Below are 65,111 nucleotides of genomic sequence, written 5' to 3'. Positions count from 1 at the left end.
GGAGTGAACAGGAGATTCTGTCCATAAGACCATAAGACGTAGGAGCAGAATTGGGCCATTCAGCCCATCGAGTCTGCGATACCAAATCACACTCAACCCCATACACCTGCTTTCTCGACACTTCCTTTGATACCTTTACCAATCAGGAGAAACAGATCCAATAGACAATTGGTTTTGTTGTCCCAGGATTGAAATATTATAGACGAGGTGGCATGCATTTACACTGAGAGGAGTTAAGTTGAAAGGAGATGTGCACGGCAAGTTTTTGTTGGCGCCTTGTGCCCATGAAATGCCCTTCCAGGGGTGATACTTGAGGCAGATATGACAGAGGGTATCAAGAGGCTCTTAAACAGGTACATGAATTGCGGGGAATGAACAAGTGGGGACATTATATTGTCTGATGGTATTAGTTCAGTGTGGCATTAAATTACAAATTACAGACGTGTTTCTGGACTATGGCTTACTGTTCGATTTTCATTGGAATGTTGTTCCACTCGATACAGCAAATCCGGCTGATTATATCAGTTCTTCTGAAATTTTCATCACCATTCTCACAAATCAAACCTACAATCCATTCTTGACAGTTCCAGGTAAATTTATTATCAGAACACACATACATCACCACATACCTTACAGATATTCAATTTCTTGTAGCCTTTCAGAAAAAAAGCACAACAGAATTTATTAAAAACTGTGCAGGAAGAGATAAGGATGGAGAAACAACCAATGTGCAGGGAAAATGGAGGGTGCAAATAATAAAAAAAATGATGACATTGAGATGCAGACTCATTGAAAGTGCATCTGTAGGATATGGAATCAGTTGAGATTTGTTGGTGAATTAGGTTATTCACAGTGGTTCAAGAGCCTGATGGTTGTAGGGCAATAACTGTTCCTGAACCTGGTGGTGTCAGACAAAACGTGTCCAGTACCTCTCTCCCAGATGGAGTGGTGAGGACAGAGCATATCCTGAATGCTGGGCATCCTTCATGATAGATGCTGCTTTCCTGAAGCAGTGCTCCATGTGAATGTAGAGAGATGTGGAGAGGTTTGCCTGTGATGGACTGGGCGGAATCCATAAGATTCTCTGCACTAGGTTATTTAAGTAAGCATGATTGGAGGTCACCCATGAATATCAAAATATGGAGCAATTGAGGAATCCGATGTGCAAAGGGGGTTGGGAGTTGATTAAAAGTATGAAAGTCTAAAATTACAAATGTTAATCTACTCTTTAAGAAGGGAAGGAGTGATTAGTTTGAGCTGGGTGGTTGGGAGTCGATTAGCAAGGAAGAGCTTTCAGGGTACTTGGAGGCACATTAGAAAATAGACCAATGTCTGGACAGTTAATGTAAAGAAAAACCTTGCCTGACAAATCTGTTGGAATTCGTTGAAATTACAAGCAAGATGGACAAAGTAGTATCGGAAGGGCTTTGACAAGGTGAGGCTGCTAAACAAGATAAGAGTGCAGGGTATTACAGGAACAATACCAGCATGAGTAAAATGTTGGCTGATTGGCAACAAAGAGTGGGAATAATGGGAGCCCTTCCGAGTTGGCTGCTCCCGACTTGTGGTGTTTCACATAATTCAGTGCTGATAGTGTTTATTTTCATGCTTTATGTAATTTATGTGAATGATGGATTTAATGCCTTGATGACCAGGTTTGCAGACAATACAAAGGTAACTGGAGGGGTAGGTAGAGTACAGGAAGCAGTACTTCTGCAGAGGGAATTGGATATAATAGGAGTATGTACAAAGCAGTGGAAGATGAAATTCAGTGTGAAAAACCGTACTATCATGCATTTTAGTAGAAGGAATAATAGTGTAGTCTATTTTTCTAATCAGTGAAAAAAAATCAAAAATCCATGGTCCTCCTACAGGATTCCCTGAGATGATCTTGCGGGTTGAACCAGTGGGTGAGGAAGACCAATGCATTGTTAATATTCATTTTGCGAGGACTAGTATATTAAAGCAAGTATGTAATGTTGAAGGTGCTGGCGAGTCCTCTCAGAAAAGAATGGAAGATGGGAATTCGGAATGCCGGGAAGGTCTACGAAAAGTCTTTGCAAGTACGATTATGGTTAATCCCGAAATACATGCATCAAGTGCTGGAGGATAACATGGGAGAGCGCAAGGCCACTCAAGGACAAAGTGAGGGGAGGGGGAATTATTTGCTTGGATGCAGGGAATGTGAGTAAGGTCCAAATGAGCTTTCAGTATTTTCCTTTAGTATTCACCACAAAAAGAATATCGAGGACCAGGAGATCAGCATTGAGCGTATAAACACTCTAGGGCATTTACACATCAATGAAGGTGAAATATTGGGCCTCTTAACGAGTGTTAATGTGATGGGTTCCAAGGGCCTGACGGGATGACCCCAGCTTATCGAAGCAGGTAAGAGACGAGATTGCTGTGCCTTTGTCCACAATCTTCACTTCCTCTCTAGCAAGAAGGGGACATGAAAAGTACTTGGCGAGGTCTCGGAGGACAGGCGGGTGGCTAACGTGTTATCTCTATTTAAGACGGGGAGAAAGGAAGGTCCTGGAAACTATATGCCTGTGGTTCTCATGTCGGTTGCAGAGAAATTGCTGAAGAACATTCTTAGGGTGAGGATCTATGGCTATTTCGAAACCCGTGCGATCAACGGAGAGCTAGAATGGATTTGTACATGGCAGGTCTCAACTGGATTGAGTTTCAGACAAAGGACCGAGAGAGGTTGATCAGGGTAGGGCACTGCATGGTGTATACATGGATTTTAGGAAGGTGTTTGACAAAGTCCCTCATGGCAGGGTTATTCATAAGATTGGAATGCATGTGGTCTATAGCGAATTGCCCGTTTGGATTTTGATCAGGCTTACACATAGAAGATGAAAGGTTGTACTTGAAGGGTATTTTTCGAACTGTAGGTCTGTAACAGAGGTGTTCCACAGAGATCTGTGTTGGGTCCTCAGCTGTCTGTAATCTATATGTGTTCTGAATAAAAATATAGATGGATGGGTCAGTAAACATGCAGATGTTAGTAAGATTGATTGAGTTGTGGATGGTTTGGAAAGACTAGTAAAGTATGTAGCACAATACAGATCAGTTGCAGCAGTTGGCTGAGAAATGTCAAATGGCATTTAACCCGGATAAATGAAAGGTGTTGCACCTCAGTATGACAACTGCACTGAGGCTGTTAAACGCTACATCCTTAACTTTCGCTGGGCAGAATGATCTTGGGATACAATTTCATAATGAAGTTGGGTCAGTAAAGGGATAAAGAAATCTCATTAAATGCTTGTTTTTATTAGTTGAGACACTGAGGTCAAAAAGCAGCAAGCTATATTGCAACTTTTGAACTCTGGTTCTGTCAGATCTGGAGTACTGTGTACAGTTCTGGTCGCAAGTATGTTGAGGCTCAGAGGAGGGAAGAGAAGAGGTTTACCTGGATGCTGCTTGGTTTAGTGAGAATACACTGGCACGAGAGTTTCAATAAACACTGGAATGTCGGAGTGCTGAGAGGAGATCTGATAATTTACAAAGCATAGTTAGAGTGGACATAGTGTATCAGGTAATATTAGAGGGCATGTACTTATTCTGAGAAAGGTTAGATACAAGGTTAATATGAGGACAAAGTTTTTCAGCCAGAGAGACGAGGGTGTCTGGAATACGCTGCTTCGTATGGTGGTAGAGGAAAATACATTAAAAGCTTTTGAGAGACGTTTGGATAGGCACATGAATGTAAGGAATATTGCGGGATATGGACATGGTGTCGGTGGAAGGGATTAGTGTTGGGGTGTTTGATTTGCCGTTTGCTTGTTCGGCAGAACATTGTTGCTGTGTTCCACTGCTTTGCGTTCCATGAGTCCTTGGTTCAGGTATCGAGTAATATACTGATCAGGATGGAGGGTCGCGGTCTGCATCATGGTCTATTTACTCTTTTCCATAGATGCTGCCTAGCCAGCCGAGTTCCAACAGCATATTGTGTGAATCATTTAAAATAGCCACTGACTTGAACAAAATGGCTGACGAAGGGACATGGGATGTCCACCAATATAATCGGGGGAATCTAGAGATAGTTTTCTTAATATCAATGGTATTGTAATGTGTAACTACAGAATGTGTGTTTCATATAGACTTGAGTATTAATTGCATCAATAGTAAGATTTCAGTCACTTTGTGTGTGTGTGTGTATATAATGGTTTTCGCGAAGGAGAGGAGTGGTGGGACGAAGAACTTGGTGTAGTAACTTAATAGTGAGGAAAGGGGACATTGGTTTTGTGAGTTCCTGTAATAAAATAGCGCCTGACATGGATAAGACAAGGAGTGAAGTGACGGGATGGAAAGTGGGATTATGGGGCAGGGATGGGAGGGACAAAATGGTGAGATTAGGAGAGTGATTTACTGAACAATGGAGGAAGTGTTGGATGTGACAGGTCTATCCCAAATTTGCTTCTGGCCATTATAATATTGACGGCTACAATTTGAGTAGGTACTGGACGAGGAGAATAGGGGCAGAGGACAGGGCTGATGAGACACAGAATTAAGTGTCGCAAAAGAGGGGAAGAGGAGTGACTGACTCAACGGCAGGGGGAAGTGGTGTGTGCGGAAGCGAAAGTTGCCATCGGAGAATATTCATCACCAGGATGAGATGGATGGTGGGAGGGAGGTCAAGTGGACAGGAAGGGGAGGGTGTCAGTATTGGTAGGATGGCAAGAGGAGGGACTCACTGAATGACAGAGGGAGAGGGCAGTGGGATGGAAAGCGGAAATTGGTAGCGCAATATGTCAGCCAACCAGCGGAAGATGCACAATATCGAGGTCTTGTAGTAGGAGTGAGTGGGGCGGGGGGGGGGGGAATGATTTACGGGTGATAGGACCAAGGGCGTGGTGTATCAGAGTGGTTGAGGGACGGTTTAGAAAATGCAGTGCTGGAGATTTTAGGGGGGGGGGGATTCAGGGGTGTTTAGACGAACCATTGCAGGGAATATTAGAGGGAATATTGGCGATTGGAGGACAGTACTCTGGATATTAAAGGGTTTCCAAGGGGCTGTGGAGGCAGATGTGCCAGTCCCCTTCCTCCCCATTTCCTTGTCCACTCCTACCCCTGCGTTCCTCCCCGTCTCCGTACCACACACTCTCCTACTCTGCTCTCTGTTGCCACTATCCCCCACTCTTCTACACCCCTCCTCGTCTGCTCAACAACTACAATCCTCTCCTTCTCTCCCTATCTTGGTGACCTCCACTACAAAGATTCATTTCGTGTATGTGTGTGGGGGAGTGAGGGACTGTTTTTTTCGACTCCAGTTCCAAGCTGACTGCATGGAGTCTCCTCTGCAAACTTCTTCAACTTGAGTACTTAGCTGATATATTTCACTCCAAGACCACGTCTCTGTGTCTGGGCTCGGGAGGCTGATATTGAATGATGTGGAGAGACTTTCAATCTGTGTCTCCAGATGAATGTGATGTAACGGTGCAGATGGAACTTCACCCTGTGTTCCATTCCCCATCCCTTTTCTAGTCGGACGCACATCACTTGTTATATCTGAACTTTTAATCTCTTTTGTCACATTTAATTCTGTCTGGGGAGGGCAAGGATAGCGTGTGAGTCTGTGAGGGTAAGGAGAGCGTGTGAGGGCAAGGGTGAGGAGAGCGAGCGAGGGTGCGAGGGCGAGGAGAGCGCGCGAGGGTGCGAGGGCGAGGAGAGCGCGCGAGGGTGCGAGGGCGAGGAGAGCGAGCGAGGGTGTGAGGGCGAGGAGAGCGAGCGAGGGTGCGAGGGCGAGGAGAGCGAGCGAGGGTGCGAGGGCGAGGAGAGCGCGCGAGGGTGCGAGGGCGAGGAGAGCGAGCAAGGGGACATGAGGAGCAAGAAGTGCGCTGGGTGGGCGTGGACGTGGGGTATGACATGCATGCAACTAGACTCTGAGACCCACCTCCCCCAGCATGGAGCTCTGGGTCAATGTTACAGTGCACCAGGTGGTGGGGACAGCAGTAACCTCAGGTCACTGTTTCCCCTCAAAGAGTCATGCCTGACACCAAGATAGCAATTTACAGAGTTTTATTTATTTCATCTTGACAACTGTAAGTTAAATAATGGTAACTTCCGATTCACTCACAATCACACACAATTCACTGAATGTCGACAACTGGAGACACTTTGAATAATCAGTCCCGTTTCTCACCTTCACTCTGCATCAGGGAAACCGATGATTATAAAATCACACTTCAGGGCTGTGTCCAGTATCGCTGCAGATCCAGGGTCACTACCAAAGAATTTGGCAATTTTACACCACTATATCGATCAGACTGCAGAACGCACTGTCCTCAGCAAAGTGAGCCAGAAGATTCTCTGTCGGAATAGTCTCGCCTCAGGACACCGGTGTCCCAGACTGAGCCAGACCACGGACTCTTCCTGTCTGTGTAATTACGTGGTGGAATTACATATCTGCCGAACCATAACTGGCGTTAGAGGGTGCTCAGCTGCAGCCGGCATCCCATGAAAACTGTTCGGAATTAAACCTGGAGCGCGGCCGTTGAATGGAAGGGGCGATAATCGTTAAAACGACCCATCCTGTGAGTGGGGATATTCACACGTTCAGATGTTCACAGGTGCACTGCCAGTCCAGGTCTGGGTTCCTGCAGAGACTTAAGTTCCTTCTCACCGGTCCAAAAGAATTCATTGTCCCTTAGCCTGAAATACATGGAAGAATAAAGAGGAAAGAGGCAGATTACACAACAGTGCCAGCAACAGGGGACTGGGGTTAACATTTCAACATTCACAGACAAATACCATCAGAAAACCCGTCGATCCGCTGATATTTTATCACATTGAACATCAACACAAACCCTCACCGGATCTGCTGCAGACTTGGGAGGGGCAGAATGAGGTGCTGGAGAGCGGGGACAGATCTGTTTGTGAGCAAGTTTACTGTCACGCCTAGCTCCGTCAGTATACTGACAGCGGGGACAAGATCCTCAACGCCAGAATCTGTGAGACCGACATCGTTCAGCCTGGAGGTGAGAGAGAGTGAGGGTGAAGGACACAGAGAGACAGGAGATGGTGCAAATCCCCAGTGTTTATCAGTAACACAGTTACTGATCACATAAATGTTCAGTGTCAGACACCCAGTGACTCTAAGCATAATACTTACCACAGAGTTTGTATTTTACACTCCGGGTTCCTTGGAGCCGCAGACACCAGTTTCACACTTGAATCTCCCAGGTTATTTGTCCTGTGTCTAAATACAAACAGACAAATTGATGAACAAAGTGATTCAAACAGTGGGTCTGACCGAGTTTCTCTCACTCAGATATTTTTGGAAACATTAAACATTTCAGTAAATAAATAATTGGATTTCCATCACTGTAAAAGTCCTTCTCTGCCCATCTTCAGGGTATGGAGGGAATGTCAGTAATTTAGTCTCTCAGTGTAACCCTGTAAACATCAATGGGATGATCGATCCGACAGCAGGAAGGGTGATGAACAATAAAGATCCGACAGGCAGAAGGGTTGGGGAAGAGAAATTCTTTCAGGAAGAAAGGGGGAATGGGGAAGAAAGATCCTTGCAGGAGGAAGGGGGATGGAAATAAAAGATCCCAGAGGAAGGGGGATGGAGAAGGGAGATCCAACAGGAGGAAGGGGGATGTGAAGAAGACATCCCACAGGAGGATAGCAATGAGACAGTAGATCCCAAAAGAAGAGGAAATACTGAAGTTGATCTCATGGGACAGCTGGCCTGAGCTGAGGCCGACAATGGGAGAAGGGGAAGCCCATATGGTGGCTGGGAAAGCAAAGTCACTTTGGTGGAGTGCTGGCAATAAGTCACACCCGGGAAAGACAGGGGGAGGACAATCTCACTGATGTATTTCTCTCCCTCTCACTGAGACAGTTCTCTGACCCTCTCCTGTCCCTGGTCGGGAAGTGGCTGTGATGCTCTGACACATCTGCTGCAGTCAGTGTCCTGGATGTCAGTAACATTGAGAAGTCTGTTGTCACAGGCAGTGAGAAAAGTCCGCTCCTCTGATTTACCCCCCGTTAAACCAATGGCTGCTGTTCACTGATCTGATGAAGAGTCCAAAATCCCTTCACAGAGAACCCTTTCATTCCTGGGGAATTACTGACCTAACCCTGGTCATTTGTCATAATTCTTCACTATCTGATTTACTACAGTTTTACCCAAATCCCTTCACATTGAAACAACACAATGGAACAGTTTCACTGTTCAGACTGAGAGATAAATCAAGTTACCTCAACTCCTGGCACTTGTGCAGCCTGGGTCCCAGCCACTGGATTCCTTCATACTGAGTGCGGCAGTTCCACAGGTCAAGGTGTTTTATTGTATCACAGAGTCCAATGACATGAGACAGGACTGCGCAGTCAATTGGGGTCAGTGTCAATCAACGGAATGAAAGTGTTTTCACAGATCCCAGTGTGGCCTTGGCCAGTCCACGATTCTGAGACTCAAACACGCAGTGTAATGTGTTCAGGAGGCTCCTTGTATCATCTCCACTCCCTGTGTTTCCACTCTGGCATTTAACCTCCTCCTTCACCCAGTCAATCACCCGGCAGGTTGTTTGATGAGGAAATGGACCCAGAAACTCCTCCAGGCCCCGAGCTGTCACTGGGGAGGAGAGACCAGCAACAAAATGGAGATATACCTCAAATTGCCCATCTGTTGTGTTCCGAGCTTTAGTGGGGAATTTCTGTTTATCACTGGTATGTGAAATCAGGAATCCTGCGAGTGCCGCTACAAATTCTTGGATGATGAGGTGTGGGAATGTGTACGCCACACACCGGGCAGAATCCCCTCTCTCCAAAAGCTCCATCAGGAACCCGGACAGGAATTGGGAAGGCCCTCTAATCTGTCCTGCCTGAGCACTGCTGTAATATTTTCTCTGACTAGCAAAGCCACACCCCCCACCCTTCATCCCTCTGCCACTATCATGTCTGAAACATCGGAACCCTGGAACTTTGAGCTGCCAGTCCTGCCAGTTTCACTAATGGCTATAATGTCATAATTCCATGTGTCAATCCATGCCCTCAGCTCGTCAGCCTTTCCCACAATACTCCTCGCATTGAAATAGACACACCTCAGAAGATTATTACCACCACACACAACCCTTCTATTTGAGACTTTGCATGAAACTTTAACATCGTTTATTTTCACCTCTGCTCCACTATCTGCTCTGGCACTCTGGTTCCCATCCCCCTGCAAATCTAGTTTAAATCATCTCCAATAGCACTAACAAACCTCCCTGCAAGGATATTGGTCCCCCTGTAGTTCAGGTGTAACCTGTCTCTCTTGTACAGGTCCCACCTGCCCCAGAAGTCCCAATGATCCTGAAATCTGAAACCCTGCCCCCTGCACCAGTTCCTCAGCCACGTGTTCATCCTCCAGAGCATCCTATTCTTACCCTCACTGGCTCATGGCACAGGTAGCAATCCTGAGATTACCACACTCGAGGTCCTGCTTTTTAACCTCCTACCAAGCTCTCTATATTCACTCTTCATGACCTCCTTGCTCTTTCTTCCTACGTCATTGGTACCGATGTGTACCATGACATCTGGCTGCTCACCCTCCCACTTCAGAATGCTGTGCATGTGATCAGAGACATCCCTGACCCTGGCACCCAGGAGGCAACAAACCATCCGGGAGTCTCCATCACAACCACACAACCTCCTGTCTCTATCTCTAACTATAGAGTGCCCTATCACTACCGCTCTCCTCTTCTTCCCTCCTCCCTTCTGCACTGCAGAACCAGACTCAGTGCCAGAGATCCGGCTGCCGCAGCTTGTCCCAGGTATGTCATTCCCCCCAAAAGTATCCAAATTGGTATACTTGTTGTTGGAGGGAATGGCCACAGGGGAGTCCTGCTCTGCCTGCCCTTTGCCCTTCCCTCACCTGACGGTAACCCAATTGCCTGTGTGCTGCTCCTTTAGTGTAGCTGCCTCCCTGAAACTACTATCTGTAAACTCTTCATTCTTCTGAATGATCCAGAGGTCATCCAGCTCCTGCTCTAGTTCCTTAACATGGTTTATTAGGAGCTGCAGCTGGGTGCACTTCTTGCAGGCCTGACTTCCCACATCCTGCAACAGGAGCATTCCAACATCCTGCCTGGCATTCTCTCTACTCTGAATGAACAAAACAAAACTTACCAGAACCTGCCCTCGCCTCTGCCTGTTCGTGCCGAAGTCTGTTGAGCCAAAGCCGTCCCATTCTGCTCCCTCTCACTCCGCTGTCCGCTGGATATGGTGGTCGCCTTTTTAAAGCTTTTGGTGCTCTACTGGCTGATGTCACGTGCCTGCGCAGTCCAGCCTCCTTTCCCTGAGCAGTGAAAAAAATGGCTTCTCTCCGAGATTCCTTACTCCTTCACCCTCAGCCTCTAGCTCTGATTCTAAATCATTTAGTTATTTTTATTTTCCTCATACTGTTCCAGCTCCACTGTCATTTTCTTTAGATTGAATCTCTCAGTGTCAAGCCCGAACCATACAGAATAATTATTCTTTCCCCAGCCAGTCTGAGCCAGTATTGGCCTTAAGCCTCCATAACATCTCCACGGCCTTCTGTACTCTGAGGACCTGACACGCAATCGTTGTAATGGTCACTGCATTGCTGAGAAATCCCTGGATATCAGCCTCCTGCTCTTGGAGGACTTCCTGAAGTGAAACTTCCTGGGTTGTGATTCGTAGATCCAAATAGATCCCTTTGCCTTCATGTTTTGTAAGATCGGACAATTCTCGGGACTCCTTGTTGGTGCTGCCAAACATAGAATTACCAAGCTTGCGAACTGCATCATTCACTGCGGAGAATGACTGAATGTGTCTTAGAGGAGTCTGCTCAATAGCTTGCAAACTTCCGGGTGGCAAATGATTGTGAAAAGTCCAAATCGCTACCGGTCAATCAAACCCAACGACGGAAGCCGACGACTGGATTCAGAGAGAAACAGCCATATGCATTCTCAGAGTGAAATTAAGGTTTTGTGTTTTCCGTTCCATCGCTTACCTTTCAGTTGAGTGGGCACTTCAGATAAGCCCCATTCAACGTCCATGTAGGCGAACTGGCTGTCACCTGTTCAAACAGATTAGCTTGTGTGAAGTCTGTTCTGTCTAATACTGTAAATCCAGTAGCATTTATACCTTAACACCCAGTATATTTTTCAACGTACCGCGTTCCTGTATTTCATTCAATATTTTGCTCAGCTTTGGTAAATGGTGACGTAGTTTCACAAAGGATTCCCACATCACCCTCCAGGCACCGCAGCCCTTCTCCATCGCCAGATCCAGGAGGAGTTTTGAAGCGCCCGCTCGGTTTCCCTTCTCCGCGAGCTCAGTCACGCTCTGTTAAGAACAATGGGGAATATATTGAGGAGCAGGGGGAGGCGACTGCAGGCAGGAGGAAAGGATCAGCTCCAGGAGAAAATCCCCAGGGCAATGAGTACAGAGTGCATGGACTGCGACAGCTCCAGATCAAACTACGACAAGATCACTGTCGGGTTTCAACGGGGTAACTGCTGAAGAGCTGCAGCAGGCTCACACTTCACTGCCGGGCTCCATGAGTGATCCTGTCTCAGCCTGCAACTGGGAAATGGCAACGAGGAGCAGCCAGAAATTTCAGGACACATCTGCTAGTCGTACAGAGTTCGGACCGGCTCTGTCAGCTGCCTCACAGGGGAATGGGGGACATGCGGGTTATGTACAAAGGCGTCTGGTAGTTGTACAGAGAAAGGGGTTCGAACCGGCTCTGTCAGCTGCCTCACGAGGGAATGGGGGACATGCGGGTTATGAACAATGAGCGGCTCTTTGCTGCCATTCGGTCTGGGTGGCAAGAGGTGAGTCCTGGAAAGGGTTCTGTAGGGAATTATTTAACTGTGCATGCTTAGACCACTGCATCTTCAATTGTACTAAATCTGCAACCCCCGTATTAGCATTCCTCTGTCCACAAGGGTGATGTCTGTGACATGCTGTGGAGGCTGACTCATCAGGTATATTTACAGGGGTCGATAGGTTCGCGATCACTATGGGCGTCAAAGGTTATGGGGAGAGGCTGGAGTGTGGGGTTGAGAGGGAACATCAATCAGACATGATGGCATAGTACTGCAGGCACAATGGGCCCAACAGCAGAATTCTGATCATATGTCTTACGATCTGAACATTATGAACGGCAGGAATTACAAACTAGATCTAACAGTCACAAAAGACCAATTCACCAAACCATGAGGAAAGATGGGATACTTGATCAAATACAAGAAGGTTAGCAGTTCAAAGGAGAGGCAATAGTCAGTAGTGCCTGGTCAATTTGTGCTTATGGTGAAGGTAGACAACAGTTGGGCAGAGAAACAAGTCACTGTAAATAAGGTACGTGGGAACCTCAGGGTCATCAATAGAACAGCGACTGTTGCAGGGCCATTAGCGGCGTGCATTGGGAATATTAAGCAATATCAGACACAGCAGTTTAAAGTGGCTCTCTGTCCACTTGTAATATCTGTAAATTGTCCCTTCACTTACAGTTAACTGACAGTCATTGCCTGTATCCTCACCTGTCTAAAATGAATGTTCAGAGAATTAGACAGAAGCTTGTTTTGGTTGAATAAAGGCTGAGTGTACTTGCACATAGAGACTCCTTTGTTACGATTGATTCAAGCATCTTGGCCTTTCATTACACCACTTCTGTTGATCTGTGATAGCGGTAGAAGAACCTACACTCAGTCTGTGTCTCTTCAACTTACGTGATACTCCTTCCCTGTGTAGTGATCCTCATATGTTAACATGAGACCGAGTCCCTCCACACCCTCCTCAATTGCCTGCTCCAGTTGGTCTCGATAGAATCTCGTCAACTGGAACAGTTGGTGATTGACACAATTTGACAGGAAAGCAGAGATTGCAGAATTTTGATCTGCGAACATCCGTACAATATCACACCATGATTGGACCGACCATGATGTGAATTTAAAATGATCCTATCTACAGGCACAAGGTCAATATCTACCATTCCTGGCCTACTCATGGGCTCAAACACTTTTCCGATGCTGCTAAGTATCTGTTTCCGGCTCCTCCCTTGGCAGCACATTCCAGACGCTGATCTCTCAGAAATTAGAACGGAGATGTAACGTAAAGATTTTTACTCCTCATGCATATCAAGGATGTAAGTAATAAAGTCGATTCAATTCAATTTACTCTCTTTGGAAAACATGCATCCTAAATCCCCTTTAAACTTTCCCCTTAAACCTGTAGTATTTGCACACAAGTCACAGACTACTTACACATTGAAATCCAGTGTGGATCAGGCCCTTCCGACCCTGCGAGCTGTGCTGACCAGCGATTTGATCCGAGCCTAATCACGGGACAATTGACAATGGCCAATTAACCTGCCAACCGGCACGTCTTTGTACTGTGGAAGGAAACCAGAGCACCTGGTGGAAACCCATGCGATCATGTACCCACGCGAGAACATACAAATGCCTAACAGGCAACGGTGGGAATCGAACCTTGTTGCTGGTACTATAAAGCATTGGACTAACCACCACCTTATCCATGCCTCTGATCAATCTATGAATTCGATGAGAAGATCTGACCCCAACGCTCCAAAGAAAGCAATTGCAGGTTGTCCAATATTCTGTAACAAGAAGCATCATGTTGGACATCTGCACTGTCTCCAAAGCCTCCACGTCATTTCCGTGCTGAGTACCAGAACTGCACAAAATACAGCAACTGAGTCTTAACCAAACACAACTTTGCGATGTATAAGCTCACCTGATGCTGCTACACTTCACATCCACTTGTGCTGCCACTTTCAGGGAGCTGCATTCTGGCACTCTAAGATCCGTCCATATAGCAATCATCCACAGGGTCCTGACATTTACTGTACATTTCCCTATAGCATTTACCTCCCAGAGTGCAACTCTTCACACTTGCCAAGATTAAACTCCCTCTGCCATCTCACTGCCCGTATTTCAAACTAGCTAATATTTTGTTGATCCCATTGACAAGGTCCCAGTTTGCACAACTCCCCCAACTTCTGTATCATCTGTAAATTGGTGATCGGTAGAAGCATCTTTACTTAAAGGGGGCCAGACAGTGATCCTTGTGAAACACGCGTGACCTTGGTCAGACCAAGGCTGAGGCCTCGAGCCCAGTATGTGCTCGGCAGAGGACGAGATGTATTGTGGTCGACTGCAGATTCCTGCAGCGTTCATGGATCGGCTCTGGACTTCCTTTTTGCGTGGCTGTATCATCTTTCTGTGCTTGTGTTTGTGTATTACCAAGTTGAATGACTGTTAAACAAACTGTACTGAGTCAGACTCCCCAGCCCCAGCCCTGCCTCTGTTTTGTATGGCCAAGCCAACATTAGGCTACTAAGGCTCTGATGGAAACATGGCCTGAAACTTTGATTATTCCTCACTCTCTGTCTGACTTGCTGGTTTCCTAGAGCACTTTGGATGTTATTACCCTCATTTTAATATATAACATGCCTTGGGGTGCCATTAAATCCTACTCGGACATGTCATTGCCCTGATATCCCTCTGATTCCCTGTGCAAACCATCCTTGCTTTACATCCTTTAGTTCTGTCCCATTTCGCTGAGGATATGAAATACGTTAAGAAATCCACATTCACCATCAGTCCTCAGGCCAGCCATTCATTCGTGCAGGATCACAACTCACCTACAATGAACCATCTCCTGCTCCTGGACCAGCTCTCACCACGCCATTCACTGGAAACGTGCTCAACCTGACACTGAAAACACGCTCTAGTAAAGTCCCATCATCCAATGAACAACAATCGGGAAAGCAGATGGAAAATTGACTGTTGCCCTTCCATAACATGAACAATACTCTCACATTTGTGAACTCCTGGAAATGCTCCAATCATCAGCTTCTTTCTTTTATAATTGCAGCTTGGAGGCATCTTCCATGTAAAACAGACCTGTCTATTCCCTGGACTGTTATGTGCATTGTTCTCCTGTCTGTGTTTCACCCACATCCAACTGATTCAGGAGCTCCTGCTCCAAGGAGGCTTTCCATGGCAAGCGGAGTGACTCAACCATTGCCGGTACCATGGCCCTGTGCTGGAACTGTTTGATTGTTCAGGACTCAAGGCCACTTCACAGGATTGATAATCCCATTTGATGGCATTTTTCTGTGTTCCCATTAGCACTTGCGTATGTTACTTTCTCTAATATTTTGGCTACATATGCACAACAGGACAGAAGTTTAATTATACAGATCCCAGTGATCATACCTGTGTCCATCCTGATTCTGACTGATGGTGGTTGGCTGTCGTCTTCTTGTTTGAAAGAGGAGGCTGGTGATGAAACTCATCAGCTCCTGCCTTAGAGGTGACCAGGATCTGCTCCAGTTTCCCACCAGAACAACAGGTCTGCAGTAGATTCCATCTCCTGGTTCTTCACACAACCCTGGAACATCCGGACAGCAAAGATGAATACAGTGTGTTTCATTGATTAAAGCTCAGCAGTTAATAACATCATCCCTCAAAACTAATCAGTAACCTCCAAGATCTTCACAAACAAGAGAAAACCTGCAGTTATTGGAAATCCGGGGAACTCTGCAGGCCAGGCAGCATCTAGAGGAAAAAAGTACAATTGGCCCCACAAACCCACCAGCCTCCGTGTCAAGTGCACAATTCTCAGAATCTTCTGTCAACTCCAATTGTATCCCACCACCAGATATTTCCCTCACCCCCACTTTCTGCTTTCTGCAGGATTGCTCCCATCAAAACTCTAACAGATTTGTTAAACATGACTTACCACACACAAAGCTGTGTTGATTCTCCCTAATAAGTCCCTGTCTACTCAAATACTTGTAGATCCTATCTCTTAGTACTCCTTCCAATAATTTACCTACTACCGACATCAAACTTACTGGCCTATAATTTCCTGGATTACTTTTAGAGCCTTTTTTAAACAATGGAACAGCATGAGCTATCCTCCAATCCTCTGGCACCTCACCCGTAGATACCGGCATTTTAAATTTATCTGCCAGGGCCCCTGCAATTTAAACACTAGCCTCCTTCAAGGTCCGAGGGAATACCCTGAGGTCCTGGGGATTTATCTACTCTGATTTGCCTCAAGATAGCTAGCACCTCCTCCTCTTCAATCTGTATAGGTTCCATGACCTTACTACTTGATTGCCTTATTTCCATTGACTCCATTCCAGCTTCCTTAGTAAATACAGATGCGAAAAAAAACCCTATTTAAGATCTCCCCCATTTCTTTTGGTTCCATACATAGCCGACTACTCTGATCTTCAAAAGGACCAATTTTATCCCTTACTATCCTTTTGCTCTTAATATACCTATAGAAGCTCCTTGGATTATCCTTCACCTTGACTGCCAAAGCAACCTCATGTCTTCTTTTAGCCCTCCTGATTTCTTTCTTAAGTATTTTTTTGCACTTTTCTTACTCAAGTACCTTATTTGCTCCCTGTTTCCTATACATGTCACACATCTCTCTCTTCTTCCTTATCAGAGTTCCAATATTCCTAGAGAACCAAGGTTCCTTATTCTTATTCACTTTGCCTTTAATCCTGACAGGAACATACAAACTCTGCACTCTCAGAATTTCTCCTTTGAAGGCCTTCCACTTACCAATCACATCCTTGCCAGAGAACAACCTGTCCCAATCCACGTTTTTTAGATCCTTCCTCATTTCTTCAAATTTGGCCTTTTTCCAGTTTAGAACCTCAACCCGAGGACCAGATCTATCTTTATCCATGATCAAGTTGAAACTAATGGTGTTCTCATCACTGGAACCAAAATGTTCCCCTACACATTTTTCTGTCAGCTGTCCTAACTTGTTTCCTAATAGGAGATCTAATATTGCATCCTCTCTAGTTGGTACCTCTATATATTGATTTATAAAACTTTCCTGGACACATTTTACAAACTCTAACCCACCCTTCTATGTGTGAACACAAAGTACACTGCAGATGCTGTGGTCAAATCAACACGTGCAAACAAGCTGGATGAACTCAGCAGGTCGGGCAGCATCCGTTGAAACGAGCAGTCATCGTTTTGGGCCGAGACCCTTCATCAGGACTGAAGAAGGAGGGGGCAGGGGCTCTATAGAGAAGGTGGGGGAGGCTGGTAGGTGCCAGGTGAAAAACCAATCAGAGGAAAGATCAAGGGGTGGGGGAGAGGGAGCAGGGAGGGGATTGGCAGGAGAGGTGAAGAAGGGGAAAGCACTATGGGTAGTCGAAGAAGGCAGAATCATGAGAGAGGTGATAGCTGGAAGAGGAGGCAGAGTGAAAGTGGGATGGGGGAAGGGAGAGGGAGGGAATTACTGGAAGATGGAGAATTCGATGCTCAAACCATTTGTGACTTTGCATGAACCTTTTACATGACTCCGATGTCCATTTGTCCCTCCCCACTGATCTCCCTCCTAGCACTTACCCTTGTGAGTGGAACAAATTCTACACCTGCCCCTACACCTCCTCCCTCACTAATATTCAGGGCTCTAAACAGTCCTTCCATGTGAGGCGACAATTCAACTGTGAGTGTGTTGGGGCAAAATACTCTTTTCAGTGCTCCCAGTGTGGCCTCTTGTATATTAGTCAGACCCAATGTAGACTGGGAGACCGCTTCGCCAAGTATCTATGCTCCATCCGCCAGAACAAGCGGATCTCCCAGTGGCCACCCATTTTAATTCCACTTCCCATTCCCAGCTGTGCAACCATGGCCTCTTCCACTGTTGTCATAAGGCCACACTTAGGTTTGAAGAACTACAGCTTACATTCCGTTTGGGTAGCATCCAACTTGATGGCCTGAACATTCATTTCTCAAACTTCCAGTAAAGCCTCACCTGCTTCATCATTTCCCATCCCCCTGTCCCTGTCTTATGTTATCTCATTGTCTGCGCAGCACCTCCCTCTGGTGCTCATTCCCCTCCCCCTTCTCTTTTTCTTTCTTCCATGGCCTTCTGTCTCCTTCACCAATTTACTTCCTAGCTCTTTCACCTATCATCTGGTGTTGCTCTCTACCCTCCACCTACCTTTCTAATCCACTCAGATTTTGTTCCAGTCCTGATGAAGGGTTTCACCCTGAAATGTCGAGTGTACTTTTTCCCCATAGACGTTGCCTGGTCTGCTGAGTTCCTCCAGAATATTTTTCGTGTACCTCCAAGATCTTGGCCTCAATACTTACTTTCATACGACTTGTCCTGATCCCAGTGTGTGCATGTAATTGCAAAGAACGTACAACAGTGCCACTACTTCCTTAAGATTCTGTGGAGAGTCAGCATAATATCAAAAACTTCAATCGATGTGTTGTCGAGAGGGTATCAACTGGCTGCATCACAGCCTAGTACGGAAACAGCAATGCTTTTCAACAGAAAATCATGCAAAAGTTAGTGGATTTGGCCTAGTACATCACAGGGAAAACCCTCCCAACCACTGAGCTCATCTACATGAAATGCTGTTGCAGGAAAGCAACATCCATCATCACAAATCCTCACCACCCTGGCCAGGCACTTTTCGCAGCGCTGTTATCAGGTAGAAGGTTCAGGAAGTTCAAGACTCAAGCTACCAGGTTGAAGAACAGTTACTACCTCTCAATCATCAGGTTCTTGAGCAATGGGGTTGACTACACACTGTTGCCCATCTACTGAGATGCTCCCACAACCAATGATCTCACTTTAAAGTCTCTTTATCCTATTATTCAATGTTCTAGGTATTTACTGTTAATTATATTTGCATTTGCACAGTTTGTTGTCAACTTCATTTTTTCACTGACTTTCACTGTTATCTATAGATTTGCTGTGTGTCTGCAGGAAAATTAACCTCAGAGTTGTGTGTGGTGACATACAAGACATAGAGGCAGAATTAGGACATCTGGTCCATCGAGTCTTCTCTGCCATTCAATCATGGTTGATTCCCTTTTCCTATCTCCTTATCAACCACAGTTCTCCTCATAACCTTAGATGCCATGTCCAATCAAGAACCTATCAATCTCTGATCCAATCAAGAACCTATCAATTTGTTACAAATATTTATTCTGGTATTAAGATGTACTTTGCAATTTGTGCACTTTGCTCCTGGAACAGGAAAAGCTCCACCTGCTGGTAATGCTCTGAACGACACACAACAAGCAGAGAGTGAGTCAGAGAGTGTGATTTCTTTGCAAATCTGACAGTACCTCCATCCCCTGTATCAGAGCAGTAGTTGGCTTAGGGACCAAGCCATCCCTGTTAACATCAACATCGACACCATGTCTGTATGTCTGTCCAGCGATATCTGGTGCATCTGAATGACAGGATCACAGAGCCAGAGAGCATGGGTACAGACCCTTCAGCCCAACGAAAGCATGCTGTCCATCGAGATGCTTTCAACTTCCACTAATGAGCCCCTATCCCTCCAGGCTCCACCATTCCACATACCCACCCACATATGATATACTGAATCTTTCCTGGACACAAAACACAATTTCCCCATTTAAACATTTTGTAAAGATGGAGATGGGATACAATATTAGGTCAGTTAAAGTCACCAATGACAATGGCTCTGTTATGTTTGCATCTTTCCAAAACTTGTCAACTTACCCAAACTCATTGTCCCACTGGCCTTTGAGGCAGCAATAGTTACAGGGGGCTAGAGAGTGATTACTCCCTTCCCCATTCTGAGTTTGACTTAAACTAGACAGTCCCACTGATACCCTTCATTTTATCTGTGATACTATCCTTGATTAGTAATAACGATTGTTCCCCTTTCACCTCCCTCCATGTGCCTTTTGAAACAAGTAAACCCTGGAACATCAAACAGCCAATCCTGCCCTTGTAACATCAACTGTGTAATGGTATCATCCATGTACTGAACCATGTTCTAAGTTACTCTTATTGCATTGAAGTAAATACATTTCAACCCATCCAACTGACTATATGATGCCCTGTCCACAGCCCATCCTTCCACAGGCTCTCTGAAAATTGCATCTACCTTGATATCAACTGCTCCATCATTTTACCAAAGACAATGGTTCGTGTCGCCTACCAGCTGATTTTAACTCCCCATCCCCCTCTGTAGCACTGGCATACATACCTACATGGATATCAGTACATCTCTATTTCAGGTATAACCCATCCCTTTGGTCCAAATCCCAGGTCTGAATAGGTTCCCACTTCATAGGTTCTCAATTTCATGCGTAGAAAATTATTTGGTGACGACTGGTGGAAATAAATCTAAATTATTCGTTGACATTTGCTAGTTAGAACTGAAGGGAATGTGCTGTTGGGACAAGTGGGTTTGTTCTCAGCAGAGTCTTGCATGGAGATATACTCCAGGATAAGTGTATCATTGCAGATTGGAATAGCCAGAGGAGGCATTGATATGCTGCTGCAGTTTATGGTAATTCCACATTTCTGCAATCACCACAGCATGAAACACTTGGGCCATCTTACAAAAGGGAAGAAATTGTCAACAGATTTTGTGCTGATGCTGACGTAACACAGCCAAGTAAGGAAACATCAGAACTGACCGAAAGCTACTTCAGAATGAGCAAAACCCCGAAATGAGCAAACATTGTTTGGGAATGGGATTGGCTTTATAGAGTTGGGCTACTGACAACACATTACCAGACCTGGAGTGATTGCAACTCAGTCTGACAGGCATAACTGGTACTTCTGGACACAATCCACCTCCCTCCAACTATTTCATACCTTCCTTGTACAGGTATGAAATGTGTAAAGGACCGGAGTTTGAGTAAATGAGTCTCACCAAACTTTCTCCTGACTGAATGAATGGAAACTCTGGGTCAGTAGTGTTTTCTTCAGTTGGTGCTCTCAGTCCTCAGGCTGGTTCACTTGTTGCCGTTCCCTCATCTTCAGTCGTGGTTTGCTTCCAGTTGTGCGTTTTACTTCCAATAAATCTCTCACTGCAGGTCAAACTTTAACCAGACATATAAGGAAGCACGTTAACAATACAAAGCAGAACAAAACATTTCTGCTCAATCACCCTGAAATTAAAATTCACTGAATTTAAACATTGAAGACAAATTTAATGACATCAGTGAGCAAATCTGTAATTATCCTTCACACTTCACAAAACTTGACATGGGATATGAAGTGAATCACTCCATTATGGTAAGAGATGAGATGTACGATCAAAATTAGGTGATTCCGTCCATCGAGTCCGCTCCACCATTCAACCATGGCTGATATCATTAACCCCACAATGCCACATTGCTGCCTTCCTCCTGTAACCCTGATGCTACTTAGCAATCAGAAATTAATATTTGCATAACACTCAACAACAGCCTCCACCACCCTCTACGGCAACAAATTCCACACGTTAGCTGAAAATATTCTCATCTCACTTTTAAAGGGAAGCTCCTTCATTCTGAGGCCGTTCTCTGAGATCACAGACTCACTGACTAATGGAAACGTCCTCTCCCTATCCAGGACTTTCAGTATTTGGTAGGCTTAAGTAACCACCTCCTCCCCATTGAGCACAGGCCCTGGTTCATCAAATGCTCCTAATCATTGCCCTGGTTACGATTTCTTGTGCTGATGCTCTGGGTATTTGATTTTGTAGTTTTCTGTGTTCTGCTGGTAGAATGTTCAGGCTTGACCCAAAGATAAGGGGCTATGATGTTCAACTTAGGCATCATATGTCAGCCAATATGGATGGTGGAATTGGGAGGAAGTTCCAGAGCGGAGATTAATTTGTGAAGGACAATGGTGTGCTCATGGTCTTTTTGGTAGGAGATGTGGAAAGATCAGGAAAGACAGCTGTAGGATTTGATACAACAGGAAGTTGCGGTTGGAAGGAGTGCTTGCAAGATGAGGCGGTCCAAGATGGGAAGTTCTACGGGTGATAGGTGATGAGAATTCAGCACCATGAGCAACGGTCATACCCAGCTTTTGGAAGATACAATTCCTAACAACGTGCATTTTTAAACTGGTTTAACTGTGATATGCAACTTTTTTTCTTTTCTTTCTCTTAATAACTGTTTGGGAAAGCTGAAAGTAGTAAATATACAATGTTTATAATCTTATGCCTTATACATTCTGTTATTACTTGCCAACTAATAATGGCAGTATTCACTCAGATCAAAATTTTTTTAATCAGAGCATCATCAAGTTCCTGCTTGAACATGGAACACAGAACAGAGAAATTTACAACACATTACAGGCCCTTCAGCCCACAGTGTAACCATGTAAACTACTCTAGAAACTGCCTAGAATCTCCCTGCCGCATAGACCTCTATTTTTCTAAACTCCATGTAGCTATCTAAGAGGCTCTGAAAAGATTGAATCGTATCCACTTCCAATACCACTGCCGGTAGTGCATTCCACGTACTCACCCATCTCTGTGTGAAAAACTTACCCCTGACATCCCCTCGCTACCTATTTCCAAGCACTTTGAAACTACTCCCCTTGTGTTAGTCATTTCAGCTCTAGGAAAAAGTCTCCATCTATCCATGCTATCAATGCCCCTCATTATCTTATATAACTCAATCAGATTGCCTCTCCTGCAACACTCCAAAGAGAAAAGGCCAAGTACACTCAAGCTATTCTCATAAGTTACGCCCTCCAATCCAGGCAACATCATTGTAAATCTCCTCTGCATTCTCTCGACAGTATCCACATCCTTCCTCTAGTGAGATGACCAGAACTGAACAAAGTCTGCCTTCTTAAAATCATGGTTAACATGCACAGCAGCTTTGAGTGTCCTATGACATGGACCCCAAGATCTCTCTGATCCCCCACACTGCAAGAGACTCACCATTAATATTATATTCTGTCTTCAAATTGAATCAACCAAAATGAACCATTTCACACTTATCAGGGTTGAACTCCATCTGTTGCTTCTCAGCCCAGTTTTGCATCCTATCAATGTCACTCTGTGAACTTTGACAACCTTCCAGACTATCCACAACACCCTCAATATTTGTGTCATCAGCAAACTTGCTAACCCATCCCTCCACTTCCTTATCCAGATCATTTATAAAAATCACAAAGAGGAGAGTCCCAGAACAGATCGCTGCAGATCTACAACCACTCTTTGCCTTCTATGTACAAGCCAATTCTGGATCCACAAAGCAAGGTCCCCTTGGATCCCATACCTCCTTACTTTCTGAAGAAGCCTTGCATGGGGTACCTTATCAAATGCCTTGCAGAAATCCATGTACACTACATTTACAGCTCTACCTTCATCAATATGTTTAGTCACATTCTCAAATAATTCAATCAGGGTCATAATGCATAACCTGCCCTTGACAAAGCAATGCTGAAAATTCCTAATCATATTATGCCTCTTCAAATGTTCATAAATCCTACCTCTCAGGATCTTCCCCATCAACTTACCAACCACTGAGGTAAGACTCACCGGTCTATAATTTCCTGGGTATCTCTAATTCCTCTCTTGAACAAGGGGACAACATTTGCAAACCTCCAATCCTCCGGTACTTCTTCCGTCCCTGTTGATGATGCAACAAACAACACAAGAGGCTCAGCAATCTTCTCTCTCTCTTCCCATGGTAGCCAGGGGTATATCTCATCCAGGCCCAGAGAATGATTCAACTCAATACTTTTCAAAAACTCCAGCACATCCTCCTTCTTAATGCCTATATGCTCAAGCATTTCAGTCCACTGTAAGTCATACCCACAACTGCCAAGGTACTTTTCCTTGGTGAATACTGAACCAAAGTATTCATTAAGTACTTCAGCTATCTCCTCTGACTCCAGCCACATGTTTCCACTCTCACACGGCTCATCCTCTTGCTCTTCACATACTCGTAGAACGCCTTGGGCTTTTCCTCAATTCTGCTCACCAAGGACTTCTTATAGCCACTTCTGACTCAACTAATTTCATTTTTAAGCACCTTCCTAGCAACTTTGTAATTTTCTAGAGCTCTAACAGCACCTAGCTTCTTGAACCTTTTCTTTTATTTTCTTCTGAACTAGATTTTCTATATACTTTGTCACCAACCTTCTTCAGCCCAAGATCCCTGACCTCGGCCTTAGTGAAAGGCAAGATCGACCTACTAAATCGGTCAGTCACACGCATGTGCACCGGGCAGAAAAGACTGAAGTAAAACCCCACAACCTGGAAGTAGAAATAATGTACGTACACTGGGGGGTCACCACCCTTTTTTGCACCGTGGACCGGTTTAATATTGACAATATTCTTGCAGACCAACCGGAATACAGCGATACTCCAAGCAGATTCCTTATGTCCAGTCTATTCCGCAATTTAGTTTACATGGCTTCAGCACTTAGCTTCTGTCCCGCTTGCTTACGTTTCTTTCGCTTAAAAAACTCAATGGCTTTGTCTTTAAGTGCAGGGTGCTTGGACTCAGGGTACCAAAGCAGTTTTGAGGGCTTCAGTGACTCATTAGACAGCCTCCGGGCCTGAACACCAGCTTCCTGCCAGACGCCTTGGCCAGGTGCAGCTGGTTGTGGGTGAGGTGAGAGGACAAAGTAAGGGCCGGAGGTCCCCATGCCAGGGCCGCAGTCCAGAGAGTGTGACCGACCGACCGAGGAGTGCAACAGGACGTGAGCCTTGTAGGATCATCGGCCAACAAGTTTATCTCGAGGGATGATTTTCAGTAGATCGCAGCGAGGTAGCTGCTCTGCTACTTACAAAACCCTGAGCCCAAATTAGGTCATCTGCACAATTTTAGCACTGGGTTCCTCACGAACATTCACTGGGCAGAAAGAATGGAACTAAAACCCCACAACCCGTAAACAATCTCTTAACAGTATTTGTGTATTTATTTTTCATCTTTTTCGGGATCTACTGGGAAAGTCGCAAAGATCGACCAGTCGGCCGCGATCGACGGGTTGGTGACCACTATTGTACACCATGGTTCTTTAAATCTACCTTCCTTTCCCTGCCTCAATGAAACATACAGTACCTATGCAGAACTCCATGCAAATGGCCCTGAACATTTGCCACATTTCTGCCAATGCATTTCCCTGAAAACATCTGTTCCCAATTTATGCTCCCCAAGTTCCTGCCTAATAGCATCAGACTTCCCCCTACCTCAATTAAATATTTTCCCAAATTGTCTGCTCCTATCCCTCTCCAGCACTACGGTGAAGGAGATAGAGTTGTGGTCACTACCTCCAAAATGCTCTCCCACCAAGAGATCTGACACCTGACCAGGTTCATTTCCCAATACCAGATCAAGTTCAGCCTCTCTTCTAGTTGGCTTATCTACATATTGCATCAGGGAAACTTCCTGAACCCACTTATCAAACTCTATCCCAGCTAAACCGCTAAGGAGATGCTAATCAACATTAGGAAAGTTAAAAGTCAATATTAGGGAAGTTTGGTTGAAACCCAGATCGTACCTACCCTGGACATTTATTCTTTATGAAACGAGGCCTTCTCATCCCTTTGTCTCATGGCCGTTAGCAGAGCTGACTAACGAGCCAGGTTTGCATACAAGCCCAGTGAGGGGCTGCTTCTGAAATTATCCTTGTGAACCTTGTTATCAACACTACACCACACACTGATAATTGTATATGGGAATATAACGCACTGGGGAATCAAAGCGCTGTGTCTATCCTCAGTCAGCTATGGTACTGTCATTTATAAATGGGTTAGGGGCCATTAAATCGCAAAATCCATCTGAGTATTGTGTTAGTCATAATATTTTGTTAAGTTTCAAAGTCATGAGGAAAAGAATAACAGACAAATGGGTAGCAGGATAATTTACTGGGAAAAGCTGTGGTTTCTTTACTGTTCGAACAACAATTACAAACTGAGTGACTGTGCACAGGTACATTTCCAGGAGACTTAAACCATTCCAGGGTGAATGTAATAAAAAGAAACTGGAATTATTAGAGATGTTCAGCAGGTAAGGAACAACTGTGGAGAAAGAAATAAATTTATTGATTCAGATTCATGACCTTTTGTCAGAATGACTTCAAAACTTTTTCTGTTTTTACTGCAGATATCCAGCATCTCGAGTTTCTGTTTGATTTCCACTGCCTGACAGACTGGTGACAGTGAGGGGGAATTTCCAAACAAGGATTGAACACTGAACACCTGGGGTCATTTCTGCTGTTGTAAATATGCAACAGTCCACTTAATCACCGCCCCTCCCTGTGGGGGAAGTTGTTTTCTCCTCCGATTAGTCGTCATTGCTTCTAAGGCTACATCCACACTAGACCGGATAATTTTGAAAATGCCGGTTTCGCGTAAAAACGATAGGCGTCCACACTATGCGTTTTTGAAAATAACTAAGACTGTGGATAGGGCTTTAGACTAAATAATAGGTGGTCGGTTCAACTCATTGGAAAAGTATGGATAAAGTAAAAGAAAAATGTGTGAATAAAGTTAAAGAAAAAATAAAAGATAGAAGAGAAAATAAGAGTGGAGTAAAGAAAAGTCAAGTGCAGAAGAGGAAAAGAAAAAGAGCTTTTGCAAGCACAATGAATTTAAGGGCAATTTATCTAAATGTCCACAGTATTCAAAATAGTCAGTGAACTTGTGACACAAATCGGTACAAAGGGGTATCATTACAGAGATGGGGTTGCAGTGTGGAGAGGTTTGGGAATGAAATATTCAAGGATATCAGATAATACAGAAGGATAGTGTCAGGGAGGTGGGGTAGCGCTCTTAACTAAGGGTGACATCAGGGTGATAGTGAGATTGGATATAATATCTAAGGAGCAGAATGTTGGGTAGAGACTAGGATTAGTAAGGGGGGAAAATCACTGGTGGGAATTACGTAGATTGGCAGTCTCAAGGAGCATTTCATAGAACACATCTGTGATAGCTTTCGTGTACAGCATGTTACCGAACATACAATGGGATGTGCTATCTTAGATCTGGTTCTTTGCAATAAGGCAGGTAAAATTAGTGATCTTGTAATTTGGGATCCTGTTAGAAAGAGTGAACACAGTATAATTTAGATTTTCCTAAAATGGGGGGTGAAATAGTTCAATCAAAGTCCTGTGTATTATGCCTAAACAGTGGAAACTACAATGGGATAAGTGAGGATTTGGTTAATGTAGACTGGGAACACAGACTATATGGTGGGATGATTGAGGAACAGTGGAAGACTTTCAAAGAGATCTTTCATGGTGTTCAACAAAAGTATATTCCAGTTAAAAGCAAGAACAGTAAGAGTGGGGAGAGCCAGCCTTGGATAACTAAGGAATTAAAAAAAGGCATCGAACTAAAAGCTTATGCACACCAAGTTGTCAAGAGTAGTGGGAAACTGGAAGATTGGGAAGCAACATTAAAAAGCAACGAAGAATCAAAAAGTGAGCAATAAAGAAAAGGAAACTCTATTATGAAAATAAACAGCACAAAATCTGAAAATGGACAGTAAAGGTTTTTAAAATTATATTAAGTGGAAAAAGGCGGCTAAAGTGAATGTAGGTCCCTTGGAAAACAAGATGGAGAAATTGATAGTGTGTAATGAGGAATGGCCGAGTCTTTGAATGACTATTTTCTGTCAGTTTTCACAGTGCAGGACACGTCTAACGTGGCAAAGAGAGACATAATGGAGGTGATGGAAGCTGAGGACCTCGATACAATAGCTAACACTAAAGAGGTATAGCTGAGTAAACTTGTGGGATTGAAGAAAGACAAGTCCCTGGTCCAGACAGGGTACTGAAAGAAATGGCAGAAGTTATAGTTGATTCCAGAGATAAGGTGGTGAGACTATGAGGAGAGACCGAGTCGCCTGGGACTGTACTCGCTGAAATTCAGAACAATGAGATAAAATCTCACAGAAACATATAAAATTATGCAAGGGATAGATAAGGTAGAGACAGGAAAGCTGTTTCTCCTGATACGTGAGACTAGAATGAGGTGACATAGCCTCAATATTCAAGGGATTATGACTTAGGATGAATATGAGAAGGAGCTACCTTTCTCAGAGGGTGGTGAATCTGTGGAATTCTGTGCCCAATGAAACAGTGGAGGCTACCTCAGTAAATATATTTAAGACAAGGTTGGATAGATTTTTGCTTAGTGGGGGAAATAAGAGTTATGGGGAAAAGGCAGGTAGGTGTCAATGAGTCCATGGGCAGATCAGCCATGATCTTACTAAATGGCAGAGCAGGCTCGATGGCCGACTGCTGCTCCTATTTCTTATGTTCTTCTGAGAAACATTCAGTCCATTCTGGAGAAGCATCAACCTGGACCGAATCCCAAACACTGCCAGTTCCATCCTCCCAGAGTCCCGATCCCAGCATTTTCACCCAAGTACAAATATATTTTACCTTATACCAGCTGAATGTACTGTACTGATCTGTATAGATGGTACATCACACAAGACTTCCACTGCACCATGCTCCATGAAAAATAATAAACAAATTGACCATTTAGAATTGAATTGACTTTATTACTTACATCCTTTATGTACATGAGTAAACATCTTTACATTACGTCTCGATCTAAATGTACAATGTGCAATTTATAGTAATTTATAATAAATATTATGTACAACAGCATAGTCAATATAACACAAAAATACAATTATGTCAGTATGAATGAGTCATTCTGATGACCTGGTGGAAGAAGCTGTCCTGAGAGCCTGTTAGTCCTGACTTTTTTGCTGCAGTACGGTTTCCCGGATGGTAGTAGCTAGAACAGTTTGTGGTTGGGGTGACTTGGGTCACCGATAATCCTTCCGGCCCTTTTTACATACTTGTCTTTGTAAATGTCCTGAATAGTGGGAAGTTCACACCCACAGATTCACTGGGCTGTCCGCACCACTCTCTGCAGAGTCCTGCGATTGAGGGAAGTACAGTTCCCATACCAGGCAGTGATGCAGCCAGTCAGGATGCTCTCAATTGTGCCCCTGTAGAAAGTTCTTTGGATTTGGAGGCACATACCAAACTTCTTCAACCATCTGAGATGCAAGAGGCACTGTTCTGCCTTTTTCACAACATAGCCAGCATGTCCAGACCAAGCGAGATCCTCGGTGAAGTTTATGCTGAGGAATTCAAAGCTGCTCACCCTCTCAAACCCAGATCCAGTGATTGTGTACAAATGTTAGACTGAGCTGGTGTACAGTTCTCTGAGAAGCCCAGGTAAATGGTAAGCTCCCCGCAATCGGAATCTCACAGATGATCCGCTGCCGACGACCCACTTCAAAACAGAACGGAGAGGGAACACTGCCCACTCGGGAATGAGCGTGCGCAAAGTAATTGTTGTGACATCACAGTGAGGGGTGGGGCCTCAGAAATAAACCCACAGATGCTGCAGTTCTGGGGTAAACTGGATCAAACTAGAGGACATGATTTGAGAGTTAGGGGGCAGAAGTTTAAGGGAAACACGAGGGGGTATTCCTTTACTCAAAGAGTGATAGCTGTGTGGAATGAACTTCCTGTAGAAGTAGTAGAGGCCAGTTCAGTTGTGTCATTTAAGGTAAAATTGGATAGGTATATGGACAGGAAAGGAGTGGAGGGTTATGGGCTGAGTGCGGGTAGGTGGGTCTAGGTGAGATTAAGAGTTCGGCACGGACTAGGAGGGCCGAGATGGCCTGTTTCCGTGCTGTGATTGTTATATGGTTATATGGTTAAATGACCAGCGGATGGTTCTCCCAGGATAACGTCAGAATCAGGTTTAATATCACCGGCGAATATCATAAAATTTGTTGTCTTTACAGCAACAGTACATTCTAATACATAATAATGCATAAAAAATCTCCAAATTTCAATATGTTAAAATGAATAAGCAGTGCAAAATTGAAATAAGAGTAATAAACCGATGACTCATTTTAATTGCGTGTAAATGTTAGACAGCCCGGGTTGCTGTTCTGGAACTTCTAAAGGAGGGGCTCAACTGAGTGCAGAGATCATTGAGAAGTCCCGATAACTGGAAAAGGGTCAATTCCAGCATAAATAGGGTTAACATACCCGGAAATTTGGCTGCACTTTGATGGGTCGTAGCAGAATGGAGTCTAGAAAAAAAATACCCACCCACTGTGAAAGAGCGTGACCTATCTGGATCTCACTGCCTTGTGAAAAGGAAACTCCACATAGACATGTGGCAGTGTCCCGAAGGTACGATTACTCCCCGTCAGCAAGAACACAACAGGCCGAACAACCGCTTCCCACGTCCTGGAATTATGTAAACAATTATCGACCCCAGGCATCGATCCATGCGAAGTGCGGATCCGTCTCTGGGCTGGGTGATGAAGGTAAAGTTCCCCATGAACACTCATCAGATGGGTTCAGACCCGACATCACCACCACATCCTGCTCTGATGACCAGAGCACCAGGGGCTGAGCGGCGGTTCAGTGTGAAGGTCCCACAACCCAGACCGCCCCCGGCAGTTTCTGTCCAGAAAGCAGGGCAATGCCACCAGTTTGGGGAAGTTAGTGGGATTTACTGTCTGACATCAGACCTCCTCACTCAGAAACGGCCTCAAGACAGATTGGTAGATATGTTATTGATCCCAAAGAAAATTACAAGGTCACATTAGCATTACAAGTGCACAGACATAGAAGTATGAGAAGAGAAGTAGGAAATAATAAAAAAAGGTCTCAAATAGTCTAACAGGAGGGGAAGCACTTCCACGGTTATAGAATCATATAAATCTACAGCAATGGTCACCAACTTTTTAAGCCCAAGATCCCCTACCTCGGCCTTCGTGAAAGGCAAGATCGACCCCAGATCGATTAGTTACACCCATGTGCACCGGGGCAGAAAAGACCGGAAGTAAAATCCCACAACCCAGAAGTAGAAATAATGTATAAACACCAGGGGGTCACCACCCATTTTTCCACCGCGGACCACTTTAATACTGACAATATTCTTGCAGGCCGGCCAACAGTGGGGGGTGTGGGTGGGGGTGGTGTTAAACACAACCGGAATACAGAATACAGGTTCCTTATATCCAGTCTATTCCACAATTTGGTTTTCGCGGCTCTCGGCACTTAGCTTCTGTTCCGCTTGCTCATGTTTTTTTTCCGCTGAAAAAACTCAACGGTTTGTCTCCAAGTGCAGGGTGCTTGGACTCAGGGTACCAAAGCAGTTTTAAGGGCTTCATTGCCTCATTAGACAACCTCCTGGCCCGAACTGTAGCCTCCGTCTGCTCACCGCCAGCCGCCATGGCCAGATGTGGCTGGTCGTGGGTGGGGTGAGAGGACAAGGTCAGGGCCGGAGGTCCCCATGCCGGGGCCGCAGTGGTCGCAGACTGGAGCGACTGACTGACCGAGCGAGTGCGGAGGAATGCAACAGGGAGAACACCCAACCCCCTTGTAGGATCTATCGGCCGATTACAGTTTGCTTCAGTAGATCGCAGCGAGGTAGCTGCTCTGATACTCATGAAACCCTAAGCCCGAATTAGGTCGTCTGCAAATATTTTAGCACCGGGTTCCCCACAAACATTCTGTGTGCTGAACAAGTTTAGATCAGCACCCATCTGTCTGCGCTCCAGGCCACTATCAACGGCACTTCCCACTGGCTGCGCGAGGCCAACCAGTGATCCCTGGCGCGAGGGTGTCCCTGCGTTTAGGCGACTGATGATGCAGCTGACTCATATCATTTCCTCGTGGCCCGGTGGTTGGGGACCACTGAAGTACACTGTGTAGTGCAGGGCAGAGGAGCTACACACATGCACATTGGGCAGAAACAACGGAACTAAAACCCCGCAACCCGGAAACAATTTCTCAACAGTATTTGAGAAAGTCTCAAAGATCAACCAGTTGATCACGATCGATGGGTGGGTGACCACTAATCTACAGCACAGTACAGATCCTTCAGCTCGCTAAGTTATGCCGAACATGTAACCTAGCGACTGCGTAGGATTAACCTACTGCACAGTCCTCTAATTCTCAAAGCTCCATGTAGAAACATAGAAAAATGACAGAGCAATACAGACCCTTCGGCCCACAATGCTGTGCCGAACATGTACTTTTTCCAGAAATTACACATATCCCTCTATTTTTCTAAGCTCCATGTACCTACCCAGGAGTCTCTTAAGAGAACCTATCGTTTCCACCTCCACCATCATCACAGGCAGCCAACTCCATGTATTCACCACTCCCTGCATAAAAACATTACCACCGACATCTCCGCTGTACCTGCTTCCAAGCAGCTTTAAATTATGACATCTCATGTTAGCCATTTCAGCCCTGGGAAAAAGCCTCTGACTATCCACACAGTCAATGCCTCTCATCACCTTATACACCTTTATCAGGTCACCTCTCATCCTCCATCGCTCCAAGGAGAAAAGGCCGAGTTCACTCAACCTATTCTTGTAAGGCATGCTCCCCAATCCAGGCAACACCCTTGTAAATCTCCTCTGCACCCTTCCTATAGTTTCCACATCCTTCCTGTAGTGAGGTGACCAGAACTGAGCACATTATTCCAAGTGGGGTCTGAGCAGGGTCCTATATAGCTGCAGCATTACCTCTCGGCTCCTAAACTCAATCCCATGAGTGATGAAGGCCAATACACCATACACCTTCTTAACCACAGAATCAACCTGCGCAGCAGCTTCGAGTGTCCTATGGACTCAGGCCCTAAGAATCCTCTGATCCTCCACCAAGAGGTAAACAATTAATACTATATTCTGCCATATTTGACCTACCAAAATGAACCATTTCACACTTAACTGGGTTGAACTCCGTCTGCCACTTCTTAGCCCAGTTTTGCATCCTACCAATGTCCCGCTGTAACCTCTGACAATTCTCCACACTATCCACAACACCTCCAACCTTTGTGTCATCAGCAAATGTATTAACCCATCCCTCCACTTCCTCACGAAGAGAACAGATCCCTAAGGCACACCACTGGTCACCAACCTCCATGCAGAATACGACCCATCTACAACCACTCATGGCCTTCTGCGGGCAAGCCAATTCTGGTTCGACAAAGTAAGGTCCCCTTGGATCCCATGCCTCCTTACATTCGCAAAAGCCTTTCATGGGCCACCTGATCAAATACCTGGCTAAAATCCATAAACACTACATCTTCTGCTCTACATTCATCAATGTGTTTAGTCACATCCTCAGAAACTTCAATCAAGCTAGACACAACCTGCCTTTGACAAAGCCACGTTGACCATTCCTAATCATATGATGCCTCTCCAAATGTTCATAAATCCTTCTCAGGATCTTCTCCATCAACTTACCAACCACTGAAGTACTCACCTGTCTCTAATTTCCCTGGCTATCTCGACCCTCTTTCTTGAATAATGGAACAACATCTGCAGCCCACCAATCATCTGCAACCTGCCCCATCCCCAGTGACGATGCAAAGATCATCACCAGCATCTCAGCAATCCCCTCCATCGCCTCCCACAGTAGCCTGAGGTATATCTCATTTGGTCCCGGTGACTTATCCAAGTTGATGCCTTCCAAAAGCTCCCACAAATTGTTTCTTTATGCATGCTCAACCTTTTCAGTCCACTGTAAGTCATCCCTACAATTGGCAAGGTCCTTTTCCGTAGTGAATACTGAAGCAAAATACTAAATACCTCCGCCTCCTCCTCCGGTTCCATACATAGATTTCCTCTGTCACAATTGATTAGTCCTAGTCTCTCACATCTTATCCTTTTGCTCTTCACATATTTACAGAAAGCCTTGGCGTTTTCCTTAATCCTGTCCACCAAGAGCTTGTCATGGTCCCTTCTGGCTCTCCTAGTTTCATTCTTAAGCTCCTTCCTGCTTGTGTTGTAATTTTCTAGATCACTGTCATAACCTAGTTTTTTGACCCTTTCATAAACTTTTTGAACATAGAACAGTAGAGCACATTACAGGCCCTTTGGGCCACAATGTTGTGCCGACCCCCAAATCCTGCCTCCCATGTAACCCCCCACCTTAAAATCCTCCATATACCTGATTGGTAGTCTCTTAAACTTCTCTAGTGTATCTGCCTCCACCATTTACTCAGGCCATGCATTCCACGCACCAACTACTCTCTGAGTGTAAAACCTTCCTCTAATATCCCTCTTGAATTTCCCTCCGCTTACCTTAAAGCCATGTCCTCTTGTGCTGAGCAGTGGTGACCTGGGGAAGAGGCATTGGCTATCCACTCTATCTATTCCTCTTAATATCTTGTACACCTCTATCATGTCTCCTCTCATCCTCCTTCTCTCCAAAGAGTAAAACCCTAGCTCCCTTAATCTCTGATCATAATCCATACTCTCTAAACTAGGCAGCACCTTGGTAAATCTCCTCTGTACCTTTTCCAATGCTTCCACATCCTTCCTATAGTGAGGTGACCGGAACTGGACACAGTACTCCAAGTGTAGCTGAACCAGAGTTTTATAGAGCTGCATCATTACATTGTGACTCTTAAACTCTATCCCTTGACTTAAGAAAGCTAACACCCCATAAGCTTTCTTAACAACCCTATCAACTTGTGAGGCAACTTTCAGGGATCTGTGGACATGTACCCCCAGATCCCTCTGCTCCTCCACACTACCAAGTATTCTGCCATTTACTTTGTACTCTGCCTTGGAGTTTGTCCTTCCAAAGTGTACCACCTCACACTTCTCCAGGTTGAACTCCATCTGCCACTTCTCAGCCCACTTTTGCATCCTATCAATATCTCTCTGCAATCTTAGATAATCCTCTACACTATCCACAACACCACCAAACTTTGTGTCATCTGCAAACTTGCCAACCCACCCTTCTACCCCCACATCCAAGTCGTTAATAAAAATCATGAAAAGTAGAAGTCCCAGAACCGATCCTTGTGGGACACTACTAGTCACAACCCCCCAATCTGAATGTACTCGCTCCACCACGACCCTCTGCTTTCTGCAGGCAAGCCCATTCTGAATCCACCTGGCCAAACTTCCCTGGATCCCATGCCTTTAACTTTCTGAATCAGCCTACCATGAGGAACCTTGTCAAATGCCTTACTAAAATCCATGTAGATCACATCCACTGCACTACCCTCATCTATATGCCTGGTCACCTCCTCAAAGAACTCTATCAGGCTTGTTACACACAATCTGCCCTTCATAAAGCCATGCTGACTGTCCCTGATCAGAACATGATTCTCTAAATGCCCATAGATCCTTTCTCTAAGAATCTTTTCCAACAGCTTTCCCACCACAGACGTAAGGCTCACTGGTCTATAATTACCTGGACTATCCCTACTACCTTTTTTTGAACAAGGGGACAACATTCGCCTCCGTCCAATCCTCCGGTACCATTCCCGTGGACAACAAGGACATAAAGATCCTAGCCAGAGGTTCAGCAATCTCTTCCCTTGCCTCGTGGGGCCGCCTGGGGAATATTCCATCAGGCCCTGGGGACTGCATCCTAGGGTACTAAAGGAGGTGGCCCTGGAAATTGCAGATGCATTGGTAATCATTTTCCAATGTTCCTTAGATTCAGGATCAGTTCCTGAGGATTGGAGAATGGCTAATGTTATCCCACTTTTTAAGAAAGGAGGGAGAGAGAAAACAGAGAACTATCGACCTGTCAGTCTGACATTGGTGGTGGGGAAGATACTAGAGTACATTATTAAGGATGAAATAGTGGCACATCTAGATAGCAGTGATAGGATTGGGCCTAGCCAGCATGGATTTACCAAGGGTAAATCATGCTTGACTAATTTGTTGGGAGTTTTTCGAGGATGTAACCAGGAAGTTAGATGGGGGAGATCCAGTGTACCTTGATTTTCAGAAGGCATTTGATAAGGTCCCACATAGGAGATTGGTGGGAAAAATCAAAGCTCAGGGCATCGGGGGGAAGACATTGACATGGATAGAAAACTGGTTGGCAGATAGAAAGCAAAGGGTAACGGTGAATGGGTGTTTCTCGGAATGGCAGATGGTGACTAGTGGGGTGCCACAGGGCTCGGTATTGGGACCACAGCTGTTTACAACTTACGGCAACGATCTGGATGAAGGCATTGAAAATAAATACTAAGCTGCGTAGCAGTGTGACATGTGATGAGGATGTTAGGAGAATTCAGGGTGACTTGGATAGGCTGGGTGAGTGGGCAGATACTTAGCAGATGACGTTTAATGTGATTAAGTGTGAGGTTATCCATTTTGGGAGTAAGAACAGGAAGGAAGATTATTATCTGAACGGTGTAGAGTTAGATAAGGGAGAAATACAAAGAGATCTTGTTCATCAGTCACCGAAGGTGAATGAGCAAGTGCAGCAGGCAGTGAAGAAGACTAATGGAATGTTGGCCTTTATTACAAAGGGAATTGAGTACAAGAGCAAGGAAATCCTCTTGCATTTGTACAGAGCCCTGGTGAGACCACACCTGGAGTATTGTATACAGTTTTGGTCTCCAGGGTTAAGGAAGGACATCCTGGCTGTAGAGGAAGTGCAGCATAGATTCACGAGGTTAATTCCATGGATGTCTGGACTGTCTTACGCAGAGAGGTTAGAGAGACTGGGCTTGTACACGCTGGAATTAAGGAGATTGAGAGGGGATCTGATTGAAACATATAAGATTATTAAGGGATTGGACAAGATAGAGGCAGGAAATATGTTCCAGATGCTGGGAGAGTCCAGTACCAGAGGGCATGGTTTGAGAATAAGGGGTATGTCATTTAGGACAGTGTTAAGGAAAAATTTCTTCTTCGAGAGAGTTGTGGGGGTCTGGAATGCACTGCCTCGGAAGGTAGTGGAGGCCAATTCTCTGGATGCTTTCAAAAAGGAGCTAAATAGGTATCTTATGGATAGGGGAATCAAGGGATACGGGGACAAGGCAGGAACCGGGTATTGATAGTAGTTGATCAGCCATGATTTCAAAATGGCGGTGCAGGCTCGAAAGGCCGAATGGTCTACTTCTGCACCTATTGTCTATTGACATCCATCCTAATATATTTTAACAACTTCAACACTGCCTTTCCCTTAATATCAACATGCTCCAGAACATCAACCTCACTCGTATTGTCCTCACTGTCATCAAGTTCCCTCTCATTGGTGAATACCGAAGAGAAGTATTCATTGAGGACCTCGCTCACTTCCACAGCCTCCAGGCACATATTCCCACCTTTATCTCTAATCGATCCTACCTTCACTCCTGACATCCTTGTGTTCTTCACATAATTGAAGAATGCCTTGGGGTTATCCTTTAACATACTCGCCAAGGCCTTCTCATGCCCCCTTCTTGCTCTCCTCAGCCCCTTCCTAAGCTCCTTTCTTGCTGCCCTATATTCCTCAATAGACCCATCTGATCCTTGCTTCCTAAACCTCATGTATGCTGCCTTCTTCCACCTGACTAGATTTTCCACCTCACTTGTCACCCATGGTTCCTTCACCCTACCATTCTTAATCTTCCTCACCAGGACAAATTTATCCCTAACATCCTGCGAGAGATCCCTAAACATTGACCACATGTCCATAGTACATTTCCCTGCAAAAACATCATCCCGAGTCACAACCGCAATTTCTAGCCTTGTAGCCTCATAATTTCCCTTCCCCAATTAAAAATTTTCCTGTCCTCTCTGATTCTAACCTTTTCCATGATAATGCTAAAGGCCAGGGAGCGGTGATCACTGTCCCCTAGATGCTCACCCACTGAGGGATCTGTGACCTGACCCAGTTTGTTACCTAATACTAGATCCAGTTTCGCATTCCCCCAAGTCGGCCTGTCAACATACCATGACAGGAATCCGTCCTGGACACACTTAACAAACTCTGCCCCCTCTAAACCCTTGGATCTAATCAGGGGCCAATCATATTAGGGAAGTTAAAGTCAACCATGATAACAACCCCGTTATTTTTGCACCTTTCCAAAATCTGCCTCTCAATCTGCTCCTCGGTATCTCTGCTGCTACCAGGGGGCCTATAGAATACCCCCAGTAGAGTAACTGCTCCCTTCTTGTTCCTGACTTCCACCCATACTGACTCAAAAGAGGATCCTGCTACATTACCCACACTTTCTGTAGCTGTAATAGTACCCCTGACCAATAATGCGATCCCTCCTCCCCTTTTCCCCGCTCTCTATCCCCTTTAAAGCACTGAAATCCAGGAATATTGAGAATCCATTCCTGCCCTGGTGCCAGCCAAGTCTCTGTAATGGCCACTACATCACAATTCCATGCATGTATCCAAACTCTCAGTTCATCACCTTTGTTCCTGATGCTTCTTGCATTGAAGTGCACACACTTTAGCCCTTCTACCTTACTACCTTTACATCCTTTATTCTGCTTCTCTTTCCTCAAAGCCTCTCTATATGTTAGATCTGCCTTTACTCCATCCACTTCTTTCACTGCTCTATTGCTCCGGGTCCCATTCCCCTTGCAAATTATTTTAAAGCCTCCCGAACCATACTAGCAAACCTACGTGCAAGGATATTGTTCCCCCTTGTGTTCAGGTGCAACCCATCCAATCTGTACAGGTCCCACCTTCCCCAGAAGAGATCCCAATGGTCCAAAAATCTAAAACCCTGCACCCTGCACCAACTCGTCAGCCACGCATTCAACTGCCATCTCCTCCAATTCTTACCATCACTATCACGTAGCACTGGCAGCAATCCTGAGAATGCCACCCTTGAGGTCCTGTTCTTCAGCCTTTTGCCTAGTTCCCGAAGCTCACACTTCAGGACCTCATCCCTCTTCCTGCCTATGTCATTGGTACCAACATGTATCACGACTTCTGGTTGCTTTCCCTCTTGTACCAGGATGTCATGCACCCGGTCAGAGACATCCCGGACCCTGGCATCCAGGAGGCAACAAATCATGCAGGTGTCCTTCTCACATCCACAAAATCTCCAGTCTGCTCCCCTGACTACAGAGTCTCCAATGACGACAGACCTCCTCTTCTCCATCCCATCTTACTGCACCACAGGATCAGACTCAGGGCCAGAGGCTCTGCCACCGTGGCTCACACCTGGTCAGTCGTCCTCGTCAACAGTATCCAGGACGGTAAACTTCTTATTCATGAGAATGGCTACAGGGGTGCTCTGCACTACGTGTTTACTCACCTTCGCTTTCCCCCCTCTGACTGTCACCCAACAACCTGCTTCCGGCAGCCTAGGTGTGACTATCTCCCTGTAGCTCTCATCTATGACTGCCTCATTCTCCCTTATGAGTCGAAGTTCATCCAGCTGCTGCTCCAGATTCCTCACACAGTCTTCCAGATCGCACAGCCACAAGCACTTCTGGCAGATGTGACTCTGCGGGAGAGGGGAGTTCCCTCAAGACTGCCACATCTCACACGAGAGGCAATTCTTTTCTTCTTGACCAGATTTTCAACAGCCTTTGTACATCATGGTTCCGGTACCCTACCATCCTTTCCCTGTCTCATAGGAATGTACCTATGCAGAACTCCACGCAAGTATCACCTGAACATTTGCCACATTTCTGCCGGACATTTACCTGAGAACATCCGGTCCTAATTTATGCTTTCAAGTTTCTGCCTGATAGCTTCATATTTCCCCTTACTCCAATTAAATGCTTTCTTAACTTGTCAATAGACAATAGGTGCAGAAGTAGAACATTAGGCCCTTCGAGCCTGCACCGTCATTTTGAGATCATGGCTGATCCCATCATGTTTCTATCTTTCTCCAATGTTATGGTAAAGGAGACAGAATTGTGATCACTATCTTTAAAATGCTCTCCCACTGAGAGACCTGACACCTGACCAGGTTCATTTCCCAATACCAGATCAAGTACAGCCTCTCCTCCTGTTGGCTTTCTATATATTGTGTCAGGAAACCTTCCTGAACATACTTAACAAACTCCACTCCATATAAACCCCTTGATCCGGGGAAAGGCAAATCATTATAGGGGAATTTAAAATCTCCCACCACGACAAACTTTTAGGATTGCATCTTTCCAGAATCTGTCTCCCTATCTGTTCCTTGATGTCCGTTACTATTGTGTGGACTATTAAAAACACAGAGTACAGTTATTGACCCCTTCTTATTCCTACCTTCTACCCTCACTCAGCAGACAATCCCTCCATGACTTCCTTTTCTACAGCTGTTACACTATCTCTGATCAACAGTGCCACGCCCCCCACCTCTTTGGCCTGCCTCCCTGTCCTTTCTGAAACATCTAAAACCTGGCACTTGAAGTAACCATTCCTGACCCTGACCCATTTGTTTCTGTAATGGCCACAACATCACAGCTCCAAGTACTAATCCACACTCGAAGCTCATTTGCTTTGTTCATGATACCCCCTGCATTAAAATAAACACATCTCAAACCATCAGTCTGAGTGTATCCCTTCTCTATCACCTGCCTATCCTGCCTCTCACACTGCCTCCATCTCTTCAGTTCGGTTCCCACACCCCAACGATTCTAGATTAAATTCTCCCCAATCTTACCATTATATTCTGTCTTCAAATTTAACCTACCGAAATGAACCATGACAGACTTATCTGGGCTGAAGTCCATCTGTCACCTTCTCAGCAAGGTTCTGCATCCCGCTGTAACCTCTGACAACACTCCCAACTTTGTGTTAACATCTTCTAGGTTGACTCACTATAGAGCCGAGGGTAGGAATGACCTCATTTTTCGCTCTTTGGAGCAGCGCAGTTGTCTTAGTCCATTACTAAAATTATTCTTCTATTCAGCCAAGGTGGCATGCGGAGGGTGAGAAACATTGTCCAGAATTGCCAGGGTTTTCCGAGCCTCTATTGCAGAGCCAGTTTATTGTGCCTGCTGGGATCACGCGTGCTGATGCTAATACTCACCGATTGGAAATTGATGACCAGTTCTGAAGAGTCATTCGTCCCCCGGCTCCCTGCCCCGGGGGAGGGGCAAGGGCTGTCTCGCAATCGCGACCCCGCAGTCGATCCGCTGCCGCTGCCGCCGCCGCCCCGGTTCAATACAGAACGAGAAAAGAAACATCATTCACCCGGGACTGAGCATGTGCAAAGCGGTTGTTACGTCACATATGGGGAGGAGCCTCGGAAAACACTCCAGCGGACGCTGCAAATCGGCGGCAAACTCGATCACGTGACCGATGGGGGCTCTCCCATGACATCATCAGAATCAGGTTTAATATCACCGGAAAATTCATGAAATTTGTTTTATTTACAGCAGAGGTATAATGTAATACACAATAATAGCTGAAACACAATTTGGATAAGGTAAATTATTTAAATTAAATAAACAGTGAAAATTAAAACAAAAGAACAATAAACCGATTCCCTATGTGAATTGTGTGCAGATATTAGTCAGTCTGTGCTGCTGCTTTGGAACTTATAGATGGAGGCTGTACTGAAGTGTACAATTGCTACGGAAGCCCGGATAAATGGAAAAGGCTTAATTCTAGCAGAAATTAGGGTCACACACCCGGAAACATTGGCTGCACTTCGGCTACAGCTGACCTGCTACTCCCACACTCCTTTTATCTCCATTATCCCAAAGCTACTTGACAAAGAGCACGGAACACGGCATAGGAAAGCTCAGGAACAGGCCCTTCGGCCCAAAATTTGGTCCATAACCAATTAAATTGGTAATCAAATAGCCAATGAAACTAATCCCTTCTGCATACACAATATCCATCTTTTTCCATTTTCCGCACATTCATGTCGCTGCATAAACATCTCTTAAAAGTCCCCAAATGCATTTGACTCTACCACCTCAACAGGCAGCACACTCCAGCGACCCACCACTCTCTGTGGAAAAGAACTTGTCCCTCACATGTATTTTGTTATTACCCTCTCTCACCATAAATCATGAAAGTAAACATTTCAACCCTGGAAAAATATACTGGCTGTCTACTCTATCTCTGCCACTCATAATCTTATAAACCTCAATCAATCATGTCTCACCCAAGCCTGCACCGCTCCACAGAAACCCAAATTTGTTCAACCTTTCCTTATGGCTTATGCCCTCTAATCCAGGCAATATCCTGGGAAACCTCTTCTGCACCCTCTCCAAAGTCTCCACATTGCATCTGGAATGGGGCGACCAGAACTGTACGAAATACTCCTGATGTGGCCCAACTCAGGTTTTGTAAAGTTGAAATATAACTTCCTTTCATTTCAACTCAATGCCTCGACTCATAAAGCACATGCATGGCATTTGCCTCCTCAACCACCCTGTCAATGTGTGTAGCCACTTTCAGGAAGCGAATAAACTGGACTCCAAGATCCCTCAGATTATCAACACTGTTCAGGGTCTTGCATTTAACAGTCTCTTTACATCTGACCTACCAAAGTGCCAAGATGAACAATAGGACTCAAATCTCACTGAGTTCTCTCAGGTCCTGTTGAATTTATTGCCAAGTGCGAGAGTACGGGACAGTACAAGTACAGAGAAACACTGACTTGTAGTGTTAACCTGCTCAGTTGAGGAAAAAACACCAGAGACACAAATTAACCTCTGAAACGGTTTTTATTCAGCAGAAAGTTTGCAACCACACACACTCCAGGCGTACAGTAGCCAACTCCGAATCTGTCGGTTCACAGAGGTCATACTTATACCCAAAAGCGGGGCACTACATTCACAAATATGGTTACCGATTCAAATTCATCTGTTGATTGGCTATTGCATAGCTAAGCATGCGAAATACTCGGAATAAGTATAGACACAAGCCAAATACTTGGAATAGGTACAGACGCAAGCAAAACACTCGAAATAGGTATATGGCTCAGATACTTCGCCAGACACATTGTCTTGCGGTAAGGAAGGTTCCTTTTCTTTGTGGTTGCCACATCTGTCTGTTACTCTATTTTAGTTACCTGTTCCCTGTCCTCCTACACTTCCCCAATTATATACTCGGTCCCTAGTCCTGTACATATACTTTGCTACACTTACCCTTCGTCCCCCCTCTACACGTACCCCTCACCCTCTCCACATTCTCAGTAGCAGCATCACAGGCGAGTACTTTCAGATAACACACGGAGCAGAAACTATACAATTCTGTGTCATTAACAATTTAGACATATGTTTTATGTCATTTGCTATATAGAAATAGAAATTTCTATATAGAAATTTGCTATATAGAAGTTTCATATCATTAACAATACATTACAAATATAAACTTTGTGACATTATTCAAATATAGGTATAGGTTTTGTGTCATTTTCAATAATTCAATTTGCGTGAATAACAGACTTAGAAATGTTGAATTTGGTCCCTTAGCCAAATAGTTGACGCATTTGACCCAAATAGGCGCCAAGCCTTGGTCCCTACAACACCCACTGGGACATCCTGCATTCCCGGGAAGGATCTGGTTATTCCTTCTCTTTAAACACACAGACAAAAGGAACAAGAGCAGGCCACTCGGCCTTCAGGACCATTCTGTCATTCAATAAGACCAGGGCCGGTCCATTCTTGCCCACCCCCATTCAACAGCACTCCTATCTCTTCATTTCCCCAGACCATTGGCCCCGCTTGCAGGTCAACAGTCTGCCGGTGTTTGTTCCCCAATATGGTGAATCCCCCTACTTGCCACCACCGTGGGTTCAGACATTTCCACAGATGAGCCCCTCCTGACCCCACCGGGACCAACATCGGTCTAATTCACAAACGCCCCAACTTCCCTCGGAGGAAAATGGAAATAAATCAAAAAGTGGTACGCTTACTTTGAGCTTTGCTCCGCCGTGATGGGGAATGTGGGGCGGGAATGGTAAGCGGGGTCAGAAGGGGTAACGGCGTGTCGACTGGTCCGCCTCTGCTATTGGGTGTAACCAGTGATTGACATCGCTGCGCACCAATGTGAGTAGCGTCGATCCGATATCCTTCGTTGATTGCGGGTGAGGGTATGAGAGGTCAGTTGATCGTGAGCTCAGCCGATGGACCGTGTCTGCGCGTGTGTGACGTCAGCGCTAATAATTAAAATCAGCTTAATGAATGTTTCTTATAATTTCAATTGTAAAACAAATTTTAATATCGGGTTTCACCCTGAATTCAAATGTAAAACAGAAGTGGTCAGCAGCCGCTACACACAAAGATTCGTCAACAGAAGACCGCCAGTCCCTGTCTCCTGGTAAACTAAACTGTCTGACATTGTTGAAGTAAACCTTTCTCTAAAGGACAGGGTCTCCTTTAGACAGCTGAACGCTGAGAGGAATTATGTTTGTTGGTCAATAAAGTGCTCCCTGAGGCGGCTGGACGAGATCGATCTGGAGAGATCAGGCGTATCGGTGAAACGGCCTGACTACCGAAACCTCTGACCTCCGACCACCGACAGCGCTGTGGGCGCCTCCAGCCAGGGCGGCGCTGCGGGGACCTCCAGCCACCGTTTGTGATATGGCGACCTCCGACCATTGGCAGCGCTGCGACACCATGCTGCTAAGTGCAGGCGCTGTGCCCGCCGCAGGTGATACCCGTGGTTCTCATGTCCGGGCGGCCTTGAGCAGTGATTGATATGGAGTTTGTGTAAATTGCGACAGGGTTGCAATTGGAAAGGGCGCAGACTGAACTCTACCGGACGGCTGGAGGCCTCTGGCTTTCCGGTCCCGCAGACCCTGCAGATATTGGGATCAGTTACCGTATTTGTGATGATGTGATTCCACAAGCAGGGAGGGAGTTTGAGGTGATGGGGATCCGTTTCTGTGAGGACGTGTGGGAGTGAGGTGAGTGTGGGCAGGGTGTGGGACCGTAGCCGGGGGAGGGAGTCTGTTGAGAGAAAGGGGGATGGTTTATTGGACTTTGCGTGACCCGTGGAGAATTGGTCCCGGTTGCAACAAAGGAGTATTTTGTCCATTGGATCAGACAGCACGTGTGTCTTTTCTGGAGGCAACAATTATCTCTTCATAATTATTACTGTCTAATCTTGCAATCATTGTGTTTGTTAGAGTCTGGGAGCAGCTATCGCCGTCATAATCTGAGAGTGCAGATTGGGAAGGGGAAGTGGGAGTCAGTAACCTCTGCATAAGAGAAGGACACGGGTTTACAAACATAGAAAACCTACAGCACAATACAGGCCCTTCGGCCCACAAAGTTGTGCTGAACACATCCCTACCTTAGAAATTACTAGGGTCACCAATAGCCCTCTATTTTTCTAAGCTCCATGTACCTATCTAAAAGTCACTTAGAAAACCCTATCGTATCCGCCTCCACCAACTTTGCCGGTAGTTCATTCCACGCACTCACCATTCTCTGAGTGAAAAACATACCCCTGACATCTCCTCTGTACCTACTCCCAGCATCTTAAACTTGTGCCCTCTTGTGGCAACCATTTCAGCCCTGGGAAAAAGCCTCTGACTATCCACATGGTCAACGCTTCTTATCATCTTATACACTTCTATCAGGTCACCTCTTATCCTCCGTCGCTCCAAGGAGTAAAGGCTGAGTTCACTGAACTTATTGTCATAAGGCATGCTCCCCAATCCAGGCAACATCCTTTTAAGTCTCCTCTGCACACTTTGTATAGTTTCCACATCCTTCCTGTAGTGAGGCAACCAGAACTGAGCACAGTACTCCAAGTGAGGTCTGACTAGGGCCCTCTATAGCTGCAGCATTTCCTGGGTTTGTACAGACTTGTTAAATATAAATATCCTGACAATGTGTTCAGATCTGGTGGCATATCTAGAGTTGACAATGGGATAAGGGATGGAGAAGGTGCTGAGGAGAGAGAGTTTTAACTGGGGAAACATGGTCCGGGTGAAGGGGTACAGGAGCTGTCTAATAGATCGTTTTAGTTGTTTTTTTTCTGTTCTCACAGACGGTGACTGAGGAAACAGCCTTGCTGAGGAGAGTGAGTCAGGAGGATACCCGGAGGTGAGCAGGTCAGACACGGTAACAGCAGAGTGACAGGAATATGATTTCCTGTGTCACAGATGTAACGATCTTCTCAAGTGAGGAGTTTGGTGGAGGTGCAGCTTCCCTGGTGGTGGAGGAAAGAGGATGCAGCAACAGGTTCAACCAGCTGAGAGAAGACATGGTTTGTCAGGTCTGGCGACGAGCTGAATGTACCTTCGCCTTCAATCCAAATCAGAAAACAATTCTGAATGTATTTGAAATGTCAGAAGCAGGGGAGATGTGATCACATGTGCAGAGGACAGGGGTTGTGTCTCCATCAGACCCTCAATGAGATGGTTCCAGTCACAATGTGCAGGGATGAAAGCACAGTGTTTGGGGCCGGATTTAATCACTAATTCAGACACAGTGAGAGGGTTAGTTTAGCTGTAAGGAAACAACATTAATGAAAGAAGATACAGTAACTTCATCAATTGCCAATTGTTTCATAGAAATGACCAATCTGTATGTTACCTTGACAAAAACAGATATTTACAGTGGTGACAAAGGGGTGCAGTCTGGTTTATTTCAGGTTGGAGAGGGGCTTAGAGTTTTGAAATCAATGTCTTATGGTGCCACCATCGTTAATTTAGCATGTCCGGAGTGGTGGGTCACACAGCACGGAAACAGGCCTTTGGCCGCCCATACCTGTTCTGACCATCCACTCACTGTCTACACAGGTCCCATTTATCAGCAATCGGTTCACAGCCGACTGTATCTCAGCAGTTTCAACGCTCATCCACTTCGTAAATGTTGTGAAGGGAACTGCCTCTACCACCGCCTTGGGCAGTGTGTTCCGGATATCTTTCTCAAATCCCTCTAAATCTCTTTGACCTTAAATCTGTGCACTCTGATCTTTGTGCCAGGAATGTGCCATATTTGATCATCCATGAGGCCTTTGATATGGTTCAGCTTGAACTATTGCTGTAGGAAATTGGAGCACATGAGATCCAGGGAGAGCTGGCTAACCAAATGCTCAGTTAGCTTGATGGTACGAAGCAGAGAGAGATGGTGGGAGGCTGCTTCTTGGATTCAGGGCCTGAGCATAGTGGTGTTCCATAGGGTTATGTCTATTGCTACTTGTCATCTATATCCATAATTTGATTTATTTCAATAATATTATTAATTTGATACTGTACAGGGTATGGTTTGTAACTTTGCAGCAAGTAAGTTCAAACAATTACTTCTTTTTGAACGATAGTAAGTATAAAACTCTGTTTTTCTCTCTCCCCACGTGGTCTCACCATCCCCATACCATCGTCTCCACCCTCATGCATGTTCCCCCTCCCCACCCATCTTCTCTCTCCATCCCATATTCTCTTTCATGCCCCAGAGCTCATAGGTTAAAGTTGAGAGGTGAATTATTTTTGAAGGGGGGTCTTCTTCACTCCGAGTTTGTGGAGAATGTGGAACAAGCTGCCTACGGTAACTGGTGGATGGGAGTTCAATGTCAAGATTTGAGAGAAATTTGAATGGAGGGAGGTGTATGTGGGCCATGGTGCAGGTAGATGGGAATATGCAGAGTAAGCAGGTCAGCATGGACTAAATGGCTGAAGGGCCTTGTGCTCCATGACTCTAATAATATTCTGGTCTGTAATTTTCAGTCAGTGCTTTGCTGCTGATAACTGAACTCCAGAAATTTACTGAATGGGTGAAGAGACTGCCCAGTGACTGTTCCTGTGATCAAAGTCACTGGGACGTCCCATCACTGAGCAGGTATTGGCTTCTCCGGTTTAAGATGGCACCACCAAGCACATGCAACAGGCGATTGGTAGTTCGAAATGTAAGAAATTCAACTAAAGAAATTACTGATAACACCCTTTCTTAAGTAAATTGTGTTAAATTATCACAGCAGGCAATGAAGAGGTGAGCGAAGGTGAAGTGAATTTGAAGATGAACCGTGCTGGTACGTCGCTGAATCAACACAGCCATTTGGAGAGTAGAGGCTGAGGCAGAGGTGTTCCAATGCCTGTAGAACTGGCCAAGGTGTGAGGCAGGTTGGCTCTGGTGTCAAGCCACTAGAGAAATCGAGGGCCATGAACTCTGGGCCTGAAGTGAGATGCTGGGCGGCATGATCGAGGCCTGGTGTGTTTTGTTGCAGCACAACCTGGGAGCTAGCGCAAGGTATTATATGCTGTTTGGGCAATTTAAACTCTAGGGCAATGGACTAGAAGGACATTGCTTACTCTCTCCCACTATGTTCACTGCTCTCTCCATGGTGCTGAAGCTATGAAGACTGCCCTGGGTGCCTGCTCCGTACCCCCAATATGACAGACTCATACTGAGGCTTTGTGCCGACCAGGCTGCTCCTGGATTCAGACTTAATGTCTGGATTTGTTTTGGAATGTTTTTGCTCACCTCTTTTGTTTGCCTGAGTTGTGTTTCTGCCTCTTTCTCTGTGCGTAGGGTGTTGGTCTTTATTTTATTATTTTTTTAATTTGGGTCTTTTGGGCTTCTTCCTTTGCGGCTGCCTGTAAGCAGAACAAATCTCAAGGTTGTGTAATTTATACAATCTTTGATAATAAATGTACTTTGAGTGAAATAAAATGGAGTTTCAAGTTTCAGTCTGTCACTCATCAAGTCTACTATTGACAGAAAATCACAGAACTCACAGAGAATGGAACCCCAATAGAGGGTTCCCCGCTCTTCCTATAGCCTGATGATGGGGAAACTCTCCCAGTCCCAGGGAGTAATGTGGGAATCCCTTGTGGAAACGTGGAATGAGTTGGCAACATTGGTCAAAATACTGAAAGAAGTTCTGGATCTTGGTATGGTAAAGCAACACACTGAATTGAAAATCACATTGAAACACTGGAGACATAACAATGTTATAGAGCGTGAACATCGAACAGTCCACCACGGTATGAGAATCAAATAAATTACTCACCAAATGGCCAACTAACTATTTCCTGATGCCTGCATAATGCCCATATCTATCCATTTCCCTCACGTTCATGTGCCTATCTCAGAGTTTCTGAAAATTATCCATTGCATCCATCTCTAACACTACCCCAGGCATGTATTGGAATGATCCACCAATCTCTGCGTAAAAGAACTTGCCTTGCATATCTCCTTTGAGCTTAGCCCCTCTCACATTAGAAGCACGGTCTCTGGTATGAGACATTGCTACACCCGGAAAGAGATATTGTGTATTAACTCTGTCTATGTCTCTGATAACCTTATCAACCTCTACTAGATCTACCCTCAGCCACTGATGCTCCCGAGAAGACAATGCAAGTTTGGCCAGCCACTCATAGCATGTTCCCTCTCATCCATAGGAGTTGTTGTTGAAAGGCCTTTGTAAAATGCACTTAAACAACATCCATAGCTCTACCTTCATCAGTCATCCTTGTCATATTATCAACATTTTCAAACGAGTTTATAAGACATGTCTCGCTCCACACACAGCCAAGCTGTCTCTCCTAATTAGGTCATGGTTTTCCAAGTGCTCATAAATCCCATCTCATTGAATTCCCTCCAGTAACTTCCTAGACATTAATGTGAGACCCACTGCTCAGTAGTTTCCAGGTTTAACCCTGGTTCCTTTGAAAACTAAATCAACTTAAGTCCTTTAGGACCTTGCCTGTGGCTGGGGCAGACATAAAGATATTCAGCAATCTCTTCACTTTCTTAATAACCTGGTACCTATTCACCTCAATGTTATTAAGGGATGCAATGATATTTTTATTTACAAATATTCAGCATATTAGTACCCTCAACATTAATCTCCCCATTTTCGACATCTGTCTTGGTAAATACTGATGAATGGTACTCATTAAGGATCTCACCCACATTCTTCACATCTAAGCAAATGTCCCTCCCTTTATCCTTGAGTGGTCCTACCCTTTCCCTACTTATCCTCTTGCTCCTGATGTGTGTATAGGATGCCATGGGGTTGTTATTAATCCTACTTGCCAAGGACTTTTCCCCGCCCCTTCTGGCTTGCCTAATTCCCTTTTTTTTGTCATTTCCTGCTGCTTTTTGAAAAATATATTCCTCCAGGGTTCTGTTTGATTTGAGGTTTCTGAGCTTTACGTACTCATCCTTTTCTTTCTTGATGACATTCATTCTTTCTCTTGACATGCACAGTTCCCTTACCTTGCCATCCTTGTCCTCCCTTGTGACTGGAACATACCCGTCCTGTGCTCTGGTCAGATGGCCTTTAAACCTTCCACATGTAGGATGTGGATTGGCCCTGAATTAGCTGTTCACAAGCAACAATCCTGGCAATAACCCCGTACTCTGCCTTCAATTTCGTCCTTCCCAAGTGAATCACTTTGAGGTTGAACTCCATTTGCCACTACTCAGCTCGGTCCTGCATCCTGTCAATATCCTGTTGTAACCTATGACAGCCTTCACCACCATCTAATACTCCCATCAACCTCCATATCATTGCAAGCACACTAGGCCACCCTTCCATTTTCTTATCCAAATCACTTATAAAAATCACCAAAGATGGAGATCCCAGGACAGATATCCATGGAAACCATGCCTATTGAAAAAGCTTACCATGGTTAATTGTATCAAATTCCTCACTGAAGTCTATTTATACCATATCACCTTCTCTACCTTTATCAATGTGTTTTGTTACAGAATTCTACCAAACTGCTGAGGCCTCACAAAGTCATACTGACCATTCCCAATCAGGTTCTGCTTCTCCAAATTCCCATACATCCTGTCTCTAAGAATCTTCTCCAACAGTTCACCACCACTGAATAATGACTCACTGGAATATGATTTTCAGAGTTACCCCTTCTCCATTCCTTGAACAAAAAAATAATATTTTGCACGCTCGAATCTTCAGCCAATACTTCTGTGGCTATTGATAAGGCAAATATTGCTAAGTGTGCACCAATCTCTTCCCTTGCTTCCTCCAGTAACCTGAGCATAAAAGAGGACTTGTCAATCGTTGCGTCTTTCAAAAGGTCGATCACATCTCTCTTGACCTCCACATGTTGCATGGAACCATTAGCCCATTTAACACTGTCCTCACAAACTGAAGATCCCTCTCACTGGTGAATACTGAACTACAATCTTCATTGAGGACCTGCCCTAATTCCCCCGACTCCAGTGCATGATTCATCTTCTATCCCTGACTGGACTTCACACGAGTCATCCTCCTCTCCACAGTCATCTCAAATGCCTTGGGGATTTCCTTAACCCTAGTTAAGTTTTTTGAGGCCCTTTCTAATTCTCCTAATGTATTCTTCAGTTCGTCCCTGGCTGCCTAGTCACTCTCCACAACACTCAGCTGATTTCTTCCTCTTGACGAGATGCCTCACGTTGCCTGCCAACCGTGGTTCCTTTACCCTACCATCCTTTCCCTGCCTCAATGAGCCAAAGCTATCCAGAATTCCCTGCAAGTGCTCCCTAAAATACCTCCACATCCCCATCGTGCATTTCCCAGAGCACATCCGTTCCCGATTTACGCTTTGAGTTTCAAGACTGATCGCATCAGATATCTGCTTTGCACAATTAATTACACAGCGGACTGTGTGAGAGCGCGAGTCAGTGTGGTTAGTTTGGGGATTGGCACGAGTCTGTGAGGAGAGCGCAGGACAGTGGGATTAATTTGGGACTAACAACAGCCTGAGGGACATCGTGGGGCAACAGGATGACTTTGTTAATGAAGGGGTGAAGGAACTTAGTGTGAGTTCCCCATTTATGAAGGGAGGCTGCTGGAGCAGAATGAATCAGATATTACTTTTATTGTATTTTGCAGAAGTCTTCGGCTTGTGTTATTCCGTAAATGGTTAAAGTGACCTATCGAGCTAAATTAAGACGATGTCCCTCTCTCCATCGGTCAGCTCCCACTCAAGGACCTAAACCGCATTCTCACACTCTCACCCGACACTTCCTTTGACCTCAAGACCATGGAATCCCCGACCCAAGGAGCACTGACAACCCCACCAGTACCAGGGCTGCGGGGCTCCCACCCTCCCTGCCACTGGAGTTTCCACCGAGCAGCTCCACCGAGGTGAGGAAGATCTCCACCCTCCCCTCCCTTCCCCACGGTCCCTTTGAGTGATGGACCTTATCGACCTGGAACGATTCACAAGGGGGTATCAGCACCTCCCTCTCACCGGGGAAAGGGGAGAGAGAGCCCACCGGGGCCCCTCTGGCTGTCCGGATGTGGAACATGGTCCCAACCCCTCCGGTAAAAGCCTCCGCCACTTCCCGGGAAGCAGAGGCCGAGGTGAACGCTCCAAACTCGATCGTTTGCCCCCGTTTGGCCCGGAAGGGTAGTGAGGCCCCTCTGTACACTGTCCCAGTATGGTCCACATCCTCCCGTCCCCTCAGCTCCTTTAGTGCCTGGGACAGAAGGCTGCGGTAAGTCCGAAAGGCCACACAGGAGTTTGGGGTGGTTTGGGTCTCGAGACTGGAGGCTAGGCACAGGCGGGTCACTCTATTGAAGATGAGGTAAAAGGGAGTGGCGGGTGGAGGAGGGTACTCGAGGGTATAGGCCATTACAGTCCGGGCCAGCTCCTCGCTAATGGAAGGGCCGCTCCCTCCTGAACTGTCACCGAGCTCGAGTCCCGCCCGGTTCCAGGCTGCACTGAGCTCTGGCTGTGACTCCAACTCAGACTCCAGACGGGACAGGAGGTTGGCTATATCCCCGTCTGCATCCACCCCGTGAACCCCGGCCTCCAGCTGGCAGCCTGGAACCCGTCCCAAGGGGACCATCTTGTCTGAGAATCGCAGGGGACGGTCGCAGAGGGCAGGAAGGGAAATATCTGTGGAGAGAAGAAGAGAGAGGGAATGAGGGTCATGTCGGAGGAGGGGAGGAGAGCAGGAGAGCAAGGGAGGGATAGAGACGGCGAGGTACAGGGGAGAAACGTGTACGAGCAGAATGATTGCGACAATGTGGAAAAAGAGAAAATACCGGAGGAATTTAGCAGGCCAGGCAGCATCTGTGGAAAAATGTCCTGTTGACATTTTGGGCTGAGACCGAGCCTGCTGAGTTCCTCCAGCATTTTGTGTGTGTTTTCCCTGTCTCTCTCCTTGGCTCACTACCTTCCTGGTATCTGTCTTCACTCTGTCTCTCTCCAACCCCAATCACTCTTCCCTTCTCTTATTTCTCAGCTCATTCCAAATCACTTTTCCTACCCCAAATCTCTCTCCTCACCCTTGCCCATCTCCCCGTTAAAGGACCCCTCCCCTCTCTCCCTGGTCTTTCTTCGCACCCCCCTCGAGTCATCCAAATCTCACTCTGCAACACCAGTCTCTCACCGCGTTTCTCTCTGACTTTCCTTCTCCCCACCTCTCCATTCATTACTTCAGTCTCTCTCTCCGCAGTCTCCCTCTCTCCACGGTCTATCTCCATATATATGTATATATATATTTATAACTCAATCTCTCTCTCTCCCCCCCCTCTCTGCCCTCCTCCCCCTCCCCCTCTCTCTCCCCTCTCGCTCCCCATCCTCTCTCTCCCCCCCTCTCTATTTCTCTCTCCACAGTCTGGCTCTATAGCGTCTCCTCACTGTCTCTCTCCTCTCCTACCCTCTCTAACCCTATATTTCTCTACTGGCTCTCGGTCCGCAGTCCCTCTCAGTGTGTCCTGCCAGCCATTCTATCGCCTGCGACTCACCCGGTTTCCTCCCCCAACCTGTTTTTCTCAACCATCTCTCTCCCTCTCCCTTCCCGGCTCTCTCTTCATCAGTGTATCTCCTCCGTCTGTCACTCTCTCCCACCCTACAGTCTTGTCTGCTTCCACAGTCCCTCTCTTTCAACCCCTCAGACCTTCTCTTAACCCCAATCCCTTTTCTCTCTCTATCTCTCGTCCCCATTCTTTCTACCTCACACTCCCCAGCTCCCCCTCTCTCATCGTTCCCAAGCACATCCTTCTCTGCCCCAATTTCTCTTTCCCCACAATATCTCTTTCCTCCCCCAGTCCCACTCTCATTCCCCACTCCAGTTAACCCCTGTACCGCTCTCATTCCCCAAATTTTCATTGCTCCCAGTTCACTTCTCTGAATATTTCTCTTGCCCCCAATGCTCCCTACCTCGTACTCTCTCTTACTGTATTTCCCTCTCCTTACTCTCTCTCCATCATTTTTGCCGTCCATGCCCTGTCTTTGTCCTCTCAAGTTCCCAGCCCATCTCCCTCTCATCCCCTCTCTCCACTGTCTCTTTCTGTCCCAGTCTTTCTCGCCCCCGTCTCTCTCCCCGTGCCTCTCCACTCCCATATCGTCCAGTCTCTCACCCTCGGGATCATTCTTTCCCCCAGGTTCTCTCTCCCTTCCGATTTCTCTGCCCTATTCCCTCTCTCACAGAGTGCACCAAGTCTGTCTAGCTCTCTCTTTGATCCCGCTATGTCCCTCTCTCTACAGCCCATTCTCTCTCTTTGATCCCGCTGTCTCTCTACAGCCCATTCTCTCTCTCTGATCCCGCTGTGTGTCTCTCTACAGCCCATTCTCTCTCTTTGATCCCGCTGTCCCTTTCCCTACAGCCCATTCTCTCTCTTTGATCCCGCTGTCTCTCTCTACAGCCCATTCTCTCTCTTTGAATCCACTGTCTCTGTCTGCAGCCCATTCTCCCTCTTTGATCCCGCTGTTTCCCTCTCTCTACAGCCCATTCTCTCTCTCTTTGATCCCGTTGTGTCCCTCTCTCTCTCTTTGATCCCGCTGCCCCTCTCTTTACAGCCCATTCTTTCTCTTTGATCCCACTGTGTCTCTCTCTGCAGCCCATTCTCTCTCTCTGATTCCGCTGTCCCTCTCTCTCTTTGATCCCGCTGTCCCTCTCTCTACAACCCGTTGTCTCTCTTTGATCCCACTGTCTCTCTCTGCAGCCCATTCTCTCTCTCTTTGATCCCACTTTGTGTCTTTCTCTCTCTACAGTCCAGTCTCTCTCTCTTTTTCTGCATCTTCTTCACCCAGCTCTAAAGGCCTGTAAGTTCCAGTCTCCGGACCAAACACTAAGTCTATTTTACTGGCAGACAATAGTGTGTCTGTAACAATCAGCCGTTGAAGTAGCGGGGGTGGTGTGCTGGAATGAACACGGAAAGAGATTCAGTGCCGGACAGTGGTCGGAAAGGGGGATGGGGGTGGGGAATGAGAGCAAATAGTGGAGAATGAGAGTGAGAGGAAGTGCTGGTGGGGGTGTGAGCGGGGAGGTGATGGAGAGTGGGAGTGTAAGGTTGAGAGAGGGAAGACGGAGGGACGTAAGAAGCGGATGAGAGAGTATGGAGGAGCGAGGCTGGAGAGTAGAGGGTGTGCTGAGGTGTGAGAGGATGGTGATGTATGAGGAGGAAGGGAGAGGCGGAATCGATGACCGGACTGTGGAGTAAGGAGGGAAGCCGGGGGTGAGGGAGCTGAAACACAATCAATCAGAGGGGGAGTGTGGTCGGGAAATTCATTCTATCTGTCTCACTCACAGTAACCGAGGAAGCAGAAGGCGAGGGGTCTGAGGTTCCTCATTCTCGCTCAGTCCACCAATTCGTCTTGTTCACGACTTTCAAAAAAAAAGTCCCTGTTGTTCTGAAAAATACCTTCACTGGTCGCTTCTCTGTCTGCCAGTTCCTTCGGTTTTTGAGCCTTGGAGCGAGTGTCTTTCTGCTGCTCTGAAAGAATCCTTTCGCTACTTGGTACTTCTTCAGCCTACCGTCTCCGACTGACGTCAACTCGGAAATACTGATCTCTCTGATCTCTCTCTCTCTCTCTCTCTCTCTCTCTCTCTCTCTCTCTCTCTCTCTCTCTCTCTCTCTCTCTCTCTCTCTCTCTCTCTCTCCCCCCCCTCTCTCTCTCCCACTCTCTCTCTCAATCTCTCTCGCTCTCTCTCTCCCACTCTCTCTCACTCTCTCTTGCTCTCTCTCTCTCTCTCACTCACCCAATCTCTCTCCCACTCTCACTCGCTCTCTCTCACTCTCTCTCTCACTGTCTCTTGCTCTCTCTCTCACTCTCTCTCACTCTCACTCTCTCTCACTCTCACTCTCTCTCACTCTCTCTCTCTAACTCTCTCTGTCTCTCTCTTGCTCTCTCCCCTCATTCTCTCCCACTCTCCCTCTCTCCCTCTGCCCCTCCCTCTCCCCTCCCTCCCTCTGCCCCTCTCTCTCCCTCTCCCCATCTCTCTCTACACACCATGTCCATGTATTGCATTAACTTTCAGATTCATTGATTGTTTTAGCTGTGTTTCCTCACACACGCAAGTGGGTAAAGTCAACTTGTCTGGGACCATCTGTCCAAATAGAACTCGACAAATTGTCTAATCGGACAAGATCACTATATTGTTTAGCTTTACCTGTTTATGTGTCGAACTTCAGCCACAGTTTCTGCCTGTGTTTCACATGTCCAGTATCTGTAGATAAGAAGATAAGAAATAGGAGCAGAAGTCGGTCATCTGGTCTGTCGAGCCTGATCCGCCATTCAATACAATCACGGCTGATCTGACCATGGACTCATCTCCACTTACCTGCCTTTTCCGCAAAACCCTTAATTCCCCCGTTATGCAAAAATCTATCCAAACAGTGTCTTAAATGCATTCCTGAGCCTATCCCAGTGTCCCTGAAAAGTCCAAAATCTATCTACCTCAGCCAGCACACAAGTGCACATTCCAGGCTCCCACTGAGCTCTGTGTGAAGAAACCTGCCTTCCACAACTTCCGATAGGACTGTGGAGAGAGAGAATTTTAACTGGGGAAGCATGGTCAGGTGTGAAGGAGTACAGGAACTGTCCAGTAGACCAGTGACTGAGGAGGAGACTGAGGCTGGACGTGAACAAGTCAGACACAGTTTCAGGAGAGCGTCTGTGATGTGGTTCCCTGCCTCAGGGTGATAAGCAATCTTCTCCAGTAAGGAGTTTGTGTGAAGATGCAGCTTCCCTGGAGGTGGAGGAAAGAGGACACACCAACAGGTGGAACCAGCTGTGGGAAGACATGGTTTGTCAGGTCTGACGACAAGCTGAATGTACCTTCACCTTCAGACTGAATCAGAAAACCATTTTGAAGGTATTTAAAACATCAGAATCAGGTAGATGTGATCACATGTGCAGAGGGAAGAGGTTTGATTCCATCAGACCCTCAGTGAGATGTTTCCAGTTACAATGTGCTGGGGTGAAAGCACAGTGTTTGGGGCTGGATTTAATCACTTATTCTGACACAGTGAGAGAGTTAGTTTTGCTGTAAGGAAGCAATATTAATGGAAGAAGATACAGGAACTTCATCAATTACCAGTTGTTTAGCAGAAGTGACCAATCTGTTTGTTACCTTGACACAAAAACAGATATTCGCAGTGGTGACAAGGGGTGCAGTCTAGTTTACTTCAGGTTGGAGAGGGGTCTGGAATTTTGAAATCAATGTTTAGTGTTGCCACCCTCGTTAATTTAGCATGTCCGGAGCACTGGATCTCACAGCACGGAAACAGGCCTTTGGCCGCCCATACCTGTTCTGACCATCCATTCACTGTCTACACTGGTCCCATTTATCAGCACTTGGTTCATAGCTGACTGAATCTCAGCCGTTTCAATGCTCATCCACTTCGTAAATGTTGTGAAGGGACCTGCCTCCATCACCGCTTCAACTACACTCTGAATGTCAAATCCCTTCCTCAGATCCCTCTAAACCACTGCTTAAATCTGTGCCCTCTCATCTTTGAGATCTCTGTCCCAGCATCATGGCTGATATGGACATCAGTGAGGCCTTTGATAAGTCTCAGCATGGACAGTTGCTGTGGAAAATTAGATCATCTGGGATTCAGGGATAGCTGGCTAACCAGATGTACAGTTGGTTTTCTTGGTAGGACACAGACAGTGATGGTAAGAGGCTGTTTCTTGGACTCGAGGCCTGTGCCAAGTGGTGTTCCCCAGGGTTACGCACTTTGCTACTTGTCGTCTATGACAATAGTGGTTGAGAGTGTATATGGTATGGTTAGTAACGTTGCAGCAAATACCATCAAATGATTACTTTATTTGAAGTATAGTAAGTATAACCACTCCCCTCTGTTTCCCTCTCCCCACTTGCTTCCCCTCCCTTTCCCTACCATTGTCCTCCCTCATCCTCCTTGTCCCCAACCACCTCCACTCTCCACCCCATCTTCTCCTTCACACCACAGAGGTCAGAGGTTAAGGGGAGATATTGTTGGGGATCCTGAGGGGGAACTTCTTCACTCAGATGTTGGTGAGGGTGCTGAACAAGCGGACTATGGAAGGGTGGATACGAGTTCCATTTCAATATTTAAGGGAAATGTAGATAAGTACAAGGATATTTCAGACCATTCTTCTGGTAGATGGGACAAGGCAGAAACAAAATGTGTCAGCGGGGTCTAGAGGGGCCGAAGGGCCTGTTTCTGTGCTGCTGTGACACTAATAATATTCTGATTTGTAATTTCCCGTCAGTGTTTGCTGCTACTGATTGAACCCAGAAATTTGCAGAATGGATGAAGAAGTTACCTGTTGACTGTTCCTGTTCTCAAAGTCACTGGGACGTCCCATCACTGAGTTGATATTGTCTTCTCCATTCTCTTTCACTCAGTCTGTCATTCAACACATTCATTGTTTACAGGAAATCACAGAACTCACAGAGAAGGGAACCCCGACAGAGGATTCCCCGCTCTTCCTCAGTCTGGTGATGGGGAAAGGCTCTCAGTCCCAGGGAGTGATGTGCACATCCTTTGTGGGAATGAGGAATGGGTTGGTAGCATTGGACAAAATACTGAAAGAAGTTCTGGGGCTCAGTATGGTAAAGCAACACACTGAACTGAAAAACACTTTAAAACATTATAGATTGATCAATGTTATGGAATGTAGACACAGAACATAGAACAGGCCAACCAATTAGGCTAGTAATCAAATAGCCATCTAACCTAATCGCTTCTGTCTACACAATGTTCATATCCCTCAATTTTCCTCACATTCCTGTGCCTATCTAAGTGTCTCTGAAAAGACGGTAGTGTATTAGCCTCGACCACCATGTCAGACACACACTCCAGCCGCTCACCAGTCTCTGCGTAAAATCACTCGCCCCTCACACCTCCTTTGAACTTACCCCCCTCTCACATTAAATATGTGGCCCCTGGTATTAGACATTGTCTACTCCGTATCTCTTTTAATGTCATATACATCTAGCACAGCTACCCTGTACTGCGCTGCTTCTGAGAGAGCAACACCATTTTGTTCAAACCCTCATTATAGCACATGTCCTGTAATCAGGAGACATGCTGGTAAAACTCCTCTGCACCCTCTCCAAATCCGTGACATCCATATATTATCGGATTAACAGAACTGTATGCAATAACCCCTACATGGCGGAACCAGAGATGTGTAAAGCTGCAACGTAACGTCCTGACTTCTAAAATCAAAGCCTCAACTAACAAAGGCAAGCATGCTGTTTGCCTTCTTAACCATTCAGTAATCCTGCATAGTCATTAATCGGGAGCTATAAACTTGTACCCCAAGATCTTTCAGCTCATGAACACTTACGGGCTTTGCATTTAACAGTGTACTGTCTCTATACATTTGACCTACCGATTTGCAACACTTCACATTTGGCTGGGTTGAACTCCAACTGCCATTTCGCTGCCCATATCTACAAATGATCGACTGGATATCTTTGCCAGTCATCTATGCTGTTCGCACCACTGATATTTCTATCATCTGAACGCTTATTAACCAACCATATGCATTTATGTCCACGTTATATATATATATAGATAGATAGATAGATAGATAGATACGCATAAACACACACACACACATACACACACACACACACACACACACACACACACACACACACACACACACACACACACACACACACACACACACACACACATCACTAACTGCAGAGATCCTGTAATCACAAAACTCCATCAAGAATTCCTGTTTGACTACCAGCCTGTTTCCTATATGGGCAAGCCAGTTCTGAATCCAAACTGTCAATTCAACAGGGATCACCGGCATCTTATTCTTCTAGGTCAGACTCAGGAGGGAACTGGTCAAATATTTTCCAGAAAATTATGTAAATGACACCCACAGATCTACCTTTGTTAATTACCTTTGACAGCTCGTCAAAAAAGTCAATCAGGTTAATGAGACACAATTTACCCCATACAAAGCTGTGTTGACTTTCTCTAATTAGGCATTAATTATCCAAATGGACATAAATCTTATCCCTAGGAAATTCCCGATCACTGATGCAAATTCACCAGTCTGTAGTTTCTTGGAATAGTCCTCGTGAATTATGGAGCTATCCTCCAGTCCTCCAGGACCTCGTCTGCGGTTAGGTCAAGGTCCATGTAATGTCTTAATTTGCCTTTCCCAATTACATGGGGTATAAGTCCTGGGGACACCCAGCTTACTGAAGAGAAACCTCAATACCTCCTCCTTTGTTGCAAAAACCGTGGCACGTTAAACTGATCTCCCCATCCCACTCATCCTTCCCCTTGATAAACACAACTGTTAAGTTCTTATTAAGTGCCTCAAGCACATCCTTCATATCCTGGTAAATGGCCCCATCTCCTTTTATCCTTCAGTGGTCCCACCTTCTCCCTAGTTATCCTCTCGGTACTGATCTATGTATAGAATGCCTGAGGACTCTCATTAATTCAACCTGCTAAGGAATTTTCCTAATTCCCTTCTCGAGTTCTTTTCTGCCTGCCTTGTTGCCCCACAATGCTGTTTGATTCTAGCTTCCGAAGCTGTAAATAATTCACTTTTTTTCCTTCTTGACTGAATTCATGATGTTACTCGACACCCACGGTTCTCTTACCTTGCCAGCCTTGTCCTTGCTTCTGACTGGGATGTACCTGTCAGAAAGAGTCAACAGTCGGTGTTTCGGGCCGAGACCTTTCATTGGGATTTCTTAGTCCAAGTTGATTAGATGGTACAGAACTTGGTAAGTACATCCAGGAAGGATCCGAAATCCGGAGGCTGGATCTGGTGTTGGGTAATGAGTCTGGCCAGGCAAGGGGCCTTTCAGTGAATGAGCAGATCTCGGCCTGAAACACCGGCTCTTGACTCTTTCCCAGAGTTTCTGCCTGGCCTGCTGAGATCCTCCAGCATTCTGTGAGTATCTCATAAGAAGTTCCCAGTTTACATTGTAAAATTGCATTTTCCACCATGACAACAGCCGTTTTGTTTCCACACCCTTCCTTAGCCTTTCTGGACATCTGCCCTCAATATATTCATTGGCTTTGATTTAATGGAACATTGCAGAGCAGTGCAGGCACCTCTGCTCCCCATTTTGTGCTGACCATTTCCATAATCAACCTAATTTCGCACCTGCATGAATTTTCCATCAGACGTGGGTTTATCTAAGAATCCCTTAAATGTCCCCAATGTTTTGGCCTGTTGCCATAATCCTTGGCAGGGTGTTTCACACACACACCAATGTATATGGACAACAACTTACAATTCTGCCCCTTGATATCAGCTATTTCTCACGCATGGAGAAAAGTCCCTGGTTATCCACTTATTCATTGTATTTTGTCACGTTGTAAACCTCTATCATATCAACTCTAATCGTCCACTTCAAAGCGAAAAGCCTCAGCTTGCTCAGCCAATCCTGATAACACATGCTCTGTAATCCAGACAGCATCCCGGTGAACCAGAGACTCCCGAAATGAACACAATATTACAAGTGTGGTGTAACCAGGATCTTTAGAGTTCCAACGTTACCTCGCGGCTCTTGAACTCAGGCCACTGACTAATGAAGGCCTTCTTAATCACCCTCTCAACTTGCATGGAAACTTTGGGAGCTCTTTGGATGTGGACCCTATTATTCTTCTAGGTTGCTAACAATCCTGTCATTAACACTGTTTTCTGCCTTGATGTTCATTTCCACAACAGTGGGAAGGATTCATTGTGGTGGTCACTGATGGATTCTGCTTTTCTGTGATAGTACACTGTGTCGGTGTGCTTTATGGTAAGGAGGACTTTACCATGATAGTGCTTAGCCTCACGGACACAAGTGTAAAGTGAATAGTCAAGAAATCAGACACACAGGCCTATGGTGAACTTGTACAGAGGGGAATTGTGGAGGAGATGCCGTTTTCCATCAGAACTGACTGGATATGCAAGAGATGAAATTGAAGATCCAATTGCACAAGGAGACATTGTGGCCTTGGGCTTGAATCTCATTCACTAGTTTTCTGGGGATATATTGATTTATATTATGTTAGTCCCATCAGTGAGTTTCTCGATAGTAGCAGAGCGGATCTTAATCAATAACCTTGTGTTGTCGCCTGGTCTTGTGAACTCTTCTACCAAGATGATCCTCAATTCAACAAATCGAGCGAGTAATTTTTCAATATTTTTATTGGGATCGTAAGACCCAATTGGATTAGTAACTGCACATGAACTACATGTGAAGTTCACTGAATCATTGGAAAACAAACTGATAGTAGGGGAACTGCATTGCCTCAGTTCTGGCGAAGGCTAGGTCTGGGCCTCGGGGTGCAGCCATCCGGGGAACTTTGCTGGTCTGGTTGTTCTCCTGCTCTGCTCACTGGTGCTGCCACCTGGTGTTCATTCTCTGCGGTGTTCCAGTGTTCACTCAGTGAAACTGTACAGCGACTGCTGCTTCAGTGTAACCTGCAGTCCTACCACTTGGACTTATGCTATATGTTCTGTGACTGTATGCTTTATTGCAACAATTTGTGCTACATGTTCTTTGTAGTGTGCTATATGCTTTTGGTACTCTGTTTTGCACTTTGGCTCCAGAGGAACGCTATTTGGTTTGATGATATTGATGTATGATTGAATGATAATTAAACTTGAACTTGACCTTCTGCATCCTGTAAATGTCCTGTTGACAATTTCCACACAATGCACACATCTCCACCAACCACCATGTCATCTGTAAACTTACTAATTCCACCCTCCACTTCCTCATCCAAGTCATAAAAAAAATCACAAAAACTGGGTTCGCAGAACATATCTCTACAGAACGTCACTGGTCAGCAAACTCCATGGAGAAAACTCTCCATGCATAACTACTCTCTGCCTTCCATGAACACACTGATACTATATCTACTAGCCAACTTTCTCTGGGTACCATGTCGTCTGATTATCTGTAAGAGCCAACCATGGTGAACCTTATCAACCATCTTACGAAAATCAATTTCTACCGTATCAACTTCTCTATCATCAATATGCTTTGTCACATTCTCCAACAGGCTCATGAGGGTTGACCTAACCCCTTATAAAGCCATACAGATGACCCCTAATCAAATTATGCTTCTCTAAATTCTCGTAATTCTTTTCCGATACTTTAGCCACGACTGAAGTAAGACACATTGAGCTATAATGCTGAGGGTTATGCAGACTCCGTTTAGTGAGCAATAGAATAATATTTCCACCCTCCAATCATCTAACACTGCTTCATTGACTAACAAAATTTCTCTTTTTTTAATCACTGGCACGGACGAATCACTACCCTGAACAAAACATTTTTATACGGACTGAAATCTGCGTGGCACTTTTTACTCTTCTTTTGTAATATGCATACTATGAATCTTTGGAATCACAATTTAAAAGTCGCATACTTTTGATTTTATTTATTAATTGAAGGGTCCAATGAAATACAATACAATAATGCAAATCTTTTTCGTTTCATAAACCATTACTCGTCTACCTTTGTTACAAATCCATTGTCCAGATATATTTCTAATCCATCTGAAAGCTGCATCTTAATCATCATAAGATCATCCACGTGGTCGATGTCTGAATTTACTTGTGATTGAATTCATAATGTTCGTACTGGAAGCTTGAAATGACGTCAGTTGTCAGTTCTTCAAATTCTTCATTTCTAAGCATGTAATTCAACATATCAGTAGACATGCTAATTGAACCAGTTTTAGCTTTCTCAGAAATGGCAAAGTTGAAATCACAGTATTGCTGCGAAATGTCTTGAGGCAGCACTTTTGTTGTATCTTATAATAGTGAATGAGATTTGGCTTTTGTCAATCGTACACCATTCCCTTATTTAAATTCAAAATCAGTTACAACAGGGTCAAATGCTTGACATTCTCCTAAGATCATCGGGAATCTATTATCCAACTGATTCTACACATGTTGAATAAACTGAATAACAGACGCAGTATCCACTTATAGACACAAGCAAATCTATGACTTTGTAACTCCAATAAACGCTATCGCCAAGAGACTGTGACAGTAACTTGTTTGTGTTTTTTTTTTCGGTTTTACGTCCTGCCTGCAGGGATTCATTTAGGACCTAGCCTACATCACCCAAATCTAGAGATATGTTTCCTTTTCTATACCTGACCAGCTCTACCCAAATTCTAGTCAACCGTTTTCTTTCCATACATCTGGAGCACATCAGGGCTTTCCTTAATCCGACTCGCCAAGTCCCAATCAACCCCTTTCTAGCTTGCCCAACTCCATTCAATCCTTCTTGGCTGCGCTGTAACTCTCTACATTCCTGTATGATACTTGCTTCGCAAACCTTAAATCAGCTTCGTTCTTCCTCTTGACTAGGTGTTCCACATCTCTTGTCAACCACAGTTCCTTCAACCTACCATCCTTTCATGCCTCAATGGGACAAACCTATCCAGAAACCCGTACAGGTACTGCCTAAAGTTATCTCCACATTCCCATTGTGCATTTCCTGGTTACATCCGTTCCTGATTTGTATTCCGACGATCCAGCTTCATAGCATCATGTTTCCCCTTTCCCAAGTAATTAGTTTGGGGACTGACACAGGATAGTGGGGAACGAACGGGGCAATGGGATTAGTTTGAGGACTGGCAGGTTGGATCGTTGCATTCATTAATTTGCTGTTCGCCATACTAGATCGAAACTGATATCAAATATATTATATAAAAGGGAACTCCAGCTGTGCCTCAACAATGGTTTTGGGCACGGAAGCACCCATGCGCTGTAGGAAAAGAATGGAACAATCGTGTTATTTTGGAGACTGCCACAGGGCTGGGGGATTAGGTTGGGTATTGACGCCAAGCTGTGGGATGAGTTCGGCTATAGACGTGAGACGGCGGGATGAGTTTGGGGATAGACATGAGGGTGTGAAATTAGTTTGGCGTCAGGCACGAGGCTAGGTGATTTGTTTGGAGACCGACACGGGGCTGTAGAGACATAACGGGGCAGTATGGGTACAGACACGGGCTTGTGGGATTAGTCTACGTTCTATGTTTACAAAAGGAGGCTGCTGGAGCCGAATGAATTACACTGGAATATCAATTTCATCTTATTTTATAAATGTCTCGGGTTGAATTATTCCGTAAATAGTTACAGCTATCTACTGAGCCAAATTAGGACCATCTCGTGATCTCCCCGCTCTCTCTCGAGGAGCTCCATCTCACGGCCCAACCACACATTCCCACGCTCTCACCTCATGCTTACTTTGACCTCAAGACCACGGAATCCCAGAGCCCAGAGGCACCATAAACCCCGCAACTCACGGGACTCTGGAGCTCCCAACCTCATGTTGCCGTGGGCCCTATGGATTAGCTCCACAGAGGTGTCGTAAATCAATCTTCTCTTCCTTCCTAATGGCCCCTTCGACCTCAGGACTCTATCGACACTGAACGCCTCGGAATGTGCTAACATCTCTCCCCTTTCCGGGGAGGCGGGAAAGAGAGCTTACGATGACGCCTTTGGCCGTTCAGAAATACCCACCCCATCGGCA

General features: G+C 45.5%; 2 long non-coding RNA genes across 5 annotated transcripts; one reads left to right on the top strand and one right to left on the bottom strand.

Moving 5' to 3' along the window:
- Positions 1–6,063: 6,063 nt before the first annotated feature.
- LOC132396750 (uncharacterized) lies at positions 6,064–40,658 on the bottom strand. Of its 4 annotated transcripts, XR_009513124.1 has the most exons (10): positions 40,514–40,658; positions 20,687–20,855; positions 18,126–18,205; positions 15,207–15,381; positions 11,136–11,307; positions 10,973–11,038; positions 8,218–8,590; positions 7,121–7,207; positions 6,822–6,980; positions 6,064–6,660 (listed from the first exon to the last, which is right to left on the bottom strand). It is a non-coding gene; the product is annotated as an uncharacterized LOC132396750 (long non-coding RNA). The 4 variants fall into 4 exon arrangements; XR_009513108.1 differs by having other exon boundaries at positions 8,218–11,038; XR_009513129.1 differs by lacking the exons at positions 8,218–8,590; positions 10,973–11,038.
- A 3,444-nt stretch (positions 40,659–44,102) lies between these two features.
- Positions 44,103–47,987, top strand: LOC132396715 (uncharacterized). The gene is made up of 3 exons (XR_009513087.1): positions 44,103–44,350; positions 45,442–45,497; positions 47,368–47,987. It is a non-coding gene; the product is annotated as an uncharacterized LOC132396715 (long non-coding RNA).
- Positions 47,988–65,111: the final 17,124 nt, after the last annotated feature.

The sequence above is a fragment of the Hypanus sabinus genome, chromosome 1, assembly GCF_030144855.1.
Source record: "Hypanus sabinus isolate sHypSab1 chromosome 1, sHypSab1.hap1, whole genome shotgun sequence".
NCBI classification, from domain to species: domain Eukaryota; kingdom Metazoa; phylum Chordata; class Chondrichthyes; order Myliobatiformes; family Dasyatidae; genus Hypanus; species Hypanus sabinus.
This window is presented reverse-complemented; position numbering and strand designations above follow the sequence as displayed.